Source organism: Balaenoptera physalus (assembly GCF_965194825.1).
Source record: "Balaenoptera physalus genome assembly, chromosome: 7".
Taxonomy (NCBI): Eukaryota; Metazoa; Chordata; class Mammalia; order Artiodactyla; family Balaenopteridae; genus Balaenoptera; species Balaenoptera physalus.
Genome location: NC_138886.1, coordinates 6,933,224 through 6,994,171, shown reverse-complemented (window position 1 = coordinate 6,994,171; position 60,948 = coordinate 6,933,224). Strand labels below are relative to the sequence as shown.

Below are 60,948 nucleotides of genomic sequence, written 5' to 3'. Positions count from 1 at the left end.
CAAACACCACATCTGACCAGGAACTTAGTGAAAAGTCTCCAACGCAGTCGGCGGTCCCGGCCCCTCCCTCCCTCGGGGCCGCCGGGGATCCAGGTGAAGGAATCGACTTCCTTTTTTGTTTAGTGAGGACCGCAGTGCTGGGCATGATGGGAAATGTAGTCGGCTGTGCCCGCCCCCCACCCCTTCCCCAAACAGTGTCCGAGAGTGTCGGGGTGTCGGGCGCCACCCCCGAGTCTGGAAGACGGGTGGAGGAGGGGAGGAGGACAGAGCCAGAGGGGCGGGGAGAGGAGGGGTTCAAGACACCCGCCCCGCGAAGAAAAGAAAAAAAAAGTTGAAGTGTTTTCATTTCTGCCTTCTCATTTTGAGAACTTTGGAGGCCGCCCCCAGAGAGGAAATGTGACCCAAACGTCCCTTTCGGAGATAGAGTTTGCCTTTGTTTTTGCTCAGGATTTCACAAGACCCATTCCTCACCCCACGGAGGGACTCGGGAGAACGGAGCGCCGGGCTTCCTAGGTCTGACAACTGATTGGAATCGGAGCCCCGGGCCCCGCGCCCTCCTGCGCTGCGCCCCCAGCGCGCCCCGGCGGTCCGGGCGCCCTGCCTCGCCCCCGGCTGCCCGGCACCTCCGCCGGGCAGCAGCCCTTCCTCACGTGGCTGGCTCCTCGCTAAACACCACTGCAATCACTACAATAAAAAGCAAAAAAAGAGTAGGAGAAACACAAAGCATACTTAAATAGGCGCTTTTTCTCTCTGCAAAAATAAAGTCCAAGATCTTAGATTTCTTTTTTTTTTATTTTACAATTTATAAAACATCAGCCATCTCCCTCTGCTCGCCCCCAGCTCAGCCCCGAGTGGCCGGGCGCCCGTTCGTTCCCTCCTCTCGCCCCTTGGCCGAGTCTTTGTCTGGCCCCAGCCCCGCGGGGCCCCGTGTCCCCGTGCCCTCGGGGGTCCCTAGAAGGCGACAATGGCTCGAGTCCAGGCGCCGAGGCTGGCGAGCGCCTGCTTGGCGCACAGCTGCCCGTTGAGCGGCGGCGGCTGCTCAGAGGAGTCCGGCTGTCGGCTCACTAGCCCGGAGAAGCCCGAGCCAAAGATGGAGATCAAGTTTGAGATGTTGGACGCGTCCGGGGACGAGTCCGGGCAGAAGTCCTCGAAGCGGGCGCGCTTGCAGGGGGCGAACGGGACGCCCCCGGGGGGCTCGGCCCCCAGATCGCCCGCGTCCTCGTCGTCGTCGTCCTCCTCCTCCTGGCCTGGGTAATACTTGCGCTTGCAGCCGGCGGCGGACGCCAGGCCGGGTCCCGGGGCGCCCTGGCCACAGCAGGGGCAGTGGGCGGAGGCGCAGCAGTCCTGGTGCAAGTAGCCGTTCTCCACCGTGGTCACCACGTGAGTGTCCAGGTCCAGCACGGTGGTCTGGCTGCTGCAGTGCACGCCGAAGTCCGAGGGGGCCGGGTACGCGCCCCGGTAGAAGCCGGGGGAGGAGGCGGGGGCCGGGGAGGCGGGCGGGGAGGCGGCGGTAGCCGCCTGAGGGGCGGCCCCTGGGGGCGCGGAGGGCGCGGAGCAGGCGGCCGAGGCGCGTGGGTCCCGCGGGCAGAGCGCGGTGGGCGCGGGCGGCGGCAGCGGCGCAGGACCCGGCTGCAGCGGCTCCAAGGGCTGCCCGCGGTGGGGCGCGCCGTGCGGCGGCTGGAGTGCGGCGCACCCGGGCAGCTCCGAGAGCGCCCCCGCGCCGCCCGCGGGCGCCCCGGCCGCCGCCGCCGCCGCGCAGCCCCTGGGCGCCGGGTGCTGGTGCTGGTGCAGCTGCTGCTGGAGGTGCAGCTGGTGGAGCTGGTGGAGCTGGTGCAGCTGGTGCCGGGCGACAGGTTCGCGCGCCTCCGCGTCCCCGCCGCCGCCAAGTTGGAGCGGGCCGAAGTCGGCCGCGCTGGCCGGCATGCCCGGCGCCGCGTACGCGAGGTGCTGGTGCTGGTGGTGGGGCGGCTGCTGCTGTTGCTGCTGCTGCTGGCGCCGGTAGAGCTCGGCGTAGCGCTCGCTCAGGTAGAGCTGGCGCGCGTTGCGGAGCACGTAGGACACCAGGAGGTTCTTGTGCAGCTTGATGCCGCCGCGCTGGGTCCGGGAGCTGTGGATCTTGCGCAGGGAGATGCTGATCAGGCTCTGGGCGTCCAGGGCGCACTCCATGCTCCCGCGGAGACGGCGGCGGCGGAGCAGCCGCGACCGCTGCTGCTGCTAATGCTGCTGCTGTTTCGGCCTCCAGCCGGCCTCCGGGACGCGCTGGTCAGGGGAAACGGAGCCCGGGTCAGCGGGTCGGCTGCGCTCCGAGAGGAGCCGCCACCATGCGCTGCGCGCCACCCGCGGGCTCGTGCTCCCCAGACGGCGCCAAAGCAATGAGCCTCGGCCGGCCCCGGCCCCAGCTATTTAGCCGGGCGTCCGGGCCCCGCCCCACACCTGATGAGCCAATAAGAGTGCCCAAAACCTCCCGAGTGACAGACGCTACCCGCCCCGGGGCCACTAGACTGGCCAATCAGACCAAGGCGGTTCCTTTGTGCTATTCAAATACCGAACGGACCCCGGGCCTCCAACGCCGCTGCTGCCTCGAATGTTCTCCTGTGGCCGCGGCGCCGCGCGGGACTCGGAGCCACCGAGGCCGCTGTCTGCGACATGGGTCGCCTCGCAGCCGCCACGTTGGAGCCCGCGGCCGCCCTCGGCCTAGTTCCTGGGAGCCGGGGGTCGGCTCACCTGCGTGCTGCTGCTACGGCTCCTCCCCCTTCCGTACGGCTGGGCCTCACCTGCGGCAGGTGAGCGCGGCTCCCACTCCCGGCCACGCGGCACCTCCTTTCTTACCTACCGCCCCCGGGTGACCCGCGGGACGCAAGGCTTTTGCAAGAGACTAGTGGGGCCGCCGGCTTGACCTTTGGGGACCCCTCAGGAGAAAGAGATTTCGAGGTACCCTCAGCCGCCGAGTTATGTTGGGCCTGACTCCTTGACTTTTTGGCTGAGGAGGCTCAGGGAACACTCGGGGAAGGGCCGTCCTCCCCATTTGTCTGACGGGAGAAACCAAAACATGGTGAATTTTGGTCTCCTCTAATAGGGGAGGCTTGGAGGCGTGCCCCTCGCCAACAGCTGAGGTCTAAAGGCGTTCTGAGAGCTGACATCCAGTGTCCTAATCACCGGTTCTGTAACCTTTCCTTGCCTTCCTAACTAATAATAATGACAATAGGGACTGTTATTAAGTGCCTAGGCCGGGGCAGGCCCGGCCAGAAGCGCCCTGACTCGCTCCCCGTGACTGCAGGCAGAGCGGGGGCCTGAGTCTCTGAGGAGCGGGGTGACTCGTGGCGGAATCCCACAGCTCCTAAGGGGCAGAGCTCGGATTTGTACCAGGGCTGTGAGCTCCAGGCGGGAGGCGAATACCAAGGGCCGAGGAGCTCGCCCACTTAACTTTTGTTGACACTTTTGTTTTCCTTCTTGTCCTGAACCGTTTATGGGCCGCCTCCTCCCAGCTGGGGCCTGATATGGTGGGGATGATCTCCAGGGCGCTCTCCCCCTGGACTGGGAAGCCTGAAAGGGGGTGACTGCTGCTCAGAGGGGGGGGGTCCAAGGCGCCTGGGTGGGAGGGTCTCTTTGAAGTGGTCGGGAGGTTTGCTGAGGAGGGGGTCCTCGAGTTGGCCCCTGAAGGAGGAAGAGGCTTCACAGAGAGTATGAGGGCTAGGTGGGCCTTGGGGGCGGTTGGGGGGCGGTGCTGGGGTGGGACGAGGTCCCAGGAACAAACTTCCTGCCGTTTCCCCCTCTCCTTGGGATTTCTTCTGAGTTTCCTCTTTCCTTGGGCCTGTTGTCCTCAGCACCTACTTCATCCCTTGGCAGGAGTAAAGAGACCCAGCCAGCCCGTTCTGTACTTTCTGGGTCTCCCCTCAGACTTAAGAATTCTCCAGGTTGGTTTCCACAAACAAATTTTCAGCATCTACTCAGTGCCAGGCATCAAGGGTAAAAACAGATTTAGGGAGCACGTACCCCACTTTTCAGATGAAACTTGGGACACTGACAGTGGAAGGCACTCGCCTGAGGTCCCACAGCTCCAGATCCAGTGCTCTGGCCTTTCCATGCCATCTGTGAACAATCTCAAAGTGGTCTGAGCCCCTGTGATCAGAAGCACCTCTTCTGCCCCCACCCAGAGAAGCCAGGATTGATATTTTAGGGGAACTGTGAGAAAGGGCATCTTACTTCCATACTATTGGTGATCTGGTGATAGGAACACACAGAAGTGGAACTTGTTTATGTGATAGTACCTGTAAGAATAAAAATATACTGCTCCTTACTTCCCCAGGGCCTGTCTTGACACAAAGCCTTCGTTCGTTTATTTGTTTGTTTTTTTTAAATAAATTTATTTATTTTATTTATTTATTTTTGGCTGCTTTGGGTCTTCGTTGCTGCGTGCGGGCTTTCTCTAGTTGTGGTGAGCGGGAGCTACTCTTCGTTGCGGTGCGCGGGCTTCTCATTGCGGTGGCTTCTCTTGTGGAGCACGGGCTCTAGGCGCGCGGGCTTCAGTAGTTGTGGCTCCGGGCTCTAGAGTGCAGGCTCAGTAGTTGTGGTGCACGGGCTTATTTGCTCCGCGGCATGTGGGATCTTCCAGGACCAGGGATTGAAACTGTGTCCCCTGTATTGGCAGGCGGATTCTTAACCACTGCGCCACCAGGGAAGCCCCCATTCGTTTATTTTTGAAGTTCACCTTTGAGATATCATTAGCATGTGGAGGGAAGCGGGAGGTCCTATCTGGTTCTACCGTCACGTCTGGGACCCATGGCGTCTGGCACTTTGCAAGATGCCAAGAATGTAATTTTTTTTTTTAACATCTTTATTGGAGTATAATTGCTTTACAATGGTGTGTTAGTTTCTGCTTTATAACAAAGTGAATCAGCTATACATATACATATATCCCCATATCTCCTCCCTCTTGCATCTTCCTCCCACCCTCCCTATCCCACCCCTCTAGGTGGACACAAAGCACCGAGCTGATCTCCCTGTGCTATGTGGCTGCTTCCCACTAGCTATCTATTTTACATTTGGTAGTGTATATACGTCCATGCCACTCTCTTACTTTGTCCCAGCTTACGTTTCCCCCTCCCCGTGTCCTCAAGTCCATTCTGTACGTCTGCATCTTTATTCCTGTCCTGCCCCTAGGTTCTTCAGAACCTTTTTTTTTTTTTTTTAGATTCTATATATGTGTGTTAGCATACGGTATTTGTTTTTCTCCTTCTGACTTCACTCTGTATGGCAGACTCTAGGTCCATCCACCTCACTACAAATAACTCAATTTCATTTCTTTTTATGGCTGAGTAATATTCCACTGTATATATGTGCCACATCTCAAGAATGTGTTATTAATGCTGATTTTGGACCTTCATTCTGTGCTTCCTGAGAATTTATTGGGGGAAACTAAGACTTTGAGTGTATGTGTCTTGCTCAAGGTCACTCAGCCAAGAAGAGGTCGAGGCAGGATTTGAACCCAGGTCTGTTTCCAGGATTGGAACTCGCTTTAGGTTCTTTGAAATCAGCTGCTTCCTTCTGCCGTGGGTGGATCTGAGTCCAGTTCTCAGGGCTCAGCTCATGGCGAACATAACCTTGACTTGATCAACACCCCACGACTATCCTGACAACGGCTGTGAGACCAGGGCCTGCAGGACCCGTGAAGGAGCAAATCTCTCTCCAAGCTCAGCTCATCACTGACAGCCATTCTCAGAGCTGCACCCCCTAACTCTGGGGGTCCAGATGGGACACCAGGTAGGGATGGAAATGGATTCCCTAGCCACAGGCTGGGGGCAGGGGAGCCAGCTTCCCCTACTTAGCCTCTGCCCCAAGGTGAGTTTGAGCTCTTCTAAGGGTCTTCCACTCCCTGGGGCCAGCTGAGAAGTGGTCAGCCCCGTCTGCGTGGCCCCATTCTTTGGGCCCTCCTGTCTGGGGCCCGCATTCACTTGGTCTCCCCACCTTCTCAAGAATCAAGAAGTGGCTAGTGGGGAGGGCTGAGCAGTTGTCCAGCTTAATAAAACCCTTGATCTTTTTTGGGGTGGCCTGGACGGGAGAGTTGCTGCAGCTGTCGTAAGAAAACACTTGCTGAAGGAGGCAGTGGAACAGCTGAGCTCTTTGGTGCCCCTGGGAGCAATGAAGATTGGGGGGCGCACAGTAGGAATTCACAGACGTTTATAGAATGGGTGGGTCACACATAAGGCTTCTGTTCAGATGTTCAACGGCTCAGAGCAGGGTACTACAGACCGTCCAGGGCATCGGGTGTATACGTGTGTGTATGAGTATCTGTGTGCACACGTGTGCAGGGGGGCAGGTTCGAGTGAGACCAGGCTTCTTGGAATGAAGGGCTGGCCTTATTGGTCTGGGCATCTGAGAAAGGTTGGGGCGCTCACCTTTCCCCCCCCCCCGGAGCTGGGAGATTACATCTGGCCCTGAGTCACCGCTCCCTGGAGGAAGTTAATTAATGCCTAAATATTTACCGAGGGTCTGCTGGGACAGTGGAGCAGGGCACAGAACCTCTCGGGACCTGGGCTCCCGTCAAACCCCCGGTGCTGTCAGCCCCACAGTGGAGCCGTGAACACCTTGAAATGCCACATATGCCTGTGGGCACCTTTTGGTCACCCAGTTCAGAAGTGGGAGACATGCCAGGAAGGACCCTGGTCAGCTTTGGGACTTGCCTGGTGGGTTCCCAGGGATTGGTTTGGCGAAGAGGATGCAGAGACAAAAAGGTTAATTGAGGGTTTTGTATTGGGAGGAGGGGGAAGGGGGAGAGAGATTTGGAACTGATGCATTCATTCCTTTGTTCAGTGGCCCAAGAGATATTTCCAGAACACTACTCTGGAATTCCTGCAAATGGGTCGGGGAACAAGACGTGATCCTGCCCTCAGGAGGCCACAATTCAGAGGGAAGCAGACAAGATAAACAGACCAGATGACACAGAGTGATAAGTCTGTGTGATAGGAAGGACGGGGCTGGAGGAGGGCAGGGGAGAGACCCCAAAGCTGGCCTGGAAAAGGCTTCCTGCAGGAAGCTGAGACTGGGAGGCCAAGGAGGGGGAGGGGCCTTTCACCAGAGAGAACAGCTTGAGGCCCAGGGCCTGGTATGCAGTAGGCACTCAATAAATATTTGTGAAGTAGATCAGTCAATACATGTAAGTATGCAGAAAACACTTAGAATTGGAAGGGCCCTAGGCATCGGGCTGCCCCCATCCCTAATTTCAGATGGGTAAACTGAGGTCCAGAGAGGAGGAAGGATGTGCTGAGGTGTCGCCCCGAGCTGGGACTGGAACCCAGACGTCCCACCTCCCAGTCCAGCCTCTGGCTGCCCCAGCTCGCTGTCTCCATGGCTTGGAGTGGGCGTTGCTCCGTGGGGACTGAGATTTGGGACTGTGGACAGTGGCAGAGAAGGCATGGGGCACAGCTGACCACAGGGGTCACTGCTGAGTCCTCTCTGAGGCTGTGGAGCCAGTGGTGTTTGGACGAGGGAGCCCCCTGCTGTACCCCAAGAAGGCTGTTCTGTGGCTGATGGGCACTGGGAAGCTTGGCTGGGGTCCTGGAGCCGGGGAGCCTTCCTTCTGCCCTGAAGAACCGTCATCCTGTCAGTGTTCCAGGCACAGCTTAATGACCGGTCTGTGTTTGCCCAGCATGGTCCTGGGCAACAGGCTCAGTGCCCAGGAAGGCATCATGGCTCCTGGCTTCAAGGTCCTTAAGTGTAATGTGGAAGGTTGACAGCAGCTTGGCTTTTTGGAGCTCTTGCTCTGTGCCAGCCACTGGGCCAAGCGCTTCGCATGCTGGTCTCCTTGAAGCCCCACGCCAACCTCTGGGGCAGGTTTGGTTATCATCTCCACTTTATGGATGAAGCAACTGAGGCACAGAGAGCTTGGGTGATTTGCCTGGGGTCACCGAGCAAGGAAGGAGAAGTGACTGCAATCCCAGGACTCTGGGGAAGTGGGGGCACCGGGAGCAGCAGGGGAGGACTGGAGACCCCCGCTGCTACTTTTGGATTCATTGGCCTTTTGAATGATTTCTGTACTTATCGATGGAATGTGCATACAGGGCGGATGTGATCTGTCACCTGGGGTCTCTGCCCAAGCACCTGACACCGGCTGGGTACCCATTTGTTTGTTCACTCACCCATTCATTCATTTATTCATTCACTCACTCAATAACCATGGACTAAATACTGGCCAATGAGCAGGTGCTGTGCTAAGAACACCAGGCAGCTCTCCCTGCCAGAGCGGGGCTGAGGATCCTTTTAATCGCCTAGGCCAACCCCGATTGATTGGTAGTGTCTGCCCGGAACCCTGGGTTGGAAGGGATTTGGTGTGTGCTCCAGTTGATTAGTGATGTCTCCCAAGGGCTCAGCTGGGAGCCTTTACGGCAAACCTGCTGGGTAGCTGCCCCTGGGATGAGGATGGAGTGTCTGTTCAGCGCTTTGGACATCTGGGCTGGTTCAGCAGACAGAGTGGGTCTGGAGGTCAGGAGAAACGGGTTCTAGCCCCAGATTGGCCTATTATCCTCAGGTAATGCGCATCGCCTCTCTTGGGCCTCAGTTTGCTCATTTGTCACCTTCCTCCAGGAGGCAGTGTGAGCATCAAATGACCGGAAAGTGCTTTGAAGAGTTGAGGGGATTAGTACTGAAATGGGAAACTCCCCCCGCTCCCTCTCTTTTCCTTTCTCAAAATCCTGCCAGAAGCAGAGCGTGCTGGGCAGGCCAGAGTTAGTCCTGGGCCGGCCCTTGGTGTGTGTGTGTGTGTGTGTGTGTGTGTGTGTGTGTGTGTATGGGTGGGTGGGGGGTGGCTCAGAGGTTCCTGGCTCAGAGTTGTTTTTATAACTCACTTAGTACAGACCTTTGTCCCCTCACCGGCCTCAGCTGGGAGTTCCTAAGGAGTGAGAAGCTCCTTGGATCTTAGGAACTGAATCTGAGATTTTTTTTTTTTTTTTTTTCATTTGAGTAGTGGGAGCTGGTGTATGTGCCACCTGCCACCTCCACCTCCCTACTCAGGGAATAAAACTATAGACCATTGTGCCAGGCACAGAACTATGTTTAATATGGATTTTTTCATTAATCCTCAAAACAATCTAATGAGGTGGGTAGCACAATAATCCCCATTTCACAGTTGAGGAAACTGAGGCCCAGAGAACTGAAGTTCTGGGGCCACACATCTCCTGGCTGCTGCTGGTCCGTGGGTACCAGATTCTGATCCGAGCTAGAGAAAGACTGTGTCATCCATTCTTGACCAGCTGTGCCTCGTCCTTGGTCTTTTGTCCATTCATCCGTTTACTCATTTGTTCACTTCATCCTTTTGTTCCTTCACAAATATTAAGCGCTTACTGTGTGCCAGGCTCTGCATCAGCTCCTAGAACCAGGACAACCCCACTCTCAAGGACCTTACTTACATTCCAGACCAGACAGGAAACAAACAAGAAATAAGTAGGCAGATAAATAAACAAGATTGCAATGAGGATGATAAAGAAGTAAATAGGGCTTTGTGATGGGGACTTGTGGCAGGGGAGTGACCAGCCTCGAAGGCACACTGGTCAGAGGGTCCCAAGCTCCCAGCTCTCCCCTGGCCCCCTCCCACCCGCCCCCATGCCGGCCTTCCCCAGGCCCAAGTCCTTGCTTCGCTGGCCCGAACTCTCCAGCAATCTGTTCTGAGCTCAGGCTGTACTCCTGTCCCTCCTACTCCCCACAACTGGTGAATTTTTAATGCTGCTTACATGGAACAAAGCAGAGTTTTTGTTTTTGTTTTGAGAGCATTTCTCAAAAAAAACCCATTTCTCAAGTGTGTGTGCACGCCTGTGTGTATGTGTGTGTGCGCTTGTGTGCGTATGTGTGTGTGCGTGCGTGTGTGTGTGTGTGTGTGTGTGTGTGTGTAGAGTGAGAAAGAGACAGCCCAGTGAGTACCAATCATCTGTCCTCAATTCATCTCCTAAGTTCCTTTTTATTTAAAAAAAATTTTAAACGTGGGGCTAAGTAGGATCTCAGTTCGGGACTTTGTGCTGGTGAAAGGGCACCCGGGGGGGGCCCTCGACATCCATGTCCTAAGCAAACCCACCTAGTCCCTGGGGGACCCAGGCCCCATCATTACGTTTGTCATACAGATGAGGAAACCGAGGTGCAGAAACAAGAAGTATCTGTGCGGGTCCTCCCGCTAATGAGTGGTGGAGAGGGAGGCAGGAGTCACATGGCTCCACACTGCCTGCCCCATCACACACTCACACACACATACACTCTCTCTCTCTCACACACACACACACACACACACACACACACACACACACGCACTCAGGGCTAAGTGAGTTACCTAGTCACAGCTCTGGCCTCAGGAGGGGTGGAAATGAGGCAAGGAGCCCAGCCTGTGACCTCAAAGGGGCTGGGATTAATCTGGCCGAGAGGGAGGAAGGGGAGAGAGACTTACAGGTTGGAGAGTGAACCCTTGTGGTTTGTGCTGGGGGGTCAAAACCTTTCCCTAGAACTGACCCCAGGATGTAGCAAAGTGGGTCTCCGCCTTGTGTCCTTGGTGGTGGCTCCCAGTGCCCTCCCCTTAGCCTATTTATTGAGCATTTACTGTGTACTAGCCCCCAAGTTCTTGACATGAATCATCTTGTTGGATCCTCATGACAGAATCTATGACTGAAGTACTTTTATTATCATGCCCATTTTACAGACGAGGATGCTGAGGCTCAGAGAGGTGAACTGACTGGAATCTAGACTGGCTTGCCTCCACACCTGGCTCTTTTAACCCTGACACCTGGGGAAGCAGAGGGCAGGAAGAAGAAGGTGGCCTCCAGGACTCTGAGAGCTGAGGCTGGTGAATATCCTTGTGAACTTGTGAACCTTTGATGCTGTTCTGGTTCATCTTTTCAGCCTGATTTCGCTGGTTCATAGTGCTCAGGGTTGGGAGGTGGTTTGCCCCATCACTGATCCTCTAGGGACAGCAATGGCCCCAGCCTAGAGCCTCATCTCCCCTTTGTGCCGCCTCTTCGTAGCAGGGTCTTTCCTCAGTGCCTGGTTTTCCTCCTTAGCAGTGAGGAGATCTTTAGTCCCATTCATTTCTCATTCATTAGAAAATGGGAATGATTTTCATAAAGGTCTGGGTGAGTTAGGCTATGCTCTGCTGCAGTAACAAATAATTCCTGAAATCTTAGGGACTTGACCCAATAAAAATTTCTTTCTTTCTCAGTCCAATGGATCAGACAGCTTTCCTCCAGCCTCCTCCCATTGTCAGTTCCACCATCCCAGATTTTTTTGCTTTCAGCCTTGCACACAGGGGAGGTGGGAGCCAGTATGTGGATGATGCTGCAACATGTCTTATGGTGAAGTCTAAATTTGCATTCTTCCCTTCCATTGGCCAGAATGGAGTCACATGGCACCACCTACCTGCAAGGGACGCTGGAAAGTGTAGTCCTCAGTTGCACACAGGAGGCAGATGGCCCGGTTCAGTGAATACACAGCTTTGTTACTGACATGAAGGCCTTGAAGAAAGCAAAAGCAGAGCTTCACCAACTTGTGGACCACAAAAATAAACTAAAAGGCTCTTAGCTGGGGACAGGGTGGGGAGGGCTTCTTATCACATGGCTACCAAGAAAAGTTTATTTTTTTTAACATGTCTGTCTGTCTCCCCTCCTAGACTGTAAACTCCCTATGGGCAGAATCCACAAGCAACTCTCTGTGCTTGATACCTTATTTAGTCCCTAGCCAAGAACAGATGCCCAATTTCTATCTGTTCAATGAACAAACATTATCTGTGCGAAAGGATATTGGTGAACAACTGTTTTAGCTTTCCATGTATCAGATGTGGACAAAAATATTTTTTAACATCAGTCTAGAATGGAAGTCCCTTTTGAAAAGAAAAAAAAAGTTTTAACCAGTCTTGTCCTTTCTTAGTGGTGAACACAGTTTTTGACCAACAAGTGTCATTCATTGCTGATTTGTTCTTTGATTCTTTGATGACTGGAGGGAGAGATTGATTCACTCTTTCAACAGATATTTGTGGAGTGTCTGCTATGTGCCAAACCCTTTCAGGATATTAGGGAATGGGAAAGGACAGTCATTCTCCAGTGGATGCAATATACTCAGAGATGAGGCTATTCCAAGGTAATGAAATCAGACACCATTTAATTCTTTGGAACCATGGCTTGATTTCTCACCTGTAGTACCAAACACTGAATTTAATCCATTCTAAGGCACCCACTCCCCACCCTGCCCTTCCCCCCACCCCCATCTAATACCTCTGAAATTGTGTTGTGTCTTACCGTTGATAACGTCTTAGATTTGACAAAGTCTGGATATTTAACTCATTGGACCAATTAACATTTATAAGGCACATCATGCAACACACCGAATCACCCCACATTTAGTGACTAGTTCTGTCCCCATGTTGTTAAAGGCAGCCCATTTGGTATTTTCAGAGTCACGGAGAAGGGATGGAACCATCACTTATTGAGAACTGAGTACATATGAGGCACAGCACTCGCTGGTTCACAGCACAGGACTTCCAAACACCCCATCAGGCACCTTGTTGTCTCATCCCCAGTTTACAGATGAAGAGACCAAAGCTTTTCTAGAATCCCTCACTGGAAGCCCCGGGGTTCCAACCTGGTGCTGTTCTATCCCATGTTCTGAATCATCCCTCCACCACTCTGTGCAGACACCCACCTGAGATGTAGTCATCAGGCCCATTTCCCAGATGAGGGTACTGAGGTGTACAGAGCTCACCCGATTTGCTTAAATTTACAGAGTCGGAAAGTGGCAGAGATGGGGTTTGAACTCAAGTCTTTTCTTTTCCAGAACACAAACGCTTCACAACTCTACTTTCCTGCCTTTGGCTTCTTCTTTCTTCCTTTGAAAAGGAGGCTGGACTGACTGGGGAATCATCCTGAGACTGGACCTTGAAACGAGTCTGTTTGAGCCTCTCCGTCTCCAGGGGTCTGCATGAGGCCGCTCGCCAGGCTAATCTTGGCCCAGAGGGACTCGAGGTACCGACGAAGATGAAAAGGCAGCTGGTAAATTAGTGATGGCAGCCAGCCTTGCTTACAGCTCCGGAGGGGCCTGGATAAGGGGAGGTGATCCCTGTAGTGAACATTTTAGTGGGACTTAAGCAGTTTTGGAAATTTGATGGATAACAAGTGTATAACACTGATAGTGGGCTTTGCGGTGAGGTTCCTGACACAGGTTCCAATGCTTCTCCATCCAGGAACAGACGTGGGGTTTGAGTGGCACTGGATCCACCCCCAGCTCCAGGACTGGCCACCCCATCCCCCTACTGGGCAGCAGGGGGACATAACTCGAGTCAAAGCCAACCAGTGGAGGGTTCAGGTACTGTTAGGTTAGAGCAAAGCTCAAGACTTTTGTTGCTATGAGGTGGGAATTACCGTCAACCGCATTTTACAGATAGGAAAGATGAGGCTAAGAAAGTAGGATAGATTGGATTATTGTTCAGCAATTCTTCACTCCCCTTCTTGAGGCAGAATAGATTTTCCTGTCCCACTGACTTTGGCATTGGCCACGTGAGTTACTTTGGACAACAGACTATTAGTGGAAGAGACAGGATGCCTCTTGAGAGGAAGCCTTAGGAGACATCACACGCTTCTGCCCTATGTCTTGCATATTTGTGATCTGTCACAACAGAATATATCCCATTTGGATTCTGATACCAAAATAATGTGAAGACACACGGGGCACACTTGAGCCCAAGTCACAGCCTGGAGTCAAGTTCAACTGACCTACGGCCTGAAACAGAACTACCTAGTTGAATCCAGCCTAGACCAACCAGTTGCAGTCAACCTAGAGACCAATGAGAATAAATGTGTAGGAGGTCTCTGAGAGTTTGAGGTTGTTTGTTAAACAGCATCATTATGGCAAAAGCTGACTACTCCATAAGTGTTAAGTGATTCTATGAAGGTCACACAGCTAATGAACGGAAGAGTCAGAGTCTAGAATTTTGGCCTCCCTATCCACTGCTTAACTGGAGTTTTCAGGTAAAGGAGCCAGTAATGAGAACAGAACTGGGACTGAGGCTTCTCTGTAGGCATTACAGACTTCCTCTAGCTTGCTTTCTTTATCTGTCTACTGGAAATAGCAAACCCAGTGTATATTTACGCATCTCTGCTACTCCTGTGATTTCATCACCACATATCTCAAGTTTGGAGATGGAGAGTTTTGGGAAAGAAAACTGTGTATTAGCAATCTTTCTTTTGTATGAACTTCAAGGAACCTTGGCAAGACAACTAGACAGATGTTCCTCCCCTTACTGAGGGCTGTTTGATGGGTAAGCCAACTTTCTGTTAAAAGAATCTCTTTCTTAGGGACTTAATATCCTTTAGGTATATTTATGGATATGACTTTTCCTTTGAGTATTGCTTTGGCTGCATCCTATAAGTTTTAGTATTCAATGCTCTCATTTTATTTAATGTCCAAATAGTATGAAACATCTAAGTAGGCTGTAATTTCCTTTTGAATTCCCTCTTTATCTCAAGAGTTATTTGGAAAAGAGTTTTCAAATTTCTACCAAGTTAGATTAAAAGAACCCTCTCTAGCTATTAATTTAAAATTTTTATTTCACTGTGTTGAGAATGTGTTTTACTTTGGAATTTGTTGAAATTGTCTTTGTGCCTGAATACCATGATTATTATTTAAATGTTCTGTGGGATTATTATTTTCAAGAGTGCAAGTTTTCGATAGCTCCAAGTACCTGCAAATACTTGCACTCCAGGTAAAAGTAATCAAACACCTCACCCCACTGCCCCTCCTTGGTATCATATACAAGTGACTGAAAATTAGGGTGCATTTGTTTTTTTAATTTTATTTATTTATTTATTTATTTATTTATGGCTGTGTTGGGTCTTCGTTTCTGTGCGAGGGCTTTCTCTAGTTGGGGCAAGCAGGGGCCATTCTTCATCGCGGTGCACGGGCCTCTCACTATCGTGGCCTCTCTTGTTGCGGAGCACAGGCTCCAGACGCGCAGGCTCAGTAATTGTGGCTCACGGGCCTAGTTGCTCCGCGGCATGTGGGATCTTCCCAGACCAGGGCTCGAACCCGTGTCCCCTGCATTGGCAGGCAGATTCTCAACCACTGAAGGCGCATTTGTTTTAAGAGAAAACTCCCCAAGGTCCAGCCCAGGCAGGGGTCTGTTCTGCTGGTGACTTTGGGCTCCATCTCTTCCTCTGAAGAGATGGGTTTTGTTGGTTGGCTCCTACAGTGTTTGTCATAACAAACATGAATGAATCCTGCAAAGAGGGGGTCCAAGTGGAAGAAGCAGTTAATTAATATTTGACTCCTGCTGGGCATGTGTGGGGGTGGGTAGAAGAGGCTGATTTTTGGTTTTCTAGTTTATTCACTTTTCTGCTTTCCCTTCTGCTAGTTACTGCATTAGGCTCTCCTCTTTGTTGATAAAATTTGCATTTTAAAAATGATCTGGGAGGTACTGAATAACTATTTGGTCACAGTGAATTTTTCACAAATTAATAATGCTCCAGCTTCTTGCACAGATTCCGGGCCATTTCCTGGGCTCTGGTGGAGGTCTGGGCCATTGCTTCATTGCTGTGGCCGGTTTCTAGCTGAGTGTGTGGAATACTCGTCACCATTATTTACTTGCAGGGCTCTTCCCCCTTGCTAAACACTCCTGTGCACCATCTTACCATCTCCATAGCTATGCTGTTCGGGTGGGACATATACTCCTCCATTTTCCAGATAAGGAAGCTGAGACTTGAGCAGGTTAAGTCAGTGCTTCTCAAACCTGGCTGTGCCTCAGAACCACCGGAGGGCTTGTTAATTATTGCAGAAGCTTGGGAGGGAGAGTGTCATCACACTGACTCTTACGTGAGTCTAAGCACCCCAGACTCCCCTCTGGTCTCAGCTGCCAGCCAGCACTTCCTGCCTCCCAGGGGCAGCTGGGGATTCTCTGGTGGGGGTGGGGGATGCGATGCGTTCCAGAGGTGAGAGAGGTAGGAAAAGGTGAGAGCTCTTCGGGAGGAAACCGCCTTGTATGCCAGGCTGGGACTGGGCGAAAATTCCTGCCCTCACTCCCTGCTCACCCCAAGATGTTCTGGGACCCAGCTGGACCTCATCCAACCTCTCTCCGTCCCCTGAGTCCCAGCCTGTGCTAAGTCCTGAGGAGGACTCTGAGGAGCACATTGTCTGATGGGGGAGACAGTCATGGGTGGGCTGCCTTCACAGTCAGCCCTCCCCCACACTCAGAGAACACAGTGGAGCAAGTGTCCAGCCCTCCTGTGGTTCTGCAGGCCTGGAATACAATCCCTTCCTTGCTCCCACCCCTTCAAAATGTCCCTTTCTAACGTCACTTCCTCCAGGAAGCCTTCCTTGATGTCCCCATCAGACCTATTCACTTCTCTTCGTCCCCGTGGCTCTGAGCATCTCTGCTTAGCAAACATCCCACGGGTTGGGTTCACACTGATGTCTGTCTCTCCTTCTATCCTTCTCCTACCCTCGATGGCCAGCTCCTCCTGGGAGGAGGCACCTGCTTTGGAGGCAGAAAGACCTGGGGTCCGGTCCTGGGACTGCCTGTTGAATTTTTCCCTGGGACCTTGGGAAAAATGATGTCACCTCTTATAGGTTCCATCCCTCCGTCCCCATAACTGGGGATTACAGTTATGTCTGGCCTCATCCCTTCGGCTCACAAGCCCTGGCTCTGCCACATGCTCACCCTGTACAGTAGGCCCTGCTATTTAACCCTTGAGCCTCGGTTTCCTCATTTGTTAAATAGGGATAATAAGAGCACCCAGTTCGTGGGGTGGAGTGAAGGTTCAGAGAGATCACACATAGCCGGTGGTGTCTGGCACAGGCGGCAAGCTTGGTCGAGGCCAGCCCTTCCCAGATAATAACCAAACCCAGCAGCTTCTTCCTTTGTTGTCCCCTCTGTGGAATTTGGCTTGAAGGTGAGAGGAGCCCCCTTCCTCCCTCACCAGAAAGTAAAGAAAGAAGAATCACAGAGGCCACTGCCTGTGAATCTGGCTGCTCCCCTTGCAGACCCATCAAAGTCCACACACGAATTTTTCAGATAGGAAAACTGAGGCCCAGACTGGGGAAGGAACTTGCTCAGGGTCACACAGCGTGGTCCAGGGAGGGCTGGTCAGGAATGCAGTTCTCCTAACTGACTAGATTGTCCACCACTCTTCCTTTTTGGGTTGAGTTTGCAGTTCAGGTCCTACAGTCTCAGGGCTGGTCTGCCCCGTTCATCCATTCACTCCGTCATTCACTTATGTTTAGTAAGCAGCTGCTCTGTGCTGGCCCTTCTGCTGAGTATCGTGAGGGTCTCCGAGGTGGCCTGCTGATGAGGCAGGATTTACAGTCAGCTGCAAGTCACAGAAACCCGACCAAGATGGCTTAAACACAGAACCCAGACAGTCCTGGGGGAGGCAGTCAGAGCTGGGCAGCCTCTCGGGATGTCCTTCTGGCTTCCTGCTCCGCTATCCCTAGCATGTGGCTTTCATCCTTATGGCACAAAATGGCTGCTTCACCTCCAGGTATCACGATAGCATTCCAGGCAGGAAAATAAGGGTGAAGATCAGGGAAAAGTGAAGGGCAAAGGATAAAAGGCTCCTGCCAGGTGAATTCCTCTTTTTATCAGAAAAACAACCGATTTCCTGGGTGTTCCCAGCAGGAGACTCCTAATTCCATTTCATTGGCCAGAATTGGGTCAAGCAGCCCAGCTAGCTGCAGTGGAGTCTGGGAGGTGAATATTTTATCTGAGCATATTTACTCACTTCAAACCAAAGTTCTGTTAGGAGGGGAGATGGAGCTGAAATGGACACCCAGTTGGCCAGTAGTATTCTTACCCACCCAACAGGGTCTCTGCCCTCAAGGAGTCCACGTTTGGGGGCCACGTAGATTTGGACCTTTTCACTGTAGTTGGAAGTAGCAAGCAGCTGGCGTGTGCTCAGGAGAGACCCTCAGTTCTCTTTTACCGTCCTCGGAGGCAGTGTCCTCTGCCCAGCGCAGTGCCTGGCGCACAGTAGGGGCTCGGTCAATATCTGTTGGGGAAACAGGGGAGGAGGTTCTAGAAAGCAGTACTTCCAGGGCTTTTACCATGAGCCAGTTTAACTTCCGCAGTGGTTTAGGTGATGTTTTCCGGGCTTTTAGTTTGGGCTTCACTAAATGCCTCCTCCAGAGATGAGATGGTGCGGGGTGTGGAGGCGGGGGTTGCTGAGACCAGGCCCTCCCTCGGGGAGAGGGCCCACTTCTGTGGCAGGCTTCAGTGATGCTCAGGCCTTAGTTCCCTCCATGGAGACCTGTGCCCTACCTCTGCCACGCCCTGGAACCCGGGAGGGAGGAAGCTGTCCCCTTCACTGAGAACAACGCCGACCCCCAAGTGCCAGGTGCTTCTCACGCATCTTCCACAGGTGGCTCACGACCACCCCCGAGAGAGGACGCGCCCATCCGGCCCTGCTCTGCAAAGCGGGAAACAGAGTCTCAGCCACTTGCCCGAGGCCTCCAAGCTTGTAGGTGCCGATCTGGGATTTGAACCCAGGTTGTCCAGTCCCAAAGCAGCCACCGTCTGTACCGACGGCCGACGCCACCCCTTCTAGATTAGGAGGCGCTGGTCCTCTGCTCGCTGCGGATGGGCTGTGGCTGGGAGTGGGGGTAGGAGGCGGGAAACTCCCCAGCGGTGGGAAGGCAGATGTGGGTCAGGAGGGAGAGGCAGGAAGAGGTGACAGGGTGCTGGGCGCGATGCTCCAGCAGCTACTCCCCCGTGTGTGGGGTCGTCGGACCCTGGGCAGGGGACAGAAGCCTGGTGGCATCGCCCTGAGCCTGGCACCCCTCGGCTCTCCTGGTTCTCGGAGTTGACGCTGGGCCCAGCGCTCGGCTGGTGCTCGCCAGAGGCAGCGTTTCTCTCCTTCCTTCTTCCTTTTTTCTGAGACGCACTGATCTTGGCTGTGGCGCTACATTCGCTCTATGGGAAAAACTTGTTTTCGTCGGTAAACTCTGGCGCTATGACTCAGAAGACACCCAGGGAGCAGCCTCCTGGTGTCAAGGGGCTGCTCAGCTAATGAGCTAATGTTTATAAAGTGCTTTGAAGACGAAAAATTCCATGCGAAGGCCGAGGGTTTGTGCTGTTATTTGGGGGAGAGGATGAGGAAGGAGGATGGGGCGGAGGGAAGGGGCAAAATATTGCTGAGAAACAGCCCGGAGCCCCTTGGGCTGTGCAGGCAGGCTGGCTCTGCTCGGCTATGGTGCAGGCGCCTGTCTAGGCAGAAGCCACAGCTGCCCCTTTGTTCAGAGCAGGGCAAATCTGAACCGGCCGCACTGCTTTGATTTAGTTTTTCTCGTAGCAGGGGGTGGGGTAGATGGGACTTAAGTGGTCCCTGCCCTCAAGACCCAGCCCTTTTAGGCTGGGACAGTGAACCAAGTCGTCAAAATAGCCCCTTGCCCAGCTGGTGCACGGTCAGCAAGTAGCTCCTGTCATTCATTCGTTACTCATTCATTCATTCAACAATCACTTTTACCTGTGCCAGGCACTAGCCATGGAATGAAAGACAGAGCAGACAGTCCCTGCCCTCTTAGAGTTTACGTCCTGGAGGGGGTGATGACATCTAACAGAGCCCAATGTCAACTGCCCTGCAGTTATGAGTGTGAAAGGGCAGAGGAGGAGAGACACAGAAAGTCATGGGTGTGGGAACCAGACCTGTCCCAGCCCAAATACAGGAGTACCAAGAAGGCTTTCCTAGGAGGGGTGGCTCAAAGAAAGAGTGGACATTTCCAGTTCCCAAGCAAAGTGGGAGAGAGAGAGAGCATGTCAGGCAGGGCAGCAGTGTTAATTAACACATTAATGAATTAATCCAACAAACCCTTAGTGAATGCCTACTATGTACTGTGCACTGGGGATACAGAGGCGAGTAATACAGGTGTAAATCCTGACAACTCCCCTCCCACGAAGCTCACATTCTGTATAATAAGCAAATGAAGAAATAAGTTGAAAGAGAAAGTATCAGCCAGCAATAAGGAATGGTGGTAAAATTAAGCAAGGTCATATGGTAGAGGGGAGGCTCTGGCGAGGCTCCCCCAGATTGTGTAGTGGACCAGGAGGGCCTTTTGGAGGAGGTAGCATTTAAGCTGAGGCCTGGATGATGGAGGGAACCAGCCACGAGTAGACGTGGGCAGTGCAAAGGCCCTGAGGCAGGAATGAGCTCAGTGTGGTCAAAGAACCAAAAGAGGCCAGTATAGAGGCTGGAGTACAGTGAACCCCAAGGAGAGCAATAAGATATGAGCTCAGCAGGGGCCATTCATGCAGGGTTGTGTATCATCAGCATCGTGTTCAGGTCAAATAAAGAAACTCTATTACAGCAGCTTAAACAGATAGGGGATTCTGACTTAGACAACAACAAGCCGGGGGTGAGCAGTCAGGGGTTGGCATAGAGGTTTATAGATGCCACCAGGCGCCCTGGCTCTTTCTGTCTTCCTTTTCACTATCCTCAGCAGGGAGGCCTTGAACTCACATTGGTGCCTCATGGTCACAATATGGCTGCCGAACTTCTGGGCCTCATGTCTGTGTTCCAGGCAGGAAGAAGGGGAAAAAGCTAAAAGCCAAAGAGCAAAGGGTGAAAAGACCTTTTCCCTGCCAGACTCCATCTCTTTATTCAGAAAGGGAATTGCTCCCCAGGGACTTCTGTTCTATCTCATTAGCTAGAACTGGGTTACATGGTCATCTCAGACTGCAAGAGAGGCTGGGAAAATGGAGTTTTACAATTTTGCTCATCTCTACAGTAGAAGATGGAAAGGGAGAGGGATTGTAATGCCCTTCGGGTTGCCAACCCATAGCTTTGGCCAAAGGCCTTCCTTCCCTTGGAGGGAAGGGTTTGGTGAATTCTGGGGCAAGGAGTGAGCTGGGGTCAGACTATGGACTGTGGATTTCATCTGGAGGGCCACAGGGAGCTACGGACGAGTTTTCAGGAGGAGTGACATGGTTGTACTTGCACTGAAGCTCTGCTATTTAAGCTGAGCACCTGCGATGTGTCGCTGAGGGAGACACATTCCATGCTCGCCTTGAAGACTTGACGGGGGAGTCCTCAGGGCTCAGATTAAACTCGAACCCTTTAGAGAAGAGCCTCCAGCTCCCAGCTCTCTCCTACGTGCACCTCCCGCACGGGCAGCTGTCCCCCAGTCGGCACCCAGTGGCGGTCCACAGATGGCTCCTGGCTGTCCCACAGTGTTGCAATGGGGCACAGAATGGAAAGTGGCTCACACCGGCACCTCTCCTGCTTGTAAAACGCTGGTTTCAGATCCATCATCTTTGGTTTTTCTGCTAGAACTACCCCACGAGGGGGGTGTACTGTGCCCTCCTTTCATTGATGGGGAAACAGGCTCAGGGAGGCGAAAACTTTCGCCGAGTAAGGGCTGGGCTTTGCCACATTGAGGGAGGATGCTGGGCATGAGATGCTTTTGCCCCTGGAACTCTTCCTCACACCACTATGTGCAAGGCTGGGCGAGACGTGTGTGTGTGTGTGTGTGTGTGTGTGTTGGGGGGTGGGGCATCTAGAAGACAGAAGACCCAGGCCCTGTCCTTGGGGAGCTTAACAGCTGGGGTTGCCTCCTTGTACCAACTTCCTCTGACTTGCTGTGTGACTTAGGGCAAGTCCCCAAATCTCTCTGGGCAAATTTCTTCTTGGGGATAATGAAGGGATTTGCAGGAACGGTTCTGGATTTTCCCACCCCACCCATCAAATTCACTCTTTGAATTTCAAAGATTCCAGTCCATTGTTGTCCACACTCTGTTTGTGTCTGTCTTTAGCTCAGAAAATATTCATCCTCACCTTCCCTGTCCCCTCTGCTCTTACAGCCTCATACTGTACTCTTTTGGACCCAGCACAAATAATTAAGTCTGCAATTAAATGTCCCATGCCTGTCTCCCTGCCTGGACTGTGTGCCAGCAAAGACGGGGACCATGTCTGTCTTTATCTCTGTCTTCCAAGAGATGAGCTCAGGGCTTGGCACAAAGTAGCTGCTCACGGAATAGAGTAGTTGTTGTGATGACGTTGATGATGATGAGGGTGGTGGTGATGATCATGATGAAGATGAAGAAGTGATGCTGGGAGAGACCGCTGCTGGAGTGAAGGGAGACCCGGCCAGGCCTGCAGCATCCTCAGCCCCTCCCTACTAGCGGGCTGCGGAGGCTCAGCATTTCCCTGAGAGACCGCCCAGACGCCTCTTTCCCCAGGCCGCGCCCCTCTGGGGAGAACTACAGTCCCCAGAAGGCCGTGAGGGGTGGTGCTGCCGGCGCTCGCTCCTCCCGGACACGCCGTGGAGCGCGGCGTCATGGGAGTTGTAGTTCAGCCCCGTGGCCCTGGTTGCTTCGCCGCTGGCGCGGACGTGAGCGGAGCAGCCGGGCGCCCGCAGGGTTCGCGGCTCGTGGGGGAGCGCAGGCCGCTTTCCCCGGTGGAGGGCACACCCGTGGAAGGTCCTTTGAATTAACCCTCACGACACAGAGGACCCCTGGATAGCTCGGTCGCATTCTCCCGGGAGCCCTTTAAGGGGCGGGGCCGGGCGCCTACCCCATCCCTGACTCACCAACCCTCCTCTCATAAACATCAGCCCCCGGCGGCATGCGATCCGGCGCTTTAAAACCCGTGATCTCACTAAAACCTTTCCAGTCTCCATTGGCCAAGCGTTGTCAACTGTGTATCTGGTCCTTTGGGGTCAGGGTGGGGCGTGAGAGGGGGATCACAGGCATTCAACCATCAATCACACATAAGATGACCCCACCTGAGTCGTGGGGAGGGCGGCCCAGGGGCCTGAAAGAGACCCTAGCTACGGGCAAAGGGGGCAAAGCTTCCAGAGGGCGGTGATATTCAGACTGGGCCGGGGTTGACCAGATTAGGAGCAGGGAAAGGTGTTCCAGTTGGAGGGAACAGCGTGAGGGAGAGCTCTGCGGCTGGAGGGGACTTGGGGCTAAGAGGCCAGTGTGAGAGGTGGGGAGTCCAGTGGGGGCATCTGAAGGACCTGGAATAATGGTGAGGAGTGTTCATTTGATCTCACATGGATGTGTGTTTCTCAGGCAGGACGGCCGGCCTAAGGGGTCAGTGGCAGAGCCTGGACCCAGCCCAGGGGCCCTGTCTGTGGGTCCTGACTTGCTCCAGGGCAGGGTTGCAGCAAGAGCTGGTCTGGTGCTGTCCGGGAGCTGTTCCAGGAGTCACCAGAGAGATGTGGGAGCTGTGGGTTGGTTGCGGGGCAGGCTCAGCATCTCTGTTACTGGGAGGGGAAACTGAGACTTCGGGCAAACTTCTGCTGAATGAGCTTCTGTGTGAGATCCAAGAAAAGCCTTCCCCTCCTCAGACTTTCCAACTGTCAGGAACCAGCCCTGGGAAATAGGGGAGGGTCATTTTCACACCCTCTCCCCATCCCAGATGTGGTAGAAGCAGAACGGATTCAGGCCAGATGTTGGGGATCCATAGGCCCAGCAAGTTGCATGGGGGTGGAGGGGGCCATGTCTGGAGTTCTGCTGTTTGAAAATGAGCCCTAACTGGGTTGCTGCTCTGGTTTTCTCTGCTTTGACACTGTGGCCAAGAGACCCTGGGGATGCGCTTTTGGGCTCTGCTCACATCTAAAGAGAGAGGCAGGAAGCCCGGGCCTCAATTATGACAGCACCTGGGTTTTGCTTCCAAGGTAACCTTGGCAAATTGTTCTCAGCCTACTCTCTGTCCCCTCTGCCTGGAACCCAGGCTCCGTATCTGGCACCTTGGGCTCTTGGACTGCTGGGGAGTGTTCTAGATACGTGAGAAAGCCTAGTAGGAACAAAGCCCCTGTGACCCCATCAGAAACGCTGGGTGCCTGTGCTCTGGGTGAGGATGGGGTCATCTCAGTGTGGCTGCGTCCCCCAGATCAGAGGCCTGGCTGGCTGTGGTTTGCCTTTGATTAATAAAAAATGGGGAAGCAAATCAATGACCCCCTCACAAATGCAATTCAGACAGTAGGAAAAAAATCTCTCTTGAGGCTTGGGGGGGAGCCTCTTCTTCCTGAAAAGATTGGAACACACAGAGAGTGTTGGCCTGAGATCCCCCCCACCCCCCAAAATCCCGGTGGGAACTGCGCATTTATGCTCGAACAGGGGAGGGGACTCTGAATATTTAAGTTAAAAACTGAGGATATGTGGGGCCACGAGGAGGGGCTGGGAAGAACAAGGGGGCCGTTTGTCCCTGAGGTCCCTTCCCCAGTGGGACCCTTGGGAACTGTCCCTACCTGGCTCCTCACCCTCTTGATGGGGATATTCTGGAAAACGAATGGTTTCCCCAGGTGCCTGCTAGTCTGGCTGAATCAGAATCTCCCCGGAGGCTGGCTAAATGCAGATTCCTGGGCCCCTCCCATCCTGAGACCCTGATGCAGAGAGTCCGAGGAGGGGCCAGGAATAAGGTTTTATAAGCAGCTCCCAAGGCCGTGGTGACGGGCATCCGAGTGTGGAGACACTGCTCTGGAGTGAAAGGCGGCAGCGAAGCACGGAGGACACAGCTCCGGGGTCACTTCAATCCCAGCCCAGTGCTTACTGTGTAACACTGGGCAGGGGACGTCCTTCTCTGGACCTCGAGTCCTTGTCTGTGAACGGTGATAAAATGGCGTGCAGCAGCTTCCCGGGGTTGCATGAGGTGTGCATAATGTTATCATTATTGTTATTGTTGTTCCTGGGAGGGAGGAGGGGGAGGCGACAGCTTTTGAATTTATTGCCATCTAAATGACTCCAGTTCTTACTGCCTCGAGTGCACACTGTGGGGCGTGGTGCCCTTCCCTTGTGTGCTGAGGGAAACCACCCTCCAGATCAGGGCCAGTCGGAGCTGGAGACCCAGGGGGCCTCCTCGTACCAGGTCTGGGTGTGGCCCGGTGGGGCGGGCAGGTTAGCCTGCGGGAGGAGGGTCTCGGGATGCCTGGTCAAGGTGAGTGCGATGACCCTGCTCCGTTTCTCCTGGGGACAGCCCCTCCTGACCACCCAGGCGGAGGGGCTGGCTCCCTCCTCGGTCACCTCCTTCGGGCCATCTGCTCGGCTCTGGTGGCCGCACAGCGAGGCTCCTAGTGATATGTTTACTTGTCCGTTTCCTCTTTGGGGCTGAGTTCTCTGAGGAGGACCCTCTGTCTTCTCTTTACACTTAGGCCAAAGCCAGACCCAGCCAGTAGATCCGCCGCTCAGGGTGAGATGGGAACATGGGCTGTGGCTGTTGTTTTTCCCTGCCCCCTGCTCCACGCTCACCCTCGGTTCCCTGGTTCCCTCGGTCGGGGACGAGACTGTGACCCTGGCCTGGCCATCCCCCTGGCTAGAGGGCTTGGTGGGTGTCGTCATGTGACCCAAGGCAGGCCAATGAGATGTAATCCTGGGACAAGGGCTCAGATAAGGGGGAAAGTGAAGCTCTTTTCTGCTGGCAGTCAAGGCTGGTAGGGTATAAGGTAAAAGGTCAACCACGTGGACAGCCTGGGCAAAGGTGAAGCCAACATAGTAGAGAACACTGCTGAGAGATGGAGTGAGACAGAGAAAAAGAGATGACATTATTTGAACACCTGGATCCAGCTTTGCCTGAAGCAGTCTCTGCCTTCTGGCTTACAGAAGATTGAGTTGGGTTTCTGTACTTGCAACTAGCTCTGACTGATACAGAAAGCTTGTTTCACCATTCTTCTGTCCATCTGTCCACCCAGCCAGCCCACATTTACTGAACTCCTGCTCCACGCCAGCCCCTGTGCTGGAACCTCAGCCCTCACAGACTGAAGGGGAAAGTGACAAGGTGACACAAGCTTCTTACCTCATGGGAAACTAGGAGCTGACACAGAGGTGAGCCCTGGAGGCTGTGGGCGTGAGAGTCTCTGTGTTGTGGTGAGGGGGAATCCGGGCAGGCTTTGTGGAGGAGGTGACCTTTGGGCTGGGCTTTGAGGCACAGGCAGGATTTCACTGGTTTGAGAATCAGGGAGGGGACCTTTCAGAGCAGAAGGAGTCACAAAAAAGCAGGTAGAAAAGACCAGGAACACTTGAACCCTGCTGCCTTGGGTGGAGGGGTTGAGATTTTGTGAACTGCTGGGACATATGTAATAGCAGTACTGCTACTGATGATCAGTAACCAACAGTTGTTGAGCAAGCACCGCGGTAGCTCTTGATGTGTATTTTCTCATTGATTCTCTCCGCCTCCCTGTAGGGGAAGCATGTGCATTATCTCCATTTTAGAGGCGAGGAAACTGAAGCCCAGAGAAGTGACGACCTTCTCAAAGTCTTGCAGAGGCCAAGTGTGCCAACCAGTCTCTCTGATTTCCATCCCAAGTTCTTAACCACTCAGGCCCACGTGGACTCTTTGCAGCTCTGCATTTTTAGCCACGTCTTCCTAAATGCCTTGGCAGGAGGTTGGGGTGGAGGCCAAAGAAGCAGCCCTGGCCATTTCTGGAGTTTCCAGTGCTGGGGAGTGAGTGGCAGGGGGCTTGCCCTGTAGGCAGTTTCCCAAGATGGCGCTGGAGACTCTCGCTGTGATTGCTGTGGGACCCTCCAACCTGTCTGCCTTCCTCCAGCCTGAGCCCTCCCACTTCCCATCTTTGCCACAGCAACCAGAGTGATGGAACTTTTGAGGGTGTATATGCTCAGTTCTCTCTCTGTTGCGGAACAGTCTTCAATGGCTCCCTATTGCCCTTGGGTAAAATCCAGACCCTTTCCCTTTGCCTACAGGCTCTTCAGTCCCTGGCCCTGCCCACTGCTCAGCTTCTTTTTTGGAGCCCAGCGTCACACTGAACCATGGCCACCCTCCCCTCTGAGCTTCAGGAGGCACACTGCCTTTCCACCTTCCAGAGTCAGCCCAGGTGTGCCTTCTGGCCCAGGTATCCCCTTTCAGTGGGGCTTGGGGTCCTCTTTGGGCCTATACTTCCCCCATCACAGCACTTTCCTTGCCGCATTGCCGTGGGGTGTGTGTTTGGCTTTCCAATTAAAGACTGCAAACCCCTTGAGAGCAGAAATCAGGACCCCGGCCACCTCCATCTCCCCGATGGCCACTCAGGCCGTGGCACATAGGGGCTCATGGTGAGCGGATAGATGCACGGCCCCAGCTTTCTTCACCACTTCAAGGACCACCCTCCTTTCCTGGACACCGATTAGGAAGGAGAAGAGAAAGAGGCATCCCGGCTCACTCCAGAAGCTGGCCTGCAGGTTACTCTCCTGTTAAAGCAGAGGTGACCCCTTGAGTCTTGCTGGGCTGGCCGGCCTGACAGCCACGGCTGCCTGAGTCCAATGCTCAGAGGAGGGCTGCCGGGAGGGAGGGATGGAGGGGACGAGAGGGTCACTTCCTGGTTGGGAGCAGGACAATGACATGGATGGGGGGGCGTGGAATGGCTCTGCTGTTGTCCTTTGCTCGGCTGGTGAACTTGTCCCCTTTCAGCCTGCCGCCCTGCCAGAGCTCCTGAAATCACAGGCCTGACCCCCATGCCCTCTCCCCCTGCCCTGGAGACCCCCTGACCTGACAGGTCCCATGGGACAGGCAGCTCCACTCAGCCAAGGGTGTGTCTGTCTTGCTCACTCGGGGGGGGGGGTCCATAGAATCTAATATGGTACCTGACGGTTTTTTTAAAAAAAAATATTTATTTATTTATTTTTGGCTGTGTTGGGTCTTCGTTTCTGTGCGAGGGCTTTCTCTAGTTATGGTGAGCGGGGGCCACTCTTCATCGCGGTGCGCGGGCCTCTCACTATCGCGGCCTCTCTTGTTGCGGAGCACAGGCTCCAGACGCGCAGGCTCAGTAGTTGTGCCTCACGGGCCCAGTTGCTCCGTGGCATGTGGGATCTTCCCAGACCAGGGCTCGAACCTGTGTCCCCTGCATTGGCAGGCAGATTCTCAACCGCTGCGCCACCAGGGAAGCCCCCTGACGTTTAGCAGGTGCCCAATGTGTCTTATTACAAGTGTTGCAGGAATGCCAGGCTGTGAGTTCCCACTTCTGGTTTGGAAAGAATGGCCTCCGTAATTATCTTCTTAGAGGATCTTAAAAAAAAATAGGTATTTATACAGCCATGTTCATCACAGCGTTATTCACTATAGTCAAAATGTGGAAGCCACCCAAGTGTCCATTGATGGATGAATGGATAAACAAAATGTGGTCTATACATGCAATGGAATATTAGTCAGCTTTAAAGAGGAAGGAAATCCTGACTCACGTTGCACCATGAATGAAGCTTGAGGACATTCTGCTACGTGAAATAAATCTGTCACAAATGGACAAATACTATGGGATTCCACTTATATGAGGCACCTAGATGATCAAATTCATAGAGACAGAAGGTAGAATGGTGGGTGCCAGGCGCTGCGGGGAGGGGGAAATGGGGAATTGTTTGATGGGGACAGAGTTCCAGTTTTGCAAGACGAGAAGGATTCTGGAGATGGATGGTGGTGATGGTTGCGCAACCATGTGAATGGACTTAATGCCACCGAACAGGACACTTAAAAGCGGTTAAAACGGTAAATTTTATGGTTATCTGTAGTTTATGCGATAAAAAATGGGAAAAAAACTTTCTAAATTTTTCATTATGGAGGTTATTTAGCTTTAATTTCTCCAGATGGAAATTTTCAAGCATTTACCAAAAATGGAGAGGATGGTATAATGAGCCCCGTGTGCCCATCACGCAGCTGTGCCAACCATCGCTCATGGTCAGTGTCATTTCACCTCTGTCCCCCACCCCCTGCTTCCCCTCCCTATTTACTTTGAAGCAAATCTCAGACATCATATTGTTTCATCTGGAAATACTACAGAGTGCAGCTCTAGAAAATAAGGCCTTTCAAAGTGTAACACATAGCTACAATACCTAAAAAACCCAAATCAAACCATCACATTTCTAAGTGCAAATATATTTCATACCTAATTATACATGTAAAACACTTATGCAGTGTCATTACATAATGGTCTCGTTTCCAATGGTCTCAATTTACATTTAATAGATAAACATATCTATTTAATATTTAGGGTATTCCTATATTAGATACTTAATATATATTTATATTTATGTATTTAATATGTGAAAATATATACAACATGCATTCATATGTGTTTATTTTCATTTGAACCAGCATCTAAATAAGGGCCACACAGTGAAATTGACAAGTGCTTTTAATCTGTTCTTAAATAGGCTCCCCGAGTCCCATGTTGTTTTCCTTGCAATGTATTTGTCACGAAGAGTTCTCCTTGGTCTGGATCTTGCCGACTGTGTCCCCTTGGTGGTTTCTAACCTGTTTCTCTGCTCTCTGTATTTCCTGTAAATTGGCATTCGGGTCTAGAGGCTCTTCCAGATTTAAGTTCGCTGTTTTTGGTAAGACGACTTCAGAGGCGTGCTTTTGAAGCACTTTCCCCACCAGGCACGACATCCTCTGGTTTCTCATTTTGGGAGGTCAGCAGCCAGTTGCTCCTCATGGTCCAGACCCATTAATTCATGAGGGGCTGCAAAGTGGATGTAGCCCAGTGCTATCCCTGCTTCATCCATTAGCTGAGATGTTCCTCCTCTATGTTTGGGTGCCAGGTGATACAGTTTGACTAGGGCAGGTAGAACAGATGCTCCATCCTTTCCCTTTATTTACCATCTTTTACCATCCCCTCTCCCGCCCCCTTTTTTTTTTATTTTATTTTTATTTATTTTTGTCTGTGTTGGGTCTTTGTTGCTGTGCGCGGGCTTTCTCTAGTTGCAGTGAGCGGGGGCTACTCTTTGATGTGGTGCGCGTGCTTCTCACTGCGGTGGCTTCTCTTGTTGCGGAGCATGGGCTCTAGGCGCGCGGGCTTCAGTAGTTGTGGCTTACGAGCTCAGTAGTTGTGGCTCGCGGGCTCTAGAGCACAGGCTCAGTAGTTGTGGCGCATGGGCTTAGTTGCTCCGCGGCATGTGGGATCTTCCCGGACCAGGGCTCGAACCCATGTCCCCTGCATTGGCAGGTGGATTCTTAACCACTGTGCCACCAGGGAAGCCCCCGCCCCCTTATTTTTAACTGAGGAGGAATCTGGGGCTCTGAGGCAACATGTGACCCAAATTCTGGGTCACGAAGCAAAGGGCCCAGCTGGGCAAGGGCTACATCCTCTCTATGTTCACCCCTGGTCACTTCTGCAACCCAAGAGGTGAAAGGGCAGATGTAGTGTTGGAACTGACCTTGGGCCGCAGTCTTGACCCTGTTCCCTGAATCCTGCAGACCGCCCCACGCTCATTGGCTGCGTCGGGTGCATCACTCTCTTTGGCTCAGTGCGAGGGATGTTTGGGGCAGGTCCCAGCAAGCAGTGGACCCTCCTCTCTCCTTACCTCTGGCTGCTCAATGCCCAGGCCGACCATACTTGCTTGCTCTCAGCCTTCGGTTCTGGAGAAGAACCAGGCCTCCCTTTGGCCTCTCTTCCAGGGCAGCCTTGTGGTGGAGGCCTGACCTCCCCTCTGAGCAGCTCCTTATGGAAGTCACGGAGGCTTTCTTGGTTCTCACTGTGGAAGCCAAGCTCCAATCCTTTGCTGATGTTCTTCAAAACCAAGTCCTGCACCAGGTACTAACATCTCATTTATTGACTGATCATTCTTCTCTTGTTCTTTCTTTCTTTAAAAAATAAATTTATTTCTTTATTTTTATTTTTGGCTGCGTTGGGTCTTTGTTGCTGTGCACGGGCTTTTCTCTAGTTGCGGCGAGCCAGGGGCTACTCCTTGTTGCGGTGTGCGGGCTTCTCATTGGGTGGCTTCTCTTGTTGCAGAGCATGGGCTCTAGGTGCGCGGGCTTCAGTGGTTGTGGCACTACGGGCTCAGTAGTTGTGGCTCGCAGGCTTAGTTGCTCCGTGGCATGTGGGATCTTCCCAGATCAGGGCTCGAACCTGTGTCCCCTGCATTGACAGGCAGATTCTTAACCACTGCGCCACCAGGGAAGCCCTTTCTCTTGTTCTTTAAATTTTCTTTTTAAAGACAATTTAACAGTTTCATTGACTATAATTGACGTGCAATAAACTGCACCTATTTGAAGCATACAACTTAACGATGAACTGATAATTTATGGAGCACCTAGTACATATCAGGTACTTGCCTGACTGCCTGTGGGGGTGGAGTAGCTTTGATGTCAGACATCCTGGGTCAGAATCCCAGTTGGAATCCCAGTAACCAGCCCTGTGACCTTGGGCCACTTGTGTCCCTAGGTGAGGCCCTGGGTTCTCATCTGTGACACCTCTTGGGGATAGACTGGGTATTATTCTAAATTTTCATTCCCTCCTGTCATAGGTTAATACATCCATTCTCTTTGCCATGTGACTTTGCAGTGCCCCCACTGGAGTAGCCAGAGTATAATCCCCAGTCCGCTGAAGTGTGGGCTTGGCCATGTGACTTGCCTTGGCCAGTCTGACATTAGTGGATGTGACAAAAGTACTGGCTTGATATGTGGTTGGGTTTTTGGCCTGGATGCTTGAGCTTCTGCCATGTGCTACAAGGCAAAATGTCCCAGGTAGCTAGCTGATGGTTCTAGAAGGAGACACTTGTGGAGCTGACCTGAATCTGACCCATGGCCTGGAGCTAAATCAAGCCGACCCACAGAATGAGGCAGAGTCACCCCAGTTGACCCGCAGACCTATGAGAGAGGAAGAGAAATGTGGCGAGCCACTGGATTGGTGGGGTGGTTTGTTACACAGCAGGATTGCAGCAGAAACCTGACTAATCCACCTGTATAATAACAGTACCCACCACACAGGACCACAGTGTGGATTAAATGGGGTAATATATTTAAACAATTTAATATATTAAAATATTTGTTATAGTCTGGCATGTAGTAACTCCATAAAATATTAGATATTATTATTTACCAGAATTTTTCTTATGTAAAAATAAGTGTGTTTCTCCAATGTATGACATGACATGCTGATACATTTATTTAACTCTTTGGGTTATTTTTTCTTTTCTAAGCCTCGAAACAAGGAGTGACTGTGTTGCTTACGGAAACACGGACCCACAGCTCACAGCCTGGGGTGTGGATCACAGAATTGAAATGTCTCAGCATTGAGATCCTAAAGTCCCTCTAGTTCACACCCACCCTCACCCAGTTCAGGGACCCTGCCATCCTGTCCATCTCTGGGGGTTGCTCAACCTCTGATTGAATGCTTCTAGTGATGGGGAGCTCCCTGCTTCAGGTACCAGCCTGTTTAATTTCGGAATCTTTTGCCCTGATGCAGAATGATTCTCTTGGGCAGGGCTGCAGATTATTAATAGATTATTAATAGCAAGAGTACAGGCACTAGGGTCAGACTTTGGTTAGAATTCTGAGTCCCACACTTACTTAGTGCTGTGTGACCTTGGGCAAGTGTATTCACCTCTCTGAACCTCAGTGTCTTTCTCTGTAAAGTTGGGTGGGGAGATAGTAAAAAAATTCACTTCCTAGGTGTTGTGAGGGGCAAATGCGAGACATCCAGTAGGTTCTCAGCAGAGGAGGGCACCTAGAGGTTTGCGTTTAAACTAAGCTTCCTGGGACACAAACGTTCCCTCTTGCTATGCAGGAGTTGTGCCCTCATCTCCCCTTTCTGCTTCATGTTTCCCTTCTCTAATTTTTAACTTCTCCCATGGTTGCCCAGGTTGCTCTGGATGAGGCACGGAGAAGCTGTCAGTCCGCTGAGGTGTCCCCAGGGCACGTTTGAGCCTCAGTGGTTGTGTATTAAGTTCTTGTGATGTGCCAGGCACCCGGCTAGACTGTGGATGTCGCAGCAAACTCTTTGCCCTCATGGAGCCCCTGTTGTGGGGATGAGGGGTGGGAGATGCGCATTAAACCAACCAACACAGCGCTGAAGGTAAGTGCCATGGAGAGAATTAGGCAGGAAAGGGCAGTGGTAGGGAATGGTGTGGCTCAGAGGGCTTGGGGAGTTCATTCTTAGGTTACACTAGGAGCAGTGCGGTCTCTGGAACAGGGAAGGGGAGAGTCCTCTTCTTCTCTCTCTGCTCAGGCCAGACGGGCGTGTGCTGCACTGCACTGGGCATCAGCTGCCCCTTACGGATGTCAGAGCGAAGGGCAGATGTCCAGAGAGGGGAGACCTGGATGGCGAAGGGACAGGGAACCGTGTCACCTTAGTCATCACAAGAACAGCCACCACTTACTAAGGCAGGTGCTGGGCTCTGGGCTCTACATGCATTTTCTCATTGGTTCTCACAGTCAGTCCACCTGATACTCGTATCCTCGCCCGCAGAGGAGCTGATGGAGGCTCAGCGTGCCTGAGTTCACAGAGAGAAGCGGAAGAGACAGGACTGGAGCCCAGGTCTCTCGGGCTCAGAGCTGATGCTCGCGATCTGTGTGTGGAGCTGTGGTCGCATTGGTCCATTTCACGGTATCAGTAGCCCACTGTGGTCAGTTTCAGGCTACTGAAGGGAATGTGGTGGGGCCAAAAGTGACAAGACTCGGTGTTGGATGGGACCAAGGGGAATCGACAGGCTCTAGATCCTGCAGCTACAAAGATGAGGGTCCCGGGGAGGCTTGTGGACCCCTTGGAATCTGAGCCTGTACCTGTCATTCCTTTGTAGATGTTAACTGAGTTCCAGCCTGTTCTAGGCCCCGGGGGCCTCTGCTCTCATGGTGCCCTGGTCTGGGAGCGCTGGTCTCAGCAGCGGTCACCAGTCACGCCCATTGCAGTGGGCTCTCTCCAAGGTCAGGAAAGGGGCCGGGGGCATCGGGGGGCCGGGCCTTGTCACAGTGAAGAGCCTGGGGCTGGACCCACACACACCCGGGTTGGCGTCCCAGCCCTGCCACTCCCAAGCGTGTGATCTTGGGTGTGACATCCTCCCTCTCGGGGCCTCAGTTTCTCCCTTCGTCAAATGCAGAGGTGGGACCTGTGAGCTCTGAGGTCGTCTGGGCTTGGACCTTCCTCCTTCCATTGACGCTGTGTGTGGAAGCCCAGCCTGACGTGGGGATGCGGGACGTGGGGCTCCTGCCTGCCTGTGCTTCCCCGCCTCTCCTCCCGCTGCATTGCTATTTAAAGTGACGGTGGTTTGGCTCGCTCTTTTTTTAAAAACCATTCCCGTACTCGAGCTGAGTTCCACAAGGCCAGCTGTCACCACTAAAAATGTCTGTCGTGTGACAGCCACCAGTGAGGAGGTGGAAGGAGGCAGGAGGCCCTGGATGGGACCACAGCGTGGCTGGATTTAAAAAAAAAAAAGCCAAAAAGCAAAAAACAGCACTGCAAGGAAGAAACAAAAGCTGGGAGGAGGGCTGCTCTTTCCTCTTTGTCCAGCCCTCCTTTGCCAGCTCCTTGCTGGCCCTGCTGGAGAGCTGATGGCAGCAGGTACCGTGTCACTGTGGGGACAGGCCGGGGGCGGGGGGTGCAGGGTCCTGGCACGTGGGCTCTCAGCCCCCAGCCCCTCCCCACGCCGGGCTTGGTGGGCACTGTGCCCCTTCAGGTCCTCCCAGCGGCCCTCCCTGCATCCTCAACCCACTCACATGGGAAACGGAAGAAGTGACCGACCAAGGCTGCTGTCCAGTGGCGAACGGATGCAAGGCTTCCCCAGGGAGGGAAGGAAACGTTGGATGAGCCCCTCCTTGGTCAAACGCTTCCGTGAGTCACTTTTCAAGTGATTAAATGTTCACAATAAACTTGAAAAGGAGCCTCCATTCCCCACATTTTACTGATAGGGAAACTGAGGGTCACCAGGCGGAGCACCTGGCCTAAGGCAGCGTGGTGGGAGGTGGGAGCACAGGCAGGCTGGGTGGGACTCCTGGCTTGGGACACTCTTACAGTATGTGAGCAAGTGATTCTCTGGCCTCAACCTCCCCAGCTATGAAATGGGGCAATAGCACAACTGTTTCCCAAAGATGTGAGGGTGAAATAAAACCAGGCATATCAAATAGTGGGTAAGGTGACTGGGGCATAGAATGTGCTGGAAGGTCAGGAGCTGGGACAGAATCCAGGGCTGACAGATTCTAGAGACCAAGTTCTTTCCACTGCACGTTTGTGGCCACTCAGGGCTGCTGGGAGCAGGGCCTGGAGGAGCCCTGGGCATAGGTGGGGGGTAAGAGGTGGTCACTCCCTGCTCTCCCTACCCCCAACACCTAGGTGTGGCCCCTTTGGACCCTTGGGGGGCTGTGAGCTTCGTGACCATGAATCTGAAGCTGTAGCTTCTCTGATGGGGGCTCCTGGCCCTCAGACTGTCTGGGATGTTTTACAGCAGGGAGGGGCAGGCAAGCAGAGACCCACACGGACAGAGACTTTTTGAAAAGAAAAAGGAAATGATACAATTATTGGAGAAAAACTCCAAAGAAGATTTTTGTGTCTCTGGAATTGCTTCCTCCCTGTCTTCTCAGGGCTCTCCTGGCCTCACTTCTTCCTGCTCAAAGAAAGAGGTTCAGGTAAGTCATTTAGACTTTAGTATAATTATAGTAGCTATCACGTATGGAGCAACTACTCTATGCCAGTACCTCTTCTAGGTGTTTTCCTCTTAAAAGGCTTTGCTTGTCCCTCTGGAAGGTATGTGTCCATCTATTAAAAGGTCTTTTAGACATTCATTTCTTTATTCACTCAACAAGGATTTATTGAGCGTGAAGTTGTGCCAGGTTCAATACTGGGTGAGATATCAACAAGCCCTGGACAGGGTGTGGAGGTGCACACAGCCGGGCAGGTGAGAGCAACTAACTCTGTGATGATTTGCACTCTTCCCCTCGGGATCTATGACACTCCTCCGACAAGGCGTTGGGGCGGGATATGGCCTGCTGCTCACAGGGTGACATTGCAGTGGGAGGGACACACAATCATCAGCCAATACACACTTAAAATGATGGCAGTCAGTGACAGGATTATGAATAAAAATAAAGCAGGTGAGGGAATGAGAGTGATGGAAAGGGGGCAGTTTTATTAAGGTTGGTCAGGGAGAGCCTCTCCAGAAAGGTGATTTAAAAAATTTATTTATTTAATTTAAAATTTTTTCAAGTTTTTTTTTTGGAAATAAATTTATTTATTTATTTTATTTATTTTTGGCTGCGTGAGGGTCTTCGTTGCTGCACGCAGGCTTTCTCAGTAGCAGCGAGCGGGGGCTGCTCTTCGTTGCAGTGCGTGGGCTTCTCATTGCAGTGGCTTCTCTTGTTGTGGAACATGGGCTCTAGGCGTGTGGGCTTCAGTAGTTGTGGCACACGGGCTCAGTAGTTGTGGCACGCAGGCTCAGTAGTTGTGGCGCACGGGCCCAGTTGCTCTGCGACATGTGGGATCTTCCCGGACCAGGGCTCGAACCTGTGTCCCCTGCATTGGCAGGCGGATTCTTAACCACTGCGCCACCAGGGAAGCCCTTTTTTAAAAATTGAAAGAAACATTCTTTAAATTCTATAGTGCTTTACCATCTTCAAGAGTTTCACACACTTGATTTCATAAATCCATAATAACCCTTTTTTTCCCATCCTTATACTGCCCCTCCCCCCATCCCTCTCCTCACTGGTAACCACTAGTTTGTTCTGGATGTCTGTGAGTCTGCTTCCTTTCTGTTTTATTCACTAGTTTGCTGTATTATTTTTAGAGTCCACATATAATTGATATCATACCGTATTTGTCTTTCTCTGTCTGACTTATTTCACTTAGCATAATGCCCTCCAAGTCCCTCCATGTTGCTGCAAGTGGCAAGATTTCATTCTTTTTTAATGGCTGAGTAGTATTCCATTGCATGCATATATATATATATATATATATATATATATATATATATACATACATATATATATACACACATATATACACCACAACTTTATCCATTCATCTGTTGATGGACAGTTGGGTTACTTCAATATCTTGGCAATTGTAAATAATGCTGCTATGAGCATTGGGGTGCATGTATCTTTTCGAATTAGTGTTTTCATTTTGGGGCGCTATATACCCAGGAGTGGAATTGCTGGCTCACATGGTAGTTCTTTTTAGTTATTTGAGAAACCTCCATATTGTTTTCCACAGTGGCTGCACCGATTTACATTCCCACCAACAGTGTACAAGGGTTCCCTTTTCTCCACATCTTTGCCAATATTTATTATTTGTGTTCTTTTTGATGATAGCCATTCTGACAGGTGTGAGGTGATATCTCACTGTGGTTTTGATTTGCATTTCCCTGATAATTAGCAATGTTGAGCATCTTTTCATGTGCCTGTTGGCTATCTGCATTTCCGCTTGGAAAAATGTCTATTCAGTTCTTCTGCCCATTTTTTATTTGGGTTGTTTGTTTGTTTTTTTTGATGTTGAGTTGTATGAGCTGCTTATATATGTTGGATATTAACTCCTTATTTGTCATATTGTTTGCAAATATCTTCTCCAATTCAGTAAGTTGTCTTTCTGTTTTTTTCAATGAAAACGGTGGAGACTTTTTAAAAAAAGCATCCATCCATTTATTTATACATTTATTCACCAAAAATGGTGAATATATAGAGCATTCATGTGGTTCAAAACCCAGAATAGAGAAAAAGTTAAAAAGGAAAGCCCTTCTCTCACCTCTGCTCCTATCTGCCTGATTCCGTATCCCAATAATCACTGTTCTTAGTTTTTAAAGAATCTTTCAGATTTTCTTTTGGTAGATACAGTTATACCTTGGAGATATTGCGGGTTCGGTTCTAGGCCCCTGCAATAAAGCGAATATTTCAATAAAGCGAGTCACGGGTATTTTTTGGTTTCCCAGTGCACATAAAAGTTATGTTTACACTATACCACAGTCTATTAAGTGTGCAGTAGAATTATGTCTAAAAAAACCAACGTACAGGGGCTTCCCTGGTGGCGCAGTGGTTGAGAATGTACCTGCCAGTGCAGGGGACACGGGTTTGAGCCCTTGTCCGGGAAGATCCCACGTGCCGCGGAGCAACTAAGCCCGTGTGCCACAACTACTGAGCTTGTGCTCTAGAGCCCACGAGCCACAACTACTGAGCCCGAGTGCCACAACTACTGAAGCCCGCGCGCCTAGAGCCCGTGCTCTGCAACAAGAGAAGCCACTGCAATGAGAAGCCCACGCACCACAACGAAGAGTAGTCCCTGCTCGCCGCAGCTAGAGAAAGCTCGCGCGCAGCAACGAAGACCCAACGCAGCCAAAAATAAATAAATAAATAAATATTTATATTTAAAACAAAACAAAACAAAAAACAATATACACCCCTTAATTCAAAATACTTTGTTGCCAAAATATGCTAACCATCATCTGAGCCTTCAGCAATTAATAATTATTTTGCTGGTGGAGGGTTTGAAATATTTCGAGAATGGCCAAAATGTGACACAGAGACATGAAGTGAGCCAATGCTGTTGGAAAAATGGCACTGATAGACTTGCTTGATGCAGGGTTGCCGCAAACCTTCAATTTGTAAAAGACGCAATAACTGTGAAGTGCAATAAATCGAAGCACAGTAAGACGAGGTGTCCCTGTTGGAGAAAATATAAATATTCTATTCAAACGAAAAAGCCGGCACACAGTGGGCACTAACATGTGGACTGAGGCCTGGATGAGAAGGAGCCAAACCAGGGAGGGTTCCTGGGGAGGGCAGGCACGTGAGCCAGGGCCCAGGTGGTGGATGGGGCTGAGCACACAGGCATGGGCAGGGGTTAGAGCGTCCAGGGCCAGTGGTCCATGGTGAGAAAGAAGGCTACCGGCCAGGAGGCCACTGCAGGGGGGGCCTGACTTGATGGGACACAGGTTTTAACAGGATCCCTCTGGCTGCTCTGGGGGCGAGGGCAGGTGCAGGGAGACCGTTGGGAAGTCGAGAATTCGTACCCAAGAGCCACGGTTCACTGAATGTTTAGTGTACACATGTATTTTCCATTAACACCCCTGGGAGCAGGTGCTATTATTACCTTTCCTGTGCAGATGAAGGAACTGTGGCACAGAGAGGCTGATTAGCCTGTGGAAGGTCACACAGCCGTGAGGGGCAGAGGTGGGGCAGAAGCAGGACAGAAGCTTAGGTCATCTGACTGGGAGCCTGAGCTTTTAAACCCTGCACCCTCCGGCCTCTCTGAATGGCTGTGCTGGGTGCTAGCAGAAAGTTGAAGGCCACGCAGCAGGGAAGGGGGGAAGTGGGACTTGCCCTCACGTCTGCCAGGTTCTCCATCAATACAGTGTTGGGCAGTGATACCCTCCTGGACCTGCTGTACTAGAGTCACCTGGACAACTTGTCAAACAGCAGATTCCTGGGCCTGGGCCAGACTGGCAGAATCAGAGCCTCTGGGGTGGGGCCTGGAAACCTGCATTTAAAACCAGGGATTTCCACCCCCACCCCCCACCCCTTACCCTACCCCAGCCCTTATGGGCATCCTGAAATCTGAGACCCAAGGTGGCTGGGGGTGGGAACTCACCGGCTCACTCAGCTCAAATATTCCCCCCCTGGGGTCTAAGCCCAGCCCAAACCTCGCTGGGAGGATGGGTGGCAGCGTCCGTGCTGGTCTCTGCGGGCCAGAGTGGAGTTCTGGGCCTGGCATCGCCCCTCTGCCCAGAAGCTGATCCTCGGTGGTGGGAGCTGCCAGCCCTGTCTGCCTTGGAGAGTAGCCCCGCCACCTCCAACGATGCTTCTGCTTGCCTCCCCTCCCCCACCTCGAATCCTCAAGTGCAGGGACCCACCCCGCCGCCCTCACTTAGCTCTGAACCCCAGCCCAGCACAGGACCTGGAGCATTGTAGGGCCGGGTCAGCGTCCTTGAAATGAACCAAGGCTCTTGGGCATGTGTGTAAAGCCTGTTGTCACCTGTCTGGTGACACTCCCTTTACCCCCCACGCACATGCTGCTTTTCCTTTATAGGGAAAATGCAAGCGAGAGCACCTAGCTGGGCACCCAGGCATCAACACGCCCACCTTTTCCAGCTTTTGTGCCGCTGCCCTCTGATGCCCCCTCCCGCTGGGCACACACCTGCCTCTTCTCTAGGGCTCAGGACTCACTAGGGTCTCAGGGCCGAGCTCGCTCCGCTGGATCCTGCCTCTGTTGGGTGTTGCTCTGATCCTGAGTGTGGGACAGCGGACTCACCACTGGGGACAGGAGGACCTGCGGGCTGTGGGTCTCCTGGCAGGGGCAGAGGTGGCCTAGACCCAGGCTCCTGGGCTCCTGTCCCAGTGCTCTTTCCCCTTCTTACCGAGTTAATTTTGGGGGCGTAAGTTTCCTGTCTCTAAACTGGGACCCGTCGCTGTATCTCTTTGCACTTTAGTCTCCTCATCTGTGACATGGCGTCAGTGTGGTGTCACTTGTGGGTCACATGGGGTGGAGAGGCCTTGACATAGGCCAGGCACCCGGCCAGTGCTCAACAGACGTGAGTGTTGTTATCCGGGTCGTCAGGGCCTCTGGTTCCTGGGGCCCTGGGAGACAAGGCACCTCAGATGTTCTGGAAGCCGCCCCCCCCCCCCCCAGGCTAAGTGGCTTGACGTGGCCTTGGGGCCAGGAAGCGGCAAAACCTCATTCAAGTGTGGAGAAAAGGGAACCCTCTTACACTGTTCGTGGGAATGTAAATTGGTGCAGCCATTATGGAAAACAGTGTGGAGGTTCCTCAAAAAATTAAAAATAGAGTTGCCATATGATCCAGCAATCCCACTCCTGGGCATATACCCAGACAAAACTATAATTTGAAAAGATACATGCACCCCTATGTTCATAGCAGCACTATTTACAATAACCAAGACATGGAAACAACCTAAATGTCCATTGGCAGATGAATGGATAAAGAAGATGTGGTATATGTATACACACACACACACACACACACACACACACACACACACACACACACACAGAGGAATATTACACAGCCATAAAAAGAATGAAATAATGCCATTTGCAGCAACATGGATGGACCTAGTGATCATCGTAATAAGTAAAGTAAGTCAGAAAGAGAGACAAATAACATATGATATCACTTACATGTGGAATCTAAAATACGACACAAATGAACATATCTATGAAACAGAATCAGACTCACAGACCTAGAGAACAGACTTGTGGTTGCCAAGGAGGAGGGAGATGGGAGAGGGAAGGATTGGGAGTTTGGGATTAGCAGATGCAAACTAGTATATATAGGATGGATAAACAACAAGGTCCTACTGTACAGCACAGGGAACTATATTCAATATCCTGTGATAAACCATAAGGGAAAAGAATATGAAAAAAGAATATATATATGTATAACTGAGTCACTTCGCTGTACAGCAGAAATTAACACAACATTGTAAATCAATTATACTTCAATTAAAAAAAAAACCCCACATTCAAGCCCAGGCTTTCTTACCCAGAGGCTGTGTTCCTTACTAGGGATCTAGAATCAGAAGGAGCCTCCTCCTCCGTCCAACCATCCATCCCTCCTTCCATCCCTCCATCCATCCATCCATCCCTCCATCCATCCCTCCATCCATCCCTCCATCCCTCCATCTCTCCGTCCATCTCTCCATCCCTCCCTCCATCCATCCACCCCTCCATCCATCCCTCCATCCATGCTTCCATCCATCCATTCATTCATTTGACAAGTGTTTACTGAGTGCCCACTGTGTGCCATTTCAGTGGCCTTCTCCCAGTGGTGACAGATGGCCCTGAGCCAGCCACACTCTGCATGTAGTGAGGGGCTGCTGAGATACCGTGTTGTCTGGGTCCCAGGGCCAAGGCCGACCTTTTGTTCCCTGTCTGGGTGGGTGGACTCTGGAGAAGTTCCATGGACTGACCTCTCCTGGAGGCTCCCGTGGCTGCCCCTGGACCCAGACAGGGTGCCGGGGCCTCTGCTCGTTTAGGGTGGGCCCTGAGTTCATCTGTTGGTTCCCTCATGTGTTTATCCAGACACTCGTCACTTCTTCATCTGTGCCCTTATAGTTAATTCTTACCCCCAATATTTCCCTGGCACCCTGTATGTGCCAGGCTGGGAAGCTACAGATCACAGAGCAGCCCTGGGCCTCGCTCCGGGAGGAAAGTGGGGAGGCCTGCAGACCTGCTCAGGGAACAAGGCCTCTACAGGGCGGGGGAGCCCCAGGTGCCTCCCGCCTCCCATGTGGCAGGGCAGACTTCACAGAGGAGGTGATGTTCGTCTCAAAAGCCTTGTAGGAGGAACAGGGGACTGCCTGGTGCCCGCCCGAGTGATGAAAAGCCGCCAGGGCCTGGGGACACTTTGGCCATGGTGAATAAAGGATGAGGGAGGGGCCCTAGGGGTGGCGGGGCTGGGAGGTAAACTCGGGCCAGACTAGCTGGGTTCAGGGAATTGCGGAGGGGCTCAGGGGCTCAGGGCCGGCAGCTGTGACAGAGCGGACGAGAGGCTGGGACCAGAAGGCCTAGAGGCCCAGATGAGTCTGCAGTGGCCAGGAGCTCATGGAGGCCTGGGGCCAGCTGGCTCTGATTCTGTCCCCTGAAGGGGGCCCCTCTGCTGCCTGGGCCTAGGGGCTCACCTGTGGTCCAGGCAGGCCCCTCCACTGGCCCAGGGGCACCAGCCCACCCTCCTCTCCCAAGGATCTCGACTCCGGAGCAGGGCGGGGCCGGACTAGGAGACTTGGAGGAGAGGGCGGCCGGGAGCTGCCTGATGACAGACTCAACCCCTCTCCTCTGGGTGCCCCCCCAAATCCCAAAATAAATTAGGCAGAATCAAAATCAGACTCTCTTCATCAGGAGAAATTACTCATTTCAAATATTTGCAGCCGCTTGAACTGAAATTTAGCGAGATGAGGACTTAGATGAATAATCTGGGGCCTTTTCAAAGACAGTTTTTACTCAGCAGTTTTCCTGATTCCTGAGCCCCGTCCCCATCAGGAGCCACCCTCCTGCCTTCTCTCTTGGGCTCCCTCCTTTCACCCCCATTCCTGGCCTATTTCTCCTCCTCTCCAGCTCTTTTCTCCTTGATTTCATTTGCTAAATCTGCAGATATTCGCTGAGCGCCTCCTCCTGCCTGGTGCCCAGCTTGGCCTTGGGGACCCAAAGTGACGGGCTGGCCCAGCCCCTGCCCACGGGGGAGCAGCTGGGCCTCCCTGACTCAGGACTGGCCCTATCCACAAGCAGGGTATCCACCCGTTATTTGTCCTGCGTGGCACTTCTTAATATTTGTAAGAAATTCCTTTCCACGCTTTTTACAAAGAAAGCTTATATAACCACCTCTCTGGAGGCCCTTTGGAGGCTGGGAGAAAATCTGGAGAATTCCACCCCCTCCCCTGACCCCTTCCTCCTCCGCATAGGCTTGTGGTCTTTGGGATGGGTGGTGTTTGACGAAAGCCAGACCTGAGCTTGACCACCCTCGGCAGCCAGAGCCCTGCAGGAAGTGGACGGCATGCTGGGTGCATCCACCGGAGGAGGGGTGGGATGAGAAAGCAGGAAGGAGACTGAGGCCATTCTTTGAAAGAAGCTTCCAGGCTGGATGTAGAGGCCAAACACACCTCCTGGCTTCCAGGGTCCTGGGCTGTCATGTCTGCTCTGCCAGCCGTGGAGAGGGAGAGGCTGTGCTAGTACTTTCTTCCTTGTTCAGATGGGGAGTATGTGTGAAATGGGAGGGAGGGGGGAGGGGGAAGAGGGGGGAGGGAGAAGAGGGGGGAGGGAGAAGAAGGGTGAAGATGAGGAGAGAGAAGAGGAAGGACAGAGGGAGAGGGAGTTTTGGCAGATGAGGGTGTGAGGTCGGGTGGAGGGATAAACCCCACTTGTGAGAACACATGAGGCCTGTGTGAGTTGGTGTCTGTGGGGGATTGTGGGGTGTAGGGTGGATGCCCTTATGAAAACACAGGCATTTGTGCCCCCCGGGGTCCCACAGGCCTCGCCGCTGCACAACTTCACCCACTTTAGTTCCCTCCTTTCTTCCCCTCTCGGCCACGAGGAGCAACTTTCAGTCCCTGCAATGGAGCAGGCTCGTGACTGCCCCAGGGCCTTTGCATATGCTGTCTCTGCTCCTAGAATACTCTTCCTTGATCTGGTCAGCTTGCTGTACTGGATCTCCAGTCTCAGCCTGGTTGTCATGGGGGCCCCTGAGGAGCTTGAGTGGCTTGACAGGCAGCTGGACCAGCTGGGCTGGCGACAGAAGACTGGGAGTGTGTGGATGGGGCTGGAGCCGGGCCTGGAGGGGACCACTGGGTGGAGGGGATGGAGGAGTGAGGAGAGGACCCAGGCCAGAGGCCCAAGGAGCAGACAGTTAGGGGACATTTAGAGGAGAAGCGGGTTGTAAAGGAGCAGCAGGACGGGCAGAAGACAAAGCTTTTATAGGTCATGAAATCCCTCTCTCTCTCTCACTTGTGGCGATGTGGATAGAGTTAGGACATAGAGTGCTGCCACCAGCATCCAGAACCTGCTCCCCGACCCCCGGGGTGTTCCTTACTGTTCACACCCCCTTTATCTCCCCTAGAGGTAACCCCGATCCTAACTTTTGGAGAAATCACTCCCCTGCCTTCCTTTAGAGTTTGACATCTCTCTCTGCATCAGCATTTAGGTTTGCCTGCCTGTGTGACAAGGAAGCAGGTGCCGTCCACTTCCTCATCTGTGTGATGGGCCCAGCCTGTGCCACCGTCTCCTGGGGAGAAGGAGGGGGAACAATGTATGAGCGAGGTTTTGCATTTCCTGATGATGGCTCATTGGTTAAATTCTAGGAACCGATGTTATGGTGCTGACGCAGGGAGCCCCCGTTGCTTCGACACAGCTTCCTGGGGCATCCACCATGCATGTGCCTGGTGCTGCCCAGAGCACACAGGGCCGAGCGGGGAGCCAGTCAGGCCAGGCGCCTGCTCTCACGGAGCGCACGGTCCTCCTCCCCCCTCCGTCCCACAGATCTGTTCTGAGCGCCTGCTCTGTGTCAGACGCTGGGCTGGGTGCTGGGGGTCAGCAGTGAGGCGGACAGATGGGCCGTCTGCCCCTCCCCCCAGCACTGGGGAGACTTTCAACACATGATTCCCCAAATAAGTAAATGAAACTGATCTGCCCCAGGTCAGGGTGCTCAGACACGGGTCACCTGTGGACGCAGCTTGTTCTGAGGTGGTGGTGAGGGAAGGTCTACTTGGAGCAAGTCTTAAAGGATCAGGGTTGCCTGCTAAGCACACAGCACCTCATAAGTGTTGACTGTTGCTGCCTTAATCCCTTCTTTTGGGGTCTCATCCCTGCAGTGCCCCCGAGTCATCCCCCAAGTTGGTCTCTTGCTCAATCTGAAGGCAGAGAGGCCTGTGGCCTCTGCTGCTGGTCCAGGATTCTGGGAAGCAGGCGACTCTCCCTCCCTCGGCCGCGAGGGTGAAGGTTGGGACCGCTCTGCCTAGCGATGCTCTTGGGAACTCTCTGAAGTCGATAGTTTGGCTGAGGACTCGACTTGAAATGCCACGTGAAGCTTGGGGTCCTTTTGATCTGAAACCAGGGGTTTCCCACCCATGAAGAGGAGGAAGTAGGGAGGAGGCAGGGGCTTAAAACAGAAAGAAATGGTTTTTTAGGTGGAAGCCTGTGATGGGGGTGAGGTTCACAGAGGGAACCCAGGGCGGCCACAGTGGGAGGGTCACCAGGCCCCTGCTGGGCTCAGTCACTGCGACATGAATGGAGGGACCTCTCTGTTGCCCTTCGCGTCAGGGGGCAACAGCAACATAAAAGGACTTTTTCTGACCCTTTTTACTCTCCAGTGGGGGCAGGGTGCCAGGATGGGGGTGGGTGGCATGGGGTTTTCTTTCCATGTCTCCTCATTGTCTTCAGAAAAAGAAAAATTGACCCCCACTCACGCCCCTGGCATGATCTTCACGGCTGTTCGTGCACTGGGCCCCACTGCTTCCTCCTGCAGAGGCTGGCACCGGTCAGGCGCCGCAGCGTGCAGGTCTCTGCTGTCCCACGTGCAGCAGGCTGGACTTTGGCCTAAGGCACTGGGGAGCCATGGATGGATCTTTAGGGAGGATGTGACATAAGGACATAATGGGATTAGGGTTGCTACATAAAATACAGGACACCCAGTTAAATATAAATTTCTGATAGTCAATAATTTTTCAGTATAAGTATGTCCCAAATATTGCATGGGACATACTTGAAATAAAATTTTATTTGTTGTTTATCTGAAATTGCACATGTAACAAAGCATCCTATATTTTTATTTGCTAATTCTGGCAACCCCAAACGGAACGACATTTCTCCAAGCCCAGGGTGTGAGATGCAGCCAGCAAAGAGGAGGAGGAGGCCACGGCTTGCCATGGGATTCCGGAACTTCCTGGAGGTTGCTGGCATCGGGACTTTTTCCTGAAACTGAGGGCAGACAGTAGCGGCCACGGAGGTGTGGGCATCGCTGGGTGAGGGGTTGGGGGCGGGGTAGAGGCATAAGGCAGTTTTCACAGCGTGTTGAACGGTGGTTCCCACGGAGATGCCAGCGCTGCTCCCCGATGGTGACGGGGCGGGAACACACAGCGAGCTCTCGTCCTCATCCACCCTCCGGGGCCCCACGAGGCAGCGCCATGAGCAGCCTCTGTTTCAGTCGAGGCTGCAGAGGCTCCAGAGGTCCTGACCTGCCCCATAGCCCAGCTCTGAGTGGCAGAGTAGGGGCTGGAGCCCACCGGGGTCTGTCTGACTCCAGGGCTTGGGCCTCTCAATCCCAGGACCCGTTGCCCCTCCCAGCCTTGGGGCCTCCTCTCTGACCCCTGACCCCTTGCTGGCCTGGCCTTGGCCTCTGGTTGCCTTTGACAGCCTGCCTGCCCTGGGCCTGGGGCTCTGTCTCCTGCACCCTGCCCTCTGGGTGGGGTCTCCTCGAGAGCAGTGCCTTTCATTCCCAAGCGTCAAACAGGAGGGCTCCCGCCCACCACTCCAGAGCCCCTCAGCCCGAAGACACACTGCCAAAGGCTGTTTCTTCAATAGCTCCCGTCACAAGGGACCAACAGACTCTCCGCTCTCCCTAAAGAATAATGCTCATAGCTTGTGTCTGTCGAGCACTTAACACGAGTCAGGCCTGACTTATGAGGGAGGCCCACCAGGACCCCATTTTACAGGTGTGGAAACTGAGGCTCAGAGAGATGGGCTCACCTGTCCAACCTCAGCCAGTGGAGAAGGTTGGTGTGTTCTCTGGGTCTCAGTTTAAATGTCACCTCCTTGGGAAAGCCCTCTGCTACCCGCCCGGCTGGGTCCCCTGTTATACGCTTTCTTGGCATCTTGCATTTCTTCATTTGTCACAATTGTAATTCAGTAGTTAGTGAATGGTGTGTTGTGACCTCTGTGTCTTGTGCGTGGCTGTAACACCAGGGCCAAGCTTGGTACTGGGCATGTGGCAGGAGCTCTCTAGGGCTTATTAAGACATAGGGGAGGCTTCAGAAAAGATGTGTTACGTGAATGCACCCTGGATGGTGAGAGGTTGGGGCCCACAGAGACTAGGTCCAGCCTTGGGAGGTGCTGTGGACTGAATTGTGTCCCCACAAATTCATTTGTTGAAGCTTTAACCCCCAGTGTGATGGGATTTGGAGGTGGGCCTTTGGGAGGTAATTAGGGTTAGATGAGGTCATGAGAGTGGTGCCCCCATCATGGGATTAGTGACCTTATAACAAGAGGAAGAGAGAGAGAGGGAGGCAGATCTCTCTTTTTCCATGTGGACCCACCCAGGAAAGGCCACGTGAGCACAGTGAAGGCGGCTGTATTCAAACCAGGAAGAGGGCTCTCACCAGAATCCTACCATGCTGGCACCCTGATCTCCACTTCCAGCCTCTAGAACTGTGAGAAATACATGTCTGTTTAAGCCCCCCAGTCTGTGGAGTTTAGTCTGGCAGCCCAAGCTAAGATAGGAGGGTAGCGGTCAAGCACGGCCGGTGGGGCACCGGTGGATAAAGGTTTGGAGATGGAATACAACTCGATGTGTTTAAGGGGCCATAGGTCATGGTGAGCTGAAGTGCAGTGGGGGAGGTGGAGGAGGTGGAGGAGAGTGAGGCTGGAGGGGGTGGGTTCCAGCTCAAGGGCCAGGGGCCCTGATTGCATTCAGACCTGCTGCTATTTAGGAATACTCTTAGTTCTGATTTTAGATGATATAATGAAAACATTCTTTGCCTAAATGGGAGTTTACTTGCTTTCCTGAGATGGCTTCTACAGGCAAAGCCTGCTTGCTGTTGCAAGCTCCTTGCTGGGAGGGACCTTATATCCCTTAGAAATGCCTTTAGCCACAGGTATCAGACAAGCTAACTCCCAGACCAATGAAAGTTTACCTAAAAAGAAGACCAGGGAAGGTGTTTACAGGGCTTATTCCACCTTAGGATCAGGGTCAGGGCCCTGGGTTGCTTCTCTGTGATTCTCTTGGCCCATCTTTCACGGTGACAAGAAGGCTGCCACAGCTCCAGGCTCCCTGATTTCACTGGACCACATTCCCAAGTGGGAAGGGAGAAGGTGTGTGTGATGGGAGGTACAGTGAGGGTGGTGAGGCAGTGCTCTCCCCCTGGGCTTCTCCCCTATTATCCCTGAGGAAAAGACCTTTCCCCAAAGCCCCTGCAGACTTTGCCTTATATGCCATTGGCCAGAACACAGTCCCATGGCCTCTTCTGGCTGCAAGGGAGGCTGGCTAAGTAAGCACATGACTTTTTTAGCCTCTGTGATGGGAGGCAGGTGGGGGAAAAGGGTTTGGGAATGGTCCGAGGGAGAGCTGACCTTCAATGTCTGTTAGTCTCCCTTTTTCCAGGATGTGACCCTGTTTACACTTTCAGGCCAACCCCAAATATCGCCTCTTCTGTGAAGCCAGCTTCCCCTGGCAACTGGTCATCCCTTCCTCTGCCCCTCACCCCTAGGGCACCTGGAATCCTGTGACAGGAATCCCTTCCTTTCAACATATGATGTTCCTGAAGAAAACTCTTGGGAGGCGAATGTGTGAATGTCACACACACTTGAGTATTCTAATGGGGTTTCTGTTCCCCCGCAAAGCAGGAGAACATAAAATCCCCTTACCTTTTTAGGCACAGTTGCCAAGGTGTTAGGTCCAGGAGTTTGTGTGTTTTTCAATTTTTTCATTCACTTCACAGTTTCCAGCCCTGTTGTCTGGGTTACATCCGGGGCGTGTCCAAAGGAGGTTCAGGAGCCGAGGTCCACGGTGGGTCTCTGGAGGTCTGCCCTGGGGCTCGTTACACTAACTAAGCCCACCCCTCTTCCCTCTGTGCTCGTGGCGCTGCTCTTGCATTTTTCAATTCATTTTTACAAAATAAGAGAAAACGCAATAAAATGTTTTGACAGTTCTCACTAATAAGCATTGCATTAAAGACGGGAGGAAGGAACCACACACACAGGAAACACCCGTCTGCGGGCCTGGTGCGGTGGGAAGCGCTTTGCTGAGCCCACCTCTTAGCCCCCCGCTCCAACCCAGTGAGGCCGAGACCACCCTCTCCCTATTCCACCGGGGACGACTCTGAGAGGTTAAGTCGCGTGCCCGAGGCCACCAGGTCCAGGGTCCCACGCTGAGAATTCACATTGCTGCTTGTGGCAGTCGATGGTCATGCCAAGCGACTCATGTGTGTCTCACGTTTCCAGCCCCTTTGCATCTCTGGCCAATGGGCTGAGATTTGAAGAGACGGGGTCCCTCTGGGCTGAAGCACCAACTTCCCTGTTGTCTCTTCCCCTATCTTGGTGACCGAGAAGGTCCCCTGTTCCAGATGGGGAGCTACAAGATGGGGAGGCCCTCCTGGCCCGGGTCCCTGAGTGACGCTGTGAAGCAGACCGGTGGTTGGGAAGTGTCAGCAAGAGAGGAACTTCTGTTGCGTGGAGCCACTGAGATTTGGGGGGTGTTTGTTCCTGCAGCCGAGTCCAGCTGAGCCCGACTCTGCCACCTCGGAGGCCCCCGCCTGCTGCGTGTGAGAAGGTGTCTGGTCACTGCACCACATCCCTGCCCTGTGGGCAGCCCCTGGGAGCGCTCGGTCGTTGCTTCCTGGAACAGTCTGAGTGAGGCTGGGCTGCACAGCTGCACAGGATACTCTGGCCTGTGCAGATGTGGCCTCTTGTCCACGCCAGGACACCAGTGGGGCCCTCAGCTATGGGCTGGCATGGGGCAGCCTCCCTTCTCTGTCAGGCCTTTCCGAACCTGGCCGAGCCACACGGAACCTGGGCACAGCTGGGGTCCTTCCTGTGTGTACCCCTCCGGAGCCGGGTGCTTCCACAAAAGCCCCAGCTGCTGCTGGCAGGGTGGAGGGATGTCCGTGCCACACTCGCCCAGATGCTTCTGCCAGCGCTGGGAGCCAGGCATCACCCTTAGGCCAGCAAAGACCCAGCTGGCAGGACATGATCTGCTGGGAGCCCGAGACTCTGGGCCCACCCAGCCTCATCCCTGCCCATCCCTCTCGACTATTCCCATCACCTGGTGCTGTCTTCTGTCTTGGGACCTTGGCTCAAGCTGTCCCCATTGCCTGGAACGTCTTTCCTGCCTTGTCTGCCTGTAGGCGCTTCCTGCCTCCTCCCACCCCTGACGCAGGGGGCTCAGGGGATGTCCTCCTCTCTCCTCCCATCGCACCCTGCTCACCTCTGCAACTTTGACATGACCCCTGTCACTTGGGTTTGCACCCCACGGTTGACTTGTCCGTCTGCCCTGTGATCCTCGAGGGCCGGGAGTGTGCCATTCCTGGGTGTTCTCTCCACCCTGCGTGGCGTGGATGAATGAATGCTGCCCTGACCTGGGAAGCTGCACCTGTTTATTGAGCATCTACTACACGCTGGGCCCGTCACACTCCCGCAGTGCTTGGGATCCACTCTTGCCACATGGTTATCACATGTGCTTAGAAGACCAATGCTATTTTTTGTTCCTGTCTGATCCTGGGTGGCCCCGAGAGCAGAGCCCAATGAGGGCCTGGGTGCAGATAGTTTGCTGGGAAGAGCTCCCAGGGGGCTGTGTGAGGGGCGGGAGAGGGAGACAGAGAAGGAGGAGGAGCCCATGCGGTGGCGGGTGGAGGGTGTGTCATAGGCCCCACCCAAAGCAGCTGCTGGACCTCGAGTCTCCCCAGAGCTTTCATTCTACTCTCGTGGCCCCCACCTGACCCGAACCCCTCCCCCTCTCCTTCATCATTTCCCTGCTCACCCTCCGAGGAGCAAGCAAAGAGGCTGCTTCCAGCTCTGTACCCACAAAGATGTGTTCGACCAGAACCCAGTTTGGAGGGGGGTCTTCCCAGCTCTTTCCCTTGCAGAAATTGGGGATTTTCTTCTGAATATTGGAAGGGTCCAGGGCTTGATAACAGGGCCCACGTCCCTGCATCTCCAGTCTTTTCCCTGCCCAGGTAGTGAAATTTTAAACAGGCACATTCCTGCTGCCCAATTTTCATTAATTGGATCTAAAAGGGTTTCTATTTTCTGATTGATCCTGCCGAGGTAAACAGCACTGCCAAAAATGGGGGGGAGTGACGCTGCTGAGGGAGATGGGATAACTAATGTTACTTGACATTTACTCAGAGAGAGGAAGGGAGGGAGGTGAGTCACACACCAGAGTCTCAGCCCACAGATTTTGTAGAAACGAGCTGCCACGAGGCAGGCGGGAGCAGGAGGGCTCCGAGAAGCTTCAGTTCCCCCAATTTCACAGGCTTTGGGGACCCCTGGGGGTTCTCAGCTCGGGGAGGAGAGGGTCTCTGTGTCATTAAATGGTTATGCATTTAGCTCTGGAGGTGGGACCCCTGGGGATGCCAGCGAGGCTGAGGTGATGGGTCTCCGTTTGTGGCAGGGAGAGACGTGAATGTGCGCATCTCTCTCTACGGAAGCCCTCTGTGGGGTGGGGGCTGGTGGGGGCAGCAGGGAGTCAGGCAGGAGGGTCTGGGGCCTTGGTTTCTCCTCCTACCAAAAAAAAAAGGAAAAGAAAAAAAGAAAAAAGAGAAATCTCTGCCAAGCCATCTTTGCTTCTGACTGCCTCAGTTTCCCAACTTGGTGCTACACCCGCTGCAGTTTGCAGGAGGCATATTTACGGTTTGGAAATCACCACTGAAGGGGAAGGTGACAGGTGAGTGAGCCTGGCTCTCTGGAGCAGGATGGAGAAGGGAAATCAGGTGAAGCGCTGCCCTCACCGTCGCCACCAACCGTGATCACCCACTAGGTGCAGGGCAGTCATTGTTTGACTTGTTCAGCAAGGGTTGGCTGAGCACGTGCACTGAGCCAAGCTCTGCTTGTTGCAGGTGCTCTGCCCACTTGGCCTCCCTGCCCAGGCTTGCTCTCTCCCATGGCCTCCCGTCACCCTCGCTGCCTCGTGGGGCTGTGGCTGCCGTGCTCTGCAGACCTGCCACCGTGTAGATCTTCCCCCTCCTGCCTCCTGCCCTTTAGAGCTGATTGTGTTTCCTCCTCCTCTGGGTGTCTTTCCTGTCTCCTTCTGCCTGGAAGATTCTCCTATCTCTGGGTACCAACAGCCTTGATCTTCTTGAGTACCACATCCCAAACTAAGCCCCACCCCCTCCCAAACTTGCTCCTCCTCCTTGATCTCATCCCCTTGGGGCCCTTCCAGCCCAGCAGCCCCTTGAGCCAGACCTGGCCTTACCCTTGCCTCCTCCTTCACCTCATCTCCCGTAAACAGTCAGTCCCCAGTCATCCTGGTTTTGCGTCCTCTGCTTCTCCCAGACCCATCCACACATCTCCTTCCCCATTGCTGCTGACCTGGTCCAGGCTGCCGTCATCTCAGCCCTTGGCCGGTTTCTCAGCCTCTGGTCTGGCCCTTGCATTCCGTTCTCCACTCAGCAGCCTGAGTGTCCTTTCATTGCCTCTAACTCTCCAGGAGGGGAGTATCTTCCATGGCTTCTGGCTTCCATTGTTGCTGCAGAGAAGTCAGCTGTTGGTCTAAATAGGGATCCCTTGAAAATGAATAGCTTTTTTTGTTTGTTTGTTGTTTTCTTCTCTGCTGTTAGGTGTCTTATCTCTTTACCTTTGGTTTTCTGCAGCTTCACTATGCTAGACTGAGGTGAGGTTTTTTTTTTAATTTTTAAAATTTTTATTTATTTATTTATTTATTTATTTATTTATTTATTTATTTTTGGCTGCATTGGGTCTTCATTGCTGTGCACGGGCTTTCTCTAGTTGCGGCGAGCAGGGGCTACTCTTCATTGAGGTGCACGGGCTTCTCATTGCAGTGGCTTCTCTTGTTGTGGAGCACGGGCTCTAGGCGCGCGGGCTTCAGTAGTTGTGGCTCACAGGCTTAGTTGTTCATGGCATATGGGATCTTCCCGGACCAGGGATTGAACATGTGTCCCCTGCATTGGCAGGCAGATTCTTATCCACTGCACCACCGGGGAAGCCTGAGGTGAGGATTTTTAAAATTTATCTTTCTTGGGACTCTTGGGGTGTCTTGAATCTATGGTTTGATGTCATTTATCAGTTCTGGAAAATTATCAGCCATCATCTCTTAAACATTGCCTTTGCCCATCTCTCTCTCTACTTCTGTCTTTCTTTCTTCTAATTAAACTCCGTATTTTCCATCTTCTCTGTCTCTTACTCTCTCCTTTTCCCCATCTTTGGGTCTCTATGCAGTGCACTCTGGATACTACTTTCTTTTTACTTATCTTATTTTGACCTAATTATTTCTTTGTCTGCATTTAATCTGTTCTTAAACCCATCCACTTAGTGTTTTTTATCCTTTATTATTTTGAAATATATCACATATGCATAAAACACATAAATTATAAACATACAGCTTTGTGGAAGAGTGTGGGACCATCACCAAAAGGTCAAGAAATAAAGTCTGAGTATTTTATTTCAGTTATCATAATGTTCATTTTTAGAGCTTCTATTTGGTCCTTTTGTCAGCTTGCTATGTCACTTATAGTTTTATGTTCTCTGGTGATGTTTCAAGCTTGCCTTTTTATTTTTAAAAATATAGTAAGCATAGTTGTTTTATGCTAATTCCAATATCTGAAAACTTTACAGGTATGTTTCTTTTTTTTTCTCATGGTGTCTTATTTGTGTGCTGGTTTTCTTTGTACATTGGTCATAGTTTTTGAAAACTTGAGTGCAGGGATAATTTAAGGCATGGGATGAAGTTACCTCTTCCAGAGAGAATTTTGGCTGCTTCTACCATGCACTTGGATGTGCTCCCTGTCTGGACCAACCTTCATCCAAGACTGAGGTTCCCTGGAAGACCTGAGTCATTCAAACCCAGCTATAGTTCCTCAGAAGGGCTGGTCCACTTCTGGTCTCCCTCTCCCTGAGGATGTAGCCCTTGGGGTCCCAGCTAATTGTGGGGAGGATATCCTGTTAGACTGTAGGTTCTGGGCTTTTGTTTCTGTCCCCCTAGTTTTTCACAACTGGCAGAGGGAAGGCTCCTCTGGGCTTGGAAAATGTCTTTAACCAAAAGTGGTCTCCATGTGCATTCTCCTCTCTGAGTTCCTATTTGCCCTTCTGGTATGGTTTGGAAATTTCTTACTCTCTTGTAAACTTTTAATGTTTTTGCAAATATATATCTCTACCTCTATATTAGATATAGATACCTCAAGTATCTTGTTATCTTCAACTAGAAGCCTGGTCGGAAAGACCCAGCCCACATTTACTGGAAGTCTGAGTTATCTTTCTAAACAGGAAATCTGGCTACATCTCTCTTCCATTTAGAAGTCTTGATGGGCTCCCACTGCCCTCCAGTAAAGACGGTAGTCTGACTGTTTGCCCAATGTCCTGACAGATCTGGCCTTGGCCACCCTCCTCTGTAAGCTCACCTCTCACCCCTCCTCCCTGGTGCTCTCTGCTTCAGTCACACTGAGCTGTTCTGATCCCTGAAAGCCCTCACTTCTGAGTGTAGGCAGATGCTGTTTGGTTCCTTCAGCCTGTGGCCTGACTAATTCCTGTTTGCCCTCTAAGTATCAGGCTAGACATCACCTCTTCCAGGAAGCCTTCCCTGACTGCACCACTCCAACCTCTTGCTAGGTCAGGTGCCTCCTCTGGGCTCCCACACTACCCTGTACATCCCCCATCACAGCACTGACCACACTGCACTATAATTACATGCTTCCCTGTCTGTCACTCCACTAGGCTATGGGCTTAATTAATATTTTTGAATGAATGGATGTATGTATGTATGGATGGATGGATTGATGGATGGATGGCCTCTCACTTTTTCCCTGACACTGTGAATCGTTCTGGCTCTTTGGGGACCCATCCCCTGCAACTGAACTGGTAGTGCCTGGCTAGAAGGGCTCCTTTCCTTGTTCCCCCTCCACATTAGCTGCTCAATCCTTTGCACAGAATGACTCCAAGCTCCTTCTAACACACACTTCCCTTGGGGCTCATGCCCTCTCCCTGGCCCCTAAGCAAAGAACTGGGGCTGTAGGTCCCAAGAATAGGAGAATATACCTGAGGGGGCATTTTCAATTTGAACTATGGGAAAACCTATTTCCTGTAAAGTTCATTTCTGTGCACACAAATTCCAAGACCTGCTTCTAGGAGAAAGTCAGGCTGGGAGGCGTGTCCGATGATGTCCAAGGATTCTGGGTCTCAGACTTGGGTTAGAATCCCTGACTGTGGGACTTTCCCCTATCTGTAGTACTCATCTCAGAGCACTGATGGGGGCCGGGCTGATGGTGCATTCTCACTAGATTCTATTTACTGTCTTTCCATATACTTTGTCCCATCCTCCGTGTCCCTTCCTGTCCCTCTGCCTTTGCTTGTGCTGTGCCCCTTTCCAGAATGCCCTTCCCCTTCCCCTGTCTAGTCACATCTGCAAGGCCAGGCTCTGCTCCTCAGGAAGCTTGTGCTGACCATCCTGGCCCAGGCAAGCCTTTGCCGGCATCCTCCACGATTCGAGGAGCAGCTAGGTGGGGTGGGGACTCACTGTTCATTTGGAGCATTGATTGAGCACCTCCTGTGTGCAGGGCCCTGTGCTGGGGACTCAGCAACGAGTGAGACCTGCCAGGCCCTCTTCTCTTGTTTTTGGGGTGTGTCCCAGACTCACCAGCAGAACAAGGGCTCTTTTAAAAGCTGTTTGCTTGTCTGGACTCTTGGTGGTTCCCATCTCCCCTGATCACTGGCTGTGACTTGGAGGATGGTGGTGGGACTCAGGGGTGGTATGTGGCAGAGAAATATATTCTCTCTCCCTTTTTTTTTTCAGTATATTTAATTTTTTAAAAATTGGAATATAATTGCTTTACAATGTTGTGTTAGTTTCTGCTGTGCAATGAAGTGAATCAGCTATATGTATACATATATCCCCCCCATCTTGGACCTCCCTCCCCCCTCCCCCCTCCATCCTACCCATCTAAGTCATCACAGATCACCAAGCTGAGCTCCCTGTGCTACACCGCTTGGTATCTTCTTCTTCCTTTTCCTCTTGTCAGGGATTCAATGCTCCTGAAAAGCTCAGAGGGCAAAAGTAGAACCAGAGACCTGGCCCCACCCTTCCACCGGAGGATGGGCCAGACAGAGGGCACTGATTCTGAAGATGTCTAGGCTATGCGTGAAACCCCAGAAAACCAGAACTGGAAGAGTCCTGCAGACCTTACCTTCTCCAAACTTTACAGAGAGAAATCTGAGGCCCAGGGAGGGGAGGGGACCTCCCAAAGGTCACAGAGAAAGTCAGTGTCAGGCTGACACGGGTCTCCTGGCCTCACACCCAGCCCTCTGTCCACTGTAGCACTAAGAGGGGGCCCCAGCAGGACCCTGGAGGGCATTTTACTCTTGACGGTAGCCAAGGCCCTGTGCAAAGACTTTCCAACATCATCTTGCCAAATCTTTCCATCACACTTCGGAGGACACTGTTATTGTGTCCAGTTGCCAGAAGAGGAAGGTCAGCGATGGAAAACTTTTGCCCAAGGCCTCACAGCAGTCAGGAGACGAGCCCATTTCAAGCCCAAACCCCTAACACTTCCCTACACTGCACCTTAGAACTAGAGGCGGATCGTCTTTAAACACAACCTCACCACGTCCAGTCTCCGGGCCTCAGTCTCCTCATAAGCTGAGGAGGAGGCCACCTCTCTCCTGGAGGTTGTTTGCAGGATGAAGTGAGGTTGCATGTGGTCTGGCCCCTGAGAGGGGCTTGAGAAATGACAAAGGTGCAGTGCGAGGCCGATCTTCAAAATTTCTGCAAATGTGAAACACTTTTCCTTTCGCTTTTTTTTTCAATTTTTTTATCGACGTAAAATATACATAATACAAAAATTGCCATTTTAACCATTTTTAAGTGTACCGTTCAGGAGCATTAAATGCATTCCCATTGTTGTGCAACCATCACCACCATTCACACACAGAACATTTCATCTCCCCAAACTGAAACTCTGCCCCTGTCAAACCCTAACTCCCCATTCCCCTTCCTTTACTTTTCAAAATGAACCTCCTGCCTACATATCCTGGTTGAACAGGCCAGGGAGGGGAGAAGAGGACAATAGGCTGGCAGAACCATGAGGAAAAGGAAACAGGAAGTGAGAGGAAAGAAGAGGCTAGAGGAAGTGCATCCCGGAAGCTGCTCCCCAGGGGCCAGGCCAACCCCACCCAAGGCAGAGCCAGCCACAGCCTGGGGACCTTTCCACTGGCTCTTACCACCCCTCCAAGTAGAGCCCAAGACACCTTCCTGGCCCAGGGTCTCTTCAGAAGCCCACCCGTTCTTAACCTGGAAAGCTTCAGGGTCCTCATCTGTAAAATGGGGGTGGGGGAATAATAGCTGGTGTCTCCTAGGCTGTTATCAGAATCAGTTGACAACACATGTATAAAGCACTTAGCAAATGCTCCTGATGTGGAGCAGCCTGCAGCGTTGGCCGCCATTGTTTTTTGGGTGGTTTTTTTTGTTTTGTTTTTTTGCCGCCATTGTTGTTGCTGTTATTATTACTCCATCCCAGCAGCCGGAGTTGGAGCAAAAGTCCTCCCGTATCGGGAAGGAAAGGGCTTTTCCATCCACTTTATCCTTTGTTTCCCAGAATAGCCCAGCTGGTCTCCTCACACCCACCACCAAGTCCCTGAGCTGACTGTGGCCAATTCATGCTGGGCAGTGTGGCCAAAAGAGGTGAGTGAGATGCAGTGCCCCTCCCAGAGGGCCCATCGTGCAGGGCTCGTAGAGACACCAGGAGGCAGACACAGGTTCGGATCTCTTGCAGTCGCCGTGGTCAGTGCACATTTAGGTTCTGGGGAAGGACAATGAAGGGGCCCTTAACTCGACCTAGGGGTCAGAGAAGGTTTCCTGGGGGAGATAAATAAAGGTGGGCGAACCGAAAGTCCAGGAGGTGTCAAATGCCCTGGGGAATAAAGAGAACCGGAAGTGATTTAGTATTACAGGGGCAAAGGGCATGAGGCAGAGAGAGGGAGGGGATGGGTCTGGAGGAGCCAAGGGGGCAGAGTGGAGGGCAGGTTGAGGACATTTGTGCCCAAGTACAGAGTTTGAACTCTCAACTGCAGGTGACCGGGGCCATGGAAGTGGCAGCATCTGTATCTTGAAGCACTCACCCTGGGGGCTGTGGACAGAGGGGGGTGAGAGAGGAAGATGATGGAAAGAAAGGTGGCCACTGTGAGCATCTCTCCAGAGATGTGGGCAGCCAGAAAGGGAGGAGAGAGGAGGGGGACTGCGGAGAAGTTTCGGAGGTCAAACTGTCAGGACTGGTGTGGTCAGCAGAATACACCCCCAAAGATGCCCACGTCCTGATCGCCACACATGTGAATATTTTATGTTACTTGGCAGGGAGAATTAAGATTGAAGATGGAATTAAGGTGGTTGATCACCTGACTTTGAGATGAGGAGATTATTCCGACTTATCAAGTTGGCCAGTGTGATCATAAGCGTTCTTAATATGAAAGAGGGAAGAAGAGTTGGTGTTGCAGTAAAGGCAGAACCCACTGCCCACTCCTGGCTCTGGAGATGAAATGGGTCACCAGCCAAGCAACGTGGGCAGCCTCTACACTTGGAAAAGGCAAGGAAATGATTCTCCTCCAGGGCCTCCAGAAGGAATGCAGGGCTGCCAACACCTTGAATTTAGCCCAATGAGACGTGTGTCAGACTTCTGACCTATAGAACTGTAAGAGAGTAAATCTGTGTTGTTTTAATCACTAAATTTGCTGTGAGTTGTTACAGCAGCAGTAGGAAGCAGATATAACTGGTGATGGGAATGGGGGCTGAGGATAGGGGATATTAAGGGCATCTGGCCTGGAGACTGGAAAGATGGCAATGCCCCCAACCAGGAGAGGCCACAGGGACAGGATGAGTATCTGTCTACTGCACTGACCTGAGCGGCCCAGCCCAGCCCTGCCCAGGCCCTCGCTAGGCACAGAGCCCAGGGACCCAGTGAAGAAGTTGAGGGTGGGGGTAACATCATCATGGTTGGGGATGCAGCAGCTGCTGTAGGGTGAATGGATGGCAAGATTCCCCAGAATTCCTTGGGTTTCATTTTTCAAGCATCAAAACAACCATGCTCGTTAAGCTTTTGCTTACTGAACAAGCCAGCGAAAGAGAACTGAAACCTCAAGGACTGAAGTCAAGGCGGGGTTAGAAGCCCAGGGCATAAGTAAGGACACTGTGGGCTCTCAGGCCTTAAAAGATGCCCTTGTACCCGATTTTCCCTGGAAGAGGGAGGGCAGGTGGACCTGATTGGAACCCTCTTCCCCCATCACTTCCCGCAGCAATTCTTTTTTGTTTTTTTCTTTCCTCCAAAACGGAGGTGGAGGGCTCCTCCTTCTCACAGGAGGAGCGTGGAGCCTACCCCCGCCGGAACCAGCGGCCACGCTGGCCTCTCCGCCGGCTTCGTTCCCCGCCTCCCCCGGTCCTTTGTCTGGCTCCCGCGCTGCCGGGCACGTGGTCCCCTGTCAAATTTCGGGCGGCTCCGGGGGACACGTGTCGGCAAGCCGGAGCTCCACAGACCCCAAGTAACCATGGAAACGGTGGCCAATGGGAGTCCCGCCCTGCCTGCGGGGGCGAGGCCAAGCGCGGCCTAAACAGGAGGGGCGGGGCAGGGCCGAGGTGTCAGAAAACTGAGGGCGGGGCCCAGATCACCCGCGGCAGCCTGGGCGGACCGCAGTGCACAGGATGCTCCCTGGGGCCATAATGTGCCGTTATCTGGACCGGGCAGCTTTGCTAACATTTGGGCAGCGTTTCCTCGGCACTCCTGGGATTTTCTTTGCCTTTAAGTATAAGGTTAATGTTCTAGACCCCAGTAGATCTGTGTTCAGATCCCACCAGCAACATTTACCAGCTGTGTGCCTTGCACAAGTGACAGACTTTCTGTACTTCCATTTCTTCATCTGGTAAATTGAGTATTGTAAAGCTCCAGCGAGATAATAAGCAATTCGCCCAGGTCTGGCACCAGTAGATGCTCAATAAACAGCAGCGACTCTTATGACTCAGCTCCTTCTCTTGACCCTCCAGAGAGGAGGGCCCCCGTTGGGGTGTGAAGAACCCACCCTCTCAGCTGGGAGCCCAGGGTGCCGACCTCTGACTCATTTGCTCAAGCCTGGTTCCAGCACCAGTCTCAACATGCTTGTTAACAAAATGGGAAGATGGCCTGGAGTCTGTCAGGGTCCCCATGGCAGCGGGCCTGCTGCTGACTTCATGGAGGCAGACACAGAGCTGAGCACCTCCAGCTGTGGGGTCAGAAGGAAAGGAAGGGTCAATGCCAAGGGCTGGGGACCAGGAAGCAGGGTTTTGGCACTTCTGCCGACCAGCCAGGTGACCCACACAAGCATTTTTACTTCTCTGGGCAAAAGCATCTTGTAAAACAGTGAAGATGATACCTGAGGCCCTCCCACTCAGTGTGGTGGAGAATCTGGAAAGAGGAAATGGATGATCAGCTGCGCTGGGAGACCTGGCCCCTCTCTCCTGGCTTCCCCAGGACTCAGCTCAGGGCCTGGGACAAACATTCCCTAGCCAGGAGCTGCAGTTAGCTGGAATCTTTCTTTCACTTTTATGAAGAAGTGGAAAATGCCCTCATTCATTCATTTGTTCAATCAACCGAGTTTTCTGCAGGTCTGCTGTGTGCCAGGCACTGTGCTAGGTCCTGGAGCTAGAGCAGTGAACAAAACACGGTCCCTGCCCTGAAAGAGGTCACCGTCTGGCTGGGGAGACAGACATTAAAGAAATAAACATGCAAACAAACATGTGGCCACAAATATCCACAAATGCCCTGAAAGGAAAGCACAGGATCCGTGAGCATGAAGGAAATAAAAACGAGTCTGGGGGGAGAGGGTAGGCAGGGCAGGAAGTGACATTTCAGAGGGGCCTGAGGACTGAGCAGAAGTCAGCCTGGTGAGGAGGGGAGGAAAGGTATTTCAGGCAAGAGGAACAACACA

General features: G+C 52.6%; 1 protein-coding gene and 1 long non-coding RNA gene across 3 annotated transcripts; one reads left to right on the top strand and one right to left on the bottom strand.

Moving 5' to 3' along the window:
• Positions 1–773: 773 nt before the first annotated feature.
• Positions 774–2,304, bottom strand: IER5L (immediate early response 5 like). Its single transcript, XM_082468217.1, has one exon. It carries the CDS (start codon positions 2,164–2,166, stop codon positions 952–954), a length of 1,215 nt encoding a protein of 404 aa, XP_082324343.1. The 5' UTR covers positions 2,167–2,304; the 3' UTR covers positions 774–951.
• Positions 2,305–2,810: 506 nt separating this feature from the next.
• Positions 2,811–32,498, top strand: LOC309663785. 2 transcript variants are annotated; one of them, XR_014265464.1, is made up of 3 exons: positions 2,811–2,931; positions 10,673–10,816; positions 12,796–32,498. It is a non-coding gene; the product is annotated as an uncharacterized lncRNA (long non-coding RNA). The 2 variants fall into 2 exon arrangements; XR_014265465.1 differs by lacking the exon at positions 2,811–2,931 and adding an exon at positions 6,411–8,524.
• Positions 32,499–60,948: the final 28,450 nt, after the last annotated feature.

Coding starts and splice junctions, on each gene's coding strand:
- IER5L (XM_082468217.1), bottom strand. CDS start 2,166: ATGGAGTGCGCCCTGGACGCCCAGAGCCTGATCAGCATCTCCCTGCGC.